At 36.3% G+C, this 71,937-nt stretch overlaps 3 protein-coding genes across 5 annotated transcripts; 2 read left to right on the top strand and 1 right to left on the bottom strand.

Moving 5' to 3' along the window:
• Positions 1-15,522: 15,522 nt before the first annotated feature.
• LOC132063672 (DNA gyrase subunit A, chloroplastic/mitochondrial) lies at positions 15,523-41,570 on the top strand. The gene is made up of 27 exons (XM_059456333.1): positions 15,523-16,035; positions 16,462-16,531; positions 16,649-16,714; positions 18,382-18,483; positions 19,216-19,260; positions 19,347-19,445; positions 19,586-19,672; positions 20,228-20,298; positions 21,248-21,356; positions 21,447-21,509; positions 28,034-28,099; positions 28,244-28,332; positions 29,698-29,746; positions 30,016-30,102; positions 31,384-31,477; positions 31,656-31,726; positions 31,820-31,909; positions 33,432-33,557; positions 33,649-33,806; positions 34,105-34,186; positions 34,263-34,427; positions 34,507-34,608; positions 35,313-35,449; positions 39,530-39,650; positions 39,786-39,840; positions 39,945-40,044; positions 41,040-41,570. The coding sequence occupies exons 1-27, from the start codon at positions 15,632-15,634 to the stop codon at positions 41,149-41,151; spliced, it is 2,820 nt and encodes a 939-aa protein (XP_059312316.1). The 5' UTR covers positions 15,523-15,631; the 3' UTR covers positions 41,152-41,570.
• A 957-nt stretch (positions 41,571-42,527) lies between these two features.
• Positions 42,528-47,668, bottom strand: LOC132063674 (vacuolar protein sorting-associated protein 36). 3 transcript variants are annotated; one of them, XM_059456335.1, is made up of 9 exons: positions 46,962-47,667; positions 45,795-45,998; positions 44,625-44,718; positions 44,385-44,442; positions 44,150-44,219; positions 43,697-43,832; positions 43,547-43,631; positions 43,247-43,300; positions 42,528-43,143 (listed from the first exon to the last, which is right to left on the bottom strand). In XM_059456335.1, the coding sequence occupies exons 1-9, from the start codon at positions 47,553-47,555 to the stop codon at positions 43,116-43,118; spliced, it is 1,323 nt and encodes a 440-aa protein (XP_059312318.1). In that variant the 5' UTR covers positions 47,556-47,667; the 3' UTR covers positions 42,528-43,115. The 3 variants fall into 3 exon arrangements, with proteins under 3 accessions (XP_059312318.1, XP_059312319.1, XP_059312320.1); XM_059456336.1 differs by having other exon boundaries at positions 42,528-43,135; XM_059456337.1 differs by lacking the exons at positions 42,528-43,143; positions 43,247-43,300; positions 43,547-43,631 and having other exon boundaries at positions 44,150-44,295; positions 46,962-47,668.
• Positions 47,669-50,882: 3,214 nt separating this feature from the next.
• LOC132063673 (uncharacterized) lies at positions 50,883-63,677 on the top strand. The gene is made up of 10 exons (XM_059456334.1): positions 50,883-51,146; positions 51,383-51,913; positions 52,435-52,659; positions 53,137-53,337; positions 60,673-60,758; positions 60,869-60,924; positions 61,643-61,712; positions 61,911-62,001; positions 62,085-62,147; positions 62,854-63,677. Exons 1-10 carry the CDS (start codon positions 51,066-51,068, stop codon positions 63,493-63,495), a joined length of 2,046 nt encoding a protein of 681 aa, XP_059312317.1. The 5' UTR covers positions 50,883-51,065; the 3' UTR covers positions 63,496-63,677.
• The last annotated feature ends 8,260 nt before the right edge of the window (positions 63,678-71,937 follow it).

Raw genomic sequence — 71,937 nt, 5'->3', positions numbered from 1 at the left:
TGCCAAACACACAAATGACTATAGCCAAGTGACCAGACTTCTTTTTAGCTCATTTATTAATCCATTGAACCTAAAATGCCCAGTCTTGGATGGTTCTAGAATGCCCCATTCATCGTACCATTCTGGACCACAATTTCTTTACATAGGGATATTCAAAAAACAAGGGCACAACTCATCAGCAAGACCACAAAAAACACAAGTTTGAGGCACTTGAATTCCAAACTTCAGTAGCTGATCTACTGTTGCTAGCCTACTCTGTACATCAAGCCAGAGAATGAACTTGTATCTTGGATGCAGATGGGGTTGAAGTACTGTATTCATCCAGGGCACTCTTGGATACTGGCTTGAAGTTTATGATATTACTTCTTGATAATGAATACTCCATTTTGTTGGAACTGCTTTAGTCTGATTATCAAGTCCCCTTGTATGCTTTGCACTCCTACTATGAGGCTCTTGGTATCCATAATTTTCCTGACAACCCAAGTAGCAATTTTGAGGATTGGCATATCCTCCATATCCTCCACTGTTGTATATTTGATGTAGAAGCTATGGACCGCTTGATCCATAGATAGTCTTTCTTCTTAGCTACAACCGACAGTTGCTTTGCCACATCAACCTTATTCCACATATACAGATTCATAACATTAAAGCCACCTGCAGCCTAAGGCATGCATATCCTTTACCAAGCAACAAGTACGTTATTTGATATGGTTGAAGAATTTAAGAAAACAATTTTGTAAGAGTTATTATGGATTGCATATCAGCCCTGCAAAAAATGAGAAGGTCATTAGCAAAACAAATATGTATGACTCCCAATTCTTTACACCTAGGGTGAAAGTGAAAATTCTTGTTCTGTGCCAACTAATTGAATCTTTGCAAGTAGTGCCAGCTTATTGAACTCCCTTTGCAAGTATTCCATTGCAATGACAAAAAGGTACGGATGCATAGGATCCCCTGTCTAATGCTCATCTTCCCTTGGAATGGTTCGATCAACCTTCATTCAGTGTCAGTGAGAATGAGATAGTGGATATACACTCCGTGATCCATATGATAAATTTGTGAGGAAACCCCAACTTTATCAACATTCTATGAAGAAATCCCCAATCCAGTGTGTCATGTGCTTGCAAATAAATGTTATCCATTAATGAATAAAATATATGGCTCATTAAGCTTCTTTCTATTTACTTGTGTTCATATTCTTACAAGTATTCAAGTTAATATTACTTATATTAAGTTAGGAATATACCTACAATATACTTATAATATACATCTACTTAAATTATAAAATAGAAAGTTATAACTATATATATTTATAAATATGCAATCTTGAATTTTATAATACTCATGAGTTATTAATAAATATAAAATTTAAGTTATAATACATATAACTTAAACATATACACCTACAATATATTCAGAATATACTTATAATATACATATACTTAAGTTATAAAATAGAAAGTTATATACTTAGAAAAAAAACAATCTTGAATTTTATAATACTCATAAGTTGTTAGTATTAAGTTCTATGAGACACACACACACACATATATATATATATATATATATAATTAAGTTAAAAATATACTTGAAAATAAAAAGTATACAATCTATATGAATATACTACACTTATAAGCATAGGAATATATGAAACTTATATATATTATAATTTAATAATAAATATATATACATACACACACATACATAACATATATAAATATAATTAGGTTAAAAATATACTTGAAATAAAAAGTATACAATCTCTATGACATATAATACACTTATAAGCATAGGTATATATGACCGGCCCCGATTAACTTTCAAGATAACTGGCAATCGGTAGCCATGGCCGATTTTTTGACCGACAACTGGCCGGTTGAGCCAATCGGTGCTGGAATCGGGTGGGGTTACCCGATTGACATGTTTACGCCTACTTAACCAATAAGTGCGACCACGAGAAAAAATCTTGATTATAGCCAGTCCAACAAAGGCCTAGAACAAGTCAACAGTAGCACTAGCATAATGATACAGTCATAAAAGCCTAAAAGGGGTCCGCAATCACAGGCCTGACATGTTAAAAACACAAATTTCATAATTTGATTAATTCACACACACTTTTGCTTTATTACACCATTAGTTGTGAAAAGGTGTAAAAGTAAATTGGTGGATTATAAAATGACTTTAGTGCGTAATGGGAGTCAATAAGTCTTAATCTACCAATTTAAATCAACTGGGTCAGTCAAATAATGATTGATTAATCTACAAGTTGAGAATTTGAGATCATTGAACGAAAAAATCTTTTTGCAAAAACAAACGAACTTGCTGCTCTAATTGTTAGCTGGATGGTTTGTTGTTGTATTAAACAATGTTTCATTCCTTCGCTTTTATTTGTTTAATAAATATACTCAAAATAATTTTCTTTATCTATCCACTTTAACAAATTAAGAGAAAATTAATTAATTTTTTAAAATTTAACCTTTGTTGTTGAATATTGAGTAACTATTTCAAACTTATTAGAATACTAGTAGCAAATTTAGATTTTGTATATAATGAATACTTTAATAAAATAGAAATACTTAATGGTTTTTGTAATAAAAAAGTGATAAAATTACTGGACAAGTCAAAAGAAATGCAATGAATACTACTAGACTAATAGTAAACAGCCTGCGGGTTGGATGGATACTCAAATATTTTAACTATTTCGACAACATTATTTTTTTACTCTCTTCCTAGCATTTATTGGATTATGACATACTATAGCTTCGTGATGCCAACGAGGGCATTATTTGATGATCAATCTGGTCGTTAATTGTGTCCACCCTCACATTTTCACAGGTGCATTTTTTTTTTTTTAGGGCCGCCAGCACAATATATAGTTTAGTAAGAACAAAATATAGTACTTTTGTGGTCCCGATTTATGCGACATGCTTTAAGTTTTAACTTATCAAATAAAATATGATTTTGAAATATTTAAAAATAATTAACTCTAATATTTCTATTTTACTTCCAGTGAGGTCATATGTATACTAAAAATATCTCTCTCTTTCCATTTTAATAAATCAATAGATACTTAGCCTTTTTTTTTTTGTTAATTTTATGCTAATCATAAATAACTAGATTATTTTTTTTGTAATTTCGTAATTTGATTAATTTACACACACTTTTGCTTATTATACCATTAGTTGTGAAAAGATGTAATGTAAATTGGTGGATTCTAAAATAACTTTAGCGCGCAATGGAAGTCAATAAGTCTTAATCTACCAATTTAAATCAACTGGGTCAGTCAAATAATGATTAATTAATCTACCACTTGAGAACTAATCATTATTTCCTCTTCAAAACACCAATGTGAATAGACAGAATGATTATCAATTGTAATTTATTTACGTTATACGGTAGGGCACCATCTCATCTACTTATTGCGTTTGCTTTCCTAATGCTTCTGCAAAAAGAACAAGACACTTATTTCTAACAACACCACTATTGCATAATTAATCTTTCTCTTTAGAAAAAATTAACTCTGCTTTCGGACATAAAGTGAAACTAGGCACGAACAACGCCTTTACAATGTAAGGTGGTGTTTATTTGACCAAATTTGAGAAGCCGCAGAAATGAAGAAATAAAAAAGAAGAATTGTTGGGATGATTCTCTTCCCCGACTTTTTTTTTTATTCAATCCATTATCCAGGCTCCACTAATCCGTGATAATGAGGGGTTTGGCAAGACCCTTACCTGTCGAGATATTCTTCCCCGATAATATATGTTAGTCAAGGAAGAAAAGAAAAGGTAGATTAGAAACAACTAAACCCTAGAGTTTGATATCAGTATAAGATTAAATCGTAAAAATGGTGTGGATTAGCTATTTTTCGGTTCTGTAGTTGAGAAATAGTTGAAATTTGTAAAGTAACTGAAATATAGCTACTAAGCGGAACAAGATCTGGACAAAATTACACCCTAATAATCATCATATTATCCCCAAACTTCACTTGTGGGATTACACTGGGTATGTTTGTTGTTGTAATCATCATGTTTGTGTGAACACGTTCTACTTTTATATCTTAATTGGACTATCTCAAGTTAACAATCGACTACGTACTAAAACCAACCATATTTTATTTTTAAAAAACGTTTAGCACTAAGAAGTATAGGTACTTTTCTGAAATCTTTATATATATTCTTACAACTCCAACCACCAGTAACGATTTTGTACCTCTAAATGACAGCTAAATAACCCACAAAAATATTTGCTAGTGGATACCAGGTCAGTTTAGTTTCTTTGTTCTTTACCACTTGCAAACTTTTAGTTTAGATGCAGAGCAAATCCTCTTAATTTTATTATGTTCTCTTCAAAACACCAATGTGAAAAGACTGAATGATTATTAATTGTACTCTATTCACGTTATACCGTAGGGAACCATCCCATCTATTTTATTGCGTTTGCTTTCCTAATCCCTCTGCCGAAAGAACGAGACATTTATTTCTAACAACACCACTACTGCATAATTAATCCTTCCTTTTTAAGAAAAAATTAACTCTGCTTTGGGACATGAAGTCAAACAAGGTACGAACAACACCTTTACAATTTAAGGTGGTATTTAGTATAACCTTTGAAGAGCTCATGAGTGAATAGAATATTGTTAGTGATGCATCTCCCCTCAATGAAAGAAGACTGGATCCACCAATTATGTCACCAATCACCCCTTTTATCCTACCGGTCATAATTTTAGCAATAATCTTGTACAGAGTTGAGCAACATGCAGTGGGTCTGAAATTTTTCACCCGGGTTGGAGTGGTCACTTTTGGAACCAAGGTAATGGCAGTCTTGTTAAGGGCTTTGAGCAGCTTCCCACTGTTAAAGAATTTCATTACAGTTGCTATCACATTATCTTAGACTGCATGCCACTAGTTGGTAAATAATTCTATAGGAAAACCATGTATTCCTGGTGCTTTTTCTTTGGGCATGTATTTGATAACATTCATGATCACTGCCTTTGTCACATCTCTGATCAAGTCATCTTGATGTTGTCTAGTCAAACATACTCCCTTTTTAATAACTTCTGCATTGGGACATGGGAGAATAGATCCAGCCTCACCCATAAGTTGGGTTAAGAATTTAACAAATTCTGCCTCCACAAGTACTGGATTAGTCAGTTTTATTCCACTATCATTGTAAACAGAAGTAATCGAATTCTTGTTAGTTATTTAAAAGAAGATAAAGGGTGTGAGTTCACATGTGGCATAAACATCTTCAGCTCCATATTTCTTAACCTCCATACAATATCAATCACGTGCATTTTAAGGTTTATGCCCTGACCTATGGAACAGACCAACTCATCATCGGGTGATGAGGTTTCGATAAATATAACACATAAGTGTAATTTAAGTTATTGTTTGTCGTATATTAAATTCTCTTAGTTAATAATTAATTTTAAATATTATATCGTGTTTAATTCACAAAGATTTTTAATGGACTTTAAGGTATGATACACAAATTAGGAACGCGTATAAGGCCCCAGTTAGATACAATCTTCTTGAATCTTTTGGAAGTATCCTATCAAGAGATTCTTTGTTGCTAGTATGGACTATGTTTTTATTTTTATTTTTATTTTTGAATATACATCAAATCATCTTTTATTTGAAAACCTTGTTAGATATTAGATGCTCTTTAAATCTTTCTAATGTGACAAGTTTTATACTTTGAACTTGAGGCTTTCATCAGCTTAGTGGACTGACTATCATTGAACTGATTTTGCGTGTATATTATAGTCTCGTGGAACACTAGAAAGAATCTGCCTAGCAAGTTGGATGACATCAGAAGAGATAGATGAAGACAATCACCATTTGTGGAAAATTTTCTGAAGTGTGAGTTACGCATGGTTCATTCTTTAAGTCTATTTCTCATATAAAATGAGAAAGTTTCTGAAGTGCGTGACTAACTGTTCTCATAATTGGTTCAATTACTTCAAAATTAATTTATTAACTCAACCAGTTCTACATATCTTAATCATATTTTATGATTGTATAGATTTCATTGAAAATTTATACTAAATTTTTTATTGCATTCGTCCAACTTGAAACATTGTCAATTTATCGTTCATTGCTATTTTCTCACTTGACTTAATTAAGCAATAGTTGGACACGTACAAGGCCCAAGTTAGATATAGTCTTCTTGAATTACTTCTAGATTTTAAGAACAAGAACAAAGAGACCTATGTGGATTGGGGATGAGACATGGGATAAACTTGTTTGCTATCGCTTCACTAATGCTCTTTAGAGAAAAAAATATCGTCTAACAAGGCCACTTGAACATCTAACAAGAGTGGTTCTTTGCATATAGGAGATTCTAGTACAATGATTATATATCATCAACGACTTTTCTGTTGGTAATTTAAGTAATTTTTTATAACTTATCGAAAACTTTTTCTCAATAAATTGTAATTAACATCATCGTCATTCCAGTTGATTCCACTCAGTGGCATACGCAGGATTTTTTGTAAGCAGTGTCGATATTTAAATAAGTAAAAACATAAATAAATTACTATAATGACATCATAGTTTAAAAAAATAAATTTTAGCTGAATTACAAATTAAAATATCAATTTAGATAGACTTTAGATAAATTCATAAAATTCAACTCCAAAAGAAAACGACGAATGTTTTCTAGAAATTTCAACTAGAAACAAAAATGATTTTTTTTACATTTGAAAGAACAACACACAACAATTTTATTCTCCAAAAAATACAAAGTATAAAAGAAAAATGAGTAATTTTTTCAAAGTTAGAGTTTTAAGTTGCTTGAGTAATCCAATTTAATATAAATTATTTATTGACTGCTACGATCGTATGCTCCTTGTTAGGTAAAGAGTCACAGGTTCCGGCTTGGTTTAGATATTGTTAGGTAAACAGCCGATTAAAAAATATAATATTGGTAATTTTGTAAATAGAATGAAGGTGGCTCAGTTGGATGAGTTTCACTCTTTTAAGCAAGTTTCGGTTCAAGTCTCTTTGGCTTTTTATTTTTAAAACAAGCCAAAAAAAAAAAAAAAAATGCTGAAAATAGTGATCGAACACAAGACCTCAAGGGTGCTACGGAGGCGCCACATCAATGAGCTACAGAAGCTGTAATGCTATGCTTTGTCATATCTCTAATATTTAGATTGATACTTCCTTCTGCATAGTATTATTCATATATAAATAAAAAAAATCCCATGGGTGTCGGATGACACCCTTAGATACATGTGGGTCCGCCCCTGATTCCACTGTTAAATTTCTAAAAGAGTTCCTCAAAATCTTTATTAACAGTCGTCGATAATCTTTTCCAACAATCTATTATCGATAGATAGACCACCCAAAAGTCGTTGAGAACATGAATTCTTTGAAGACTTTCCAAGGGCTTTTTTGGTCAAAATTTCCATTAATCTGGTTTTGTAAAAAAATATCAAACGTTTTTAAACATACAATTAACAAAGCCAAATTCAATATAACTACTGGAAAACACCCTTTTCGCTCCTCAGAATTTATGCTTCATCGAATTGTTTGAAATATAATGTATATAATTGAACTTCACGTTTTGATTCTTATAAACACTTGGAAGGCAGGAAATTATTTGTCCATTTAAGTGGCATCACCTTTGTACTAACTTGTTTTAATGTTAAACTAGCCACTTCTATTTCTTGATATTCTGCTTCCAAAGATCACACAAAAGTAGAGCAATATAGGAAAGCAAAAAGCACATCTACAGGTGATGTGACTTGCAGCATTTAGCTCCTATAGGAGCAAAAGAATTAAGGTGCCAACAACCAACTTATACACAGCTAGAGAAAAAACCTAGTTAGACTGCTAAGAATCAAATACATCTTCTTGGATTGTTTGCGATGTTTACGTTATGTATCATTGTTTCCATTAGGTGAAGAGATTGAGTCACTTGTATGTACACGTAATTAGTGCACTTTTACTTAGTATAATTATCAATATATATACGCTTGTCAGTCACTAATATTACTTAAGAAAATCACTAATACACTTTTACTTAATGAGATTATCAATTTATAAGTTGATCAATCATTAACATTTACGGAATTAGAAATTGCATCCGTAGACAAGGTGGGTGTTAAGTAACGGATACAATTTTCAAAAGTGGTTGTAAAAGAAGAACCCCTGCTATCTCCCTTCCCCCATATCCAACATTCGTTTGAATTCTCAGCATTTCTTATTCTTCCAAAGTCTTAATATATACTCAGCTTCATCTTCCACTGATGCAATTTCTCCTTCCGTATCATTCCACAACTCAAGTTCTGGGGACCTACCACCGGGATTATGCTCCATCAACTCTTTTAACGTAGTTACCATCGCTTGATACACTTTATCACCACAGTCAATCTTTGGACCTTTCAATTTTGCATCATCTTCATTAACTACTTCCTGAGAAATCAAAAGTAAATAAAAATTGGAGTTGAAAATAAAGATGAAAATGTAACCATGCATGTATGATTAGAAAAGAATTACAGTATACACATAGCATATATAGTTAAAAGTGCAAGCACAACACACATGTGTATACCTCCCAAGTTTCACCCTTTTGGATAAACACGTATAAATTTCAGTTTAAATCCCTCAGATTAGTCTCCTGCAAGGAATATAGTTCATTTGATTTAGCTACTACTTCTTTGTTGTTAGAGTTGTAAAATGTTTCCGCAAAAGCATGAAATGATTTTTTATCGAGTTTCCCCATTAACTTGACGCGGATAAAACCAATTGGCCTCTCCTTTAGACCTCTGATTAGTTCTTTTCAAGCGTCTTGTATCTGGTCATTTACAAGTTTAATCTTTGTAAGGTAAACTTGTTGCAGCTCTTCCATATGTTCAATTGATTCTTGAGTATCCTCTTCTCCTTATAGGAATTAAGATATTCTTCTAATTCCATGCTTCTCGTGATCACTTCGAGGGCACCTTTCAAGTGATCAATTTGCAACTTTAATGATTGGTGATCAGCACATTTTGCTTCCAACTCCTTATCAAGTTGTTCACTCTTTCTCTTTTCATCTTCAATACTTTTCTCCATATACCTTCGCTCTTGATCCACTATTAACAGCTCCGCAACCACTTTAAACAGCTCCTCAACCTTCCTCTGCTCCAATCTTTCTCTTGCTTTCATCTCTTTTTTCTCAAGCTCAACCTTTGTTTGCTCACTGTCATTAACTGCTTTACGTTTTCTTAGTTCTTCTTCCATATGCTCAATTTTTCGCTGCTCACTCTCATTATCTGCTTGTAGTTTCCTAATTTTTTCTACTTGTAGAGTCATTAATTCTTCCTCTTGCATCACAACTTTTATTTGAGCTTCGAATTGCCTTTGACTTTGCTCCCTTTCCAGCAGTGCATGCTTTAGGGTGAAGCTGATAAAGCAAAGGCCTTAGGCCCCAAAATTTTTAGGGCCCCATTTTTCACTATTATAGGTTTATAAATTAGTTTTTGAAAAAAATGAGTATTTTAAAGTAAACAAATATTTTTTTAGTTCAAAAATAAAAAGAAAATTTTAAAATAGATTTGAACAGTTCGAAACATATGAAAAGTTATTATTAGTGTTATCCAGAAACCGGTTGATAAAAACAACAATGTGTACATTTCACGCACGATAATCGTATTGGCCATATTCCAACTAAATTTATCTCACGAGATGCACGTGCCACGCACAAGATACACACGTGAGAGCTAGTTTTATTGAATATACTTGAAACCTCTCGTTAAGATTTGGCTTTAGACCACAAATTTTATTGAGTCGCCCATACTTTCCAGTATGAAATGTTGAAACTAATCCATTGCTTCACGCCGCATCTCTTCACTATTGTTTTGGACCGTCATTGAAGATAAAGGTATGTCGTCCATGGGACAAAAATTATGAAAAAATAAAAAAATAAAAAATAAGAGACAGATTAGAAGGAGTAATTTTTCCCCCTAAATTGCACTTCTACTTTTAGAAACAGAAAAATGGAGACATGTTCTATGTGGAAGAATGGAGTGAGACAGTTGTATATGAACTATGTGTGACATATTGCAAATTTTATATTCTCAAATTTTTTTTTGGATCAGTCTTATTATAGACTAACATTTTCTATGGTATATGTAGCTGCTACTGCTTTATTACTGACTACTTTTTGCTTATGTTATTAAGAGGATTCAAGTTTAGATAAATATGCATTGTTGATGCTGCTGTCGGCTCAAAAGGGACATTTTTAAAAGGGGCATGATACTTACACTTAAAAATGAGCTTATGGTGTACTCACAATACTATTGATGGCAGAGGTGCAAAAATTGAGATTTCTAATGGTCCATGCATCACATTGGACTATGTCACAAATGTTATTATTCATGGCCACGGGATTAGTACACATGACTTTAAGCCTGGTAAAAAAGGCATGATCCTGAACATGTTGGTGAAAGATTAGGCTCTGATGGTGGTGCCCATAAGTGTGTTTGGATCATCGAATATTTGGATTGATCATTGCAATCTTGCTCATGCAGCGGATGACCTACTCGATGTCATTCATGCTTCAACTATGAGAACCATCTCCAACAATTACTTCACTCAGCATGACAAAGTAAGTCACCTTGTTGTTAATAGATGTGACTCATCTACCACTTTCAAGTTAAACTATTGAAAACTTTTTAAAATATGCTTCTTTATACTAAGTTCGCACCCCAACTGAATTAAAATATTGGACCCGCCTTTGATTGATAGAATCATATAGCGATCCTTTAGTTCTGGCCTTAAATGAAATTTCCAGGTTATGTTATTGGGGCTCAACGATGAATATATTGGAGACAGAAGCATGAAAGTCAATATAGTTTTCAACCATTTTGGCTGTGAGCTTGTTCAAAGAACGCCAAGGTACATAATCAAGATTATCCAAGATTAATCACAACAGTAGACCAAGCATTTTAAGTAATTAGATTATCAACTATTTGACAATCATTTTCTTACTTACAGGGTTAGGCATGGCTATGGTTATGTGGCCAACAATTATTATAATCAATGGTTAATGTATGTCATTGGTGGGAGTGCAAATCCAACAATACCCAGTGAAGGAAATTACTTCATTGCTCCTGACAAAGCTTCCAACAAAGAGATATACAAACATCAAACAACTTGTTCTTCAGTGTCAAGAAGATCGAATATTTTCACCTTTGAAGTTTTACCCAATTTGGAAACCACAAAATTTGTCAATCATAAACGAAAAACCAACTGATACTAATGTCATCCCCATCACTTTGTATAAATGATTTACGTTAGCCATGATAAAATTTACTGGTCACCGAGAGGGAAACTCAAGAAAAAGGATGGAAGAATTGGAAATGGAGGTCCTCAAAGTATTGCTCCAAGATACGTGAGAGAACAATCATTCATTGTTGCTCAAGGATCGTTAACTCCCTCTTTAACTTCCGATGCTGGTCCCCTTCAATGTGTTGACAATGAACCTTGCTGATAAAAAAAAAAATCTTCTTTCATTTTCCTATATCACCATGCCCTGTTATCTCTGGCAAAACTTTTTAATGCCTAATCTTAGAATTACATGTTAATTTATACTTCGGGTATACCATACCGCACATTTAGCCATCCACAATTTTCGATCCCTGACAGATGGCAAGAGAGCTTGCTGCTGAATATCTGTTGCGTCCTCATCATACTCCACGTGAGCTAACCTCACATATCTTTGCTGAATGCTTCTCGTAAGCTCCTCAATGTCTTCTTCTTGGTTCTCACGTGGCAACAACCGGTTATGATATTCATGTCTTGCACCATCCTCATCAGGTATCTCTACTCCACCATTTACTATGAAATCTGCAAACAAAAATCTAACAATCAACACCAACAGATAAAAGACCCGGGAGGGATACACAAGAACAGAAAAAACTCAAACTTGTTAACATTTATATACTAAGTTTCCGTTAAGTTTACTCTAGACGAACAAATTCAGCAAGCACAAAGTGGACTGCGAACAAACTACAAAGAGTATATTTTTTTAATAGGTACAAACTATATAGAGTATATTGAACTAGATATTTCCACAAAGCTAATGCCACTATCTACAACACTTAAGCCAGAGAGGATCTGTGCCAAATAATTTACTTCAGCTAATTAATGGTGTTTTTTTTTTGTAAAGCATCCTTTCAGCCAATGGTGTTAAATATAACCAAACTTTTTTATCCCAATCTTAGTCAATCCCAAGTAAATTAAGGTTCATGAGGGACTGTTTCTGCAATAATTTCTTATAAGTAACATTTTTAAAAAGATTTAATAGTCTTAAACATATCCAAGTCCTTCAGTGTCCATCTTTATTCTATTGTCAGTACCTACAAAATCCTTGTACCATCTTCAGAAATGCGAATATTCTTTCTCTGGTTATTTCAATCACATAATAGTTCCGGCTTAGTGCCTTCTCTTGATTATCCTCCTGCCCCTCCCCAAACACACACACGGAGAATAGTTCCGATGAACTTGAGAGTTCTGTATTTTAAATTGAAGCTATGGCAAACTCAACTTTCACGATTATTTTTTTAAAGAAAAATTATAACTATCAAACTTTCACTTCAAGAAACGTTTTCTCCAAATTAAAATAAAATTCAAAATAAGTTTCAAATTCCGATTTAACCAAACATTTTTTTCAATACATTTTGCTGATGCATACTTCATTATTAGATGAAATGATAAATCAAATTAACGAACAAAACAAAACTGAAGATAGATAGTAGAAACTAAAGTCTAAGCATCTTCATGAAATTCTTCTCCCTCGTCCTTATCACTATCTACATCAGCTTCGACATTGAAGAATTCTGAGCCAGTCCTCCTTCTAGGGCACCGTCTACCACATCATAAGCTTTCACTCTGTAAATACGGACTAAGAGGAGATTTCTCCAAGTTCAATTGAAATGTCACTTGGAAGTCTGGCTTACAATGCCTGAAAGAGGCACTCGTGCATACATTTTATAAATTTAAGGAAAACAATTGTAACCTGATAATTATATTAAAGAATGACAAAAAACTGAAAACAAAAAAACCTCTGTCTTAAAGGTCTATTACATAAGTAAACTATATGCAGAAATTGGAGAACATAACTTTCTGAATTAGTAGAAAATATGTATACGGAATCAATCAAACACCTTGTAGGCAAACACTATTTTAAGCTTCTCAAACGCATATAATAATAGAATTTAGAATAACAAAAACAATCAGCACGAGTTAATAAATCAAAATACACAGAAACATTTAAAGAAAATATCTTGTAGGTAATTGTAATTCTCAGCTTCTTTACGAACAACATCAAGAACAGAATCAATCAACTCAGCACCCTCGGTGTAATGACCCTTAGCCCAGTTCTTACCAGCACCCAACTGACCAAAAACAAAGTTATCAGGCCTGAAAATTTGACCATAAGACCCAGATCTAACATTGTTCAGTGTACCAGACTCTAAATCCATTAGAGCAACAACTATATCTATTGATCTCGAATCTTACATTTTGAATGCTTGTTCTGCCATGGCACTACTCCTTTCACGTGAAGAAATAAATGGAGCAGACTGTAGAGAAGGGACTCAGACGGTTATAAGAAAAAACAATTTCAAAAACAGAAAACCCAAGGAAGATAAGCTTAACTACGAAGTTTAGGAATCAAAAAGTTATTCCAAAACAAACAAAACCCATCTCTGAAATATCTGGACGTGCAGTAAAAACTGAACCTTTTTTGCGTATCAGATAGGAAAACTATCAACTATCATCTCCACCAAAATGGTGTTGCTTGGCATTCCTTTCCTCCACAAAATCTTTGAGGTTAAAGAAAAAAAAAATCAAACGTATTACTTCGTACATTAATGAAATGAATGAGGATTTACCGTTTAAGCATTACATTTACTACCTACCATGGTCCAGAGGGTGGTTTTCATGTTTCCTTATTTTGTCTCTCTCTGCAATGAATTTCAGATTAAAGAAGCTGTTTGGATTGTCTTATTTAAGTGCTTATTGGCTTTTAAGCTCTTTTATATTTTGCGTAGTGTTTGAGAAAGATAAAAAGTGCTTTTAAGCACTTACTTTTAGGCTAAAAAGGTACAAAAATAAGCCAAAAGCCAAAAGTTGGGTAGAACCAACTTATGGCTTTTAGCTTATAAGCTATTTTTAAAAAGTCAATCCAAACACCCTCTAAGTCTTGACTTTTGATCATTTTGTTGTGTTGTGTCATTTATTTTTAAGATAGAAAAGAACGTCCTTTATATGCAACTACTCCGATCGTCCTTTATTTGAGGGTGTGTGATCTTGAGAAGGAAATGGGGAAAGTGGGATGATTAGTTGGTTTTTTTTTTTTGTTTTCCACATTAGTTGGTGGTTTTTACTTATGCTGCAATATTGCAATTATGCGACTGCTCCAAATGTGTTAAGAACTTAAGATATTGAAACTTGGTTTTCTTAAATTTTAATTATTGTTAAATTCAAATTCAAAAACAATGTAACTAATAACTAATTAACTAATCTTTGTCCTAAAACTATCCTCTTTTTAATAATAATAGTATACGTACTCGCGCGATGCACGGAAAGTATTTGAGGGAAAAAAATCATAGGAAATTATTATAGTTATTTTCTTGACCATATTAAAAATTATATTATTTTATCAGTTGTGAAATTTAACCACTTGCTCTAGATTTCTATCGTGGGAGTTTATGCTCAGAGAAGACGATTTCACTCGAGAAGATAGTTTTCTTTTTTTATTTGTTCAAAAAAGCAAAATAAGAACGTGGGTGATTGGAAGTTTTAGGTTTTGAGAAGACGTGGGCTACTGGGGTTAGTTTCCATATTCATATGCTAACGGGAGTTTAGGGATTTTGTTAGTTACCATATTTACAAAAAAAAAAAAAACAACTCACGTACAAAAAAAGCCTCACGTGAATTAAATATTTATATTTATTTATTTTTAAATTCAAAACAATAACTAATAACTAATCTAACCATTTTTTGTCCTAAAACTATCCTGTTTTCAATAATCTATAGATATATAGATATAGATGACCTCTTGTTCATTCTATAAAATCGTTTAATAATTTAAGAAAATTATGAAATCCCACTAAAATTGCTCGACTATAATTAACTAGCCGTTTGAAGTCGCACTCAATTGGAGCTCCTCCATTAAAAACACTTAAAAAAAAAAATTAAATTCCACATACTCCCTCAATCTCAAATTATTGTCTTGTTATTAAATATAGTTATCTCAAATTATTTATCATTTTAAAAATTAAAGACATAATTAATTATTTTTTCTTATTAAACCTTAGAATAGTTAATATGAGTATTTTTTAAGGAACAGAACCAAAAAAAAAAAAAAAAAAAAAGAAACATAAATAGAATAAATATTTAATGAAAAAGGATCATCACTTAGACATAAATAAATAGATATAAATTTAGTTAATATGAGTATTTTTTAAGGAACATGTAACCAAAAAAAAAAAAAAAAAGGGGGAAAATCTTGGCTCCCAATAAACCCCTCTCCAAAATATTCACTAGGGTTTTAGCACTTTCAACAATCCGACAAATAAAAAACCTTCCCATAGCTCTGCTTAGCTTTCCCCCAAACAGAGCTTACCTTCTCTAATGGCATGAAACCACACACTTTTACCCCTCAAACAACCCCATTTTCACCCATGGCCTTTTCCACTGGTATTCGTCTATTACGCTTCACTTTCACTGCAACAACAACACCGTTATCCCGTTTCTCGGGGCTCCGAAAACCCTCGTCGGAGCTCCGGTTCCTTTCCTCGGCAACTCCACCGTCGAGGAAGCAAGTAAAACCGGTTAGTGCCCGGCGAAAGGAAGAGGATGAAGGCAATGGAAGTGTTGTTTTAAAAGATAGTAAAGACGGAAATGAAGGCGAGAGAATTTTACTTACTGAGCTTCATAAAGAAGCTACTGAGGCGTATATGTCGTATGCAATGTCAGTGTTGCTTGGTCGCGCTTTGCCTGATGTTAGGGATGGGTTGAAGCCGGTGCACCGACGAATACTGTGAGTTTTCGTTAGTTGTGAAATGTGTGGATAATTGTGGGACCTGGCACGTATACCGTGGAATTGGTCAAAGTGTGCGCAAGTTAGCCACCGGACACCACAACTATTAAATGTTACCAATTTCATAAAAACACCACAACTATTCAAAAGAAAAAAAATACTACTTACTTAATTCTGAAAACTTGTGAGTAATACATTTTCTGGTATACACCTTATCCCACTTTTGCTATGAATAAACTTTCACTTCAAGAAAATATTAATTGCAATAAGCAAGCCTAGTATTCCATCCGATTCATGTTTATCATGGCCAAGTATGTAGAACTAAATTCTAATTTGAAAATGTGCTATTAGATGCTTTTGCAATATCTGCCTACTTATCCTTTGAATCTGTATTGGATTTATAAGTTATCGTTATTTTGGCTACAGATATGCTATGCATGAGTTGGGGCTTTCTTCCAAGAAACCGTATAAGAAATGTGCAAGAGTTGTTGGAGAGGTTGTATCCCATCTCTGCTTTCTCCTACACATACATGATAAACTAATGGTTATCTGCTGGAAGGACTCTCGTGCCATCCCTATTGCAAGTATCTTATTGTGTTTTCTCCTATTTCAGGTGCTTGGTAAGTTTCACCCCCATGGAGACAATGCAGTCTATGATTCCTTGGTTCGAATGGCCCAGGTAATGTTCAATGGATTACTACTCTTACAGAACGATTATTGATGTCCAATAGTTGTATAATAGATTCATGATGGCATTTTGTCGGACTGCTGGGAAGTATTAATGTTGATGGAAAACCTTTAGTTTTTATTGAAGACAAATTATTTAGTGTTGGTACAAAATAAACCTCTTTTTGAGAAAGGAAAAAAGACCTAAATAGAGCGCAATGGATACAGATAATTCATAATGGCTTTCCCAACTAACTTGGTATTGCAGCTCAGTTGATTGATTGATTAGCTGTTTGGCTCTTTTGTTTTTTGATAAATGCTTTTTGCGGAAACACACTACCTTGCTTTTTCCATAAAATGAGCACCTCATTCTACCTTATTAATGTCCCAAGTTTAATGTTACCTAAATTCTAGAACCATAGAATCTGGAGTAAGGATGCTAGCACCAAGAAAAGATGAAAGAAGAAAAAGGTAGGCTTAGTTTTTTGTCGTAAAATTAACTGAAACAGACTGTTCTGCTGATCTACATCTCTAATGAACTTATATTTTGTGATATTAAAAGCTCAACCTCTGCCTGCTGTAAATTCAAAAAGATTTTCTCAATAAAAATTCACGAGTTCCTGTGAGGTGGTGTTTTCATTTTTATGTTCTTTGGGGAAGGGGTGTGACGGGGCGGGATAAGCATGCTATCTGAAGTCAGTACGTAGTGATTCACAGGTAGAGAAGATTTCAGGAGATTCCCAAGAGTCAATCTATCTCTTGTGAGTGGATATGTGTTTGTAAATCTGGAAAAATGGGTGACAAGCTGCTTTAGGCCCTCCTGTAAAATGTTAAAAGTAGTTATCTCTTATGGAAACTTTATGTAGAGCTTGCTGGATAGGGTCTCTTAGTAAGTTCATTTTGGTGGTGCTCATAAAAAATGAAGTTGCAGGACTGAAAAGTTTCAATGACCTAAATAAGCTCTGAGTATCTAGATCATGATTTTATTGTAGAACTTGTCATCAAATGCTTGGGCTAGATCATTGAAGTGTATTCCTGCATTTTCATGTTTGGATTCTGAGGGCCCCCAAGAAAATATAATTTTTTGTGTGGTTGGCTGCTAGGGGAGCAATATTGACGGTTGGTAATTTGAGGAAGAGGAGAATCATACATGTTTGCTGGTGTTGTATGTGTAAATGTTTGTGAGAAGATTTGGTCCACTAACTATTACATTGTCAAGTTGCTATGCACCTGTGGTGGAGGTCCTGAGCTGGTTCGGAATAAAGTGGGTTATGACGAGAACAGTCAAGGAGGCAATGTATAGCTGCGCTTTCAGAAGAAGACCCAAGGCATGGGATGTAGTTCCACTAGTAATTATGTGGGTAGTTTGGAGGGAAAGGAAAAGAAGAGCATTTGAAGGGGCCGTGAATGATTTTGTACATGTGAGGAGTAGCCTGTGTACCCATGAGGCCCTTGTTTGTATGGATCATTGAATGACCTCTGTAGAGAACCATATTTTGGTTTAAGTTTCTCTACTTTTTGGTATACTACTTGTATATAGGGATTTCCCTTTCATTAATAAAATTATTTACATTATAAAAAAATTGGCCTGAATTCTTTCTGCTCTATGTTTTGCAGTGTGCTGGGCTACTGGGTATTATTTAGTTCTATTGTAAACTTTTATGATATTATGTTTTCCAGGATTTTTCCTTGCGGTCTCCACTCATTCGAGGGCATGGAAACTTTGGTTCAATTGATGCAGATCCTCCTGCTGCCATGCGGTACACTGAATGCCGACTGGAAGTAGGTTAAACTCAGCTTTTCTGTGTTTTCTGAATCTTTGGCTGCGTTTTTCCATTTGAAAATTGTTGCTTCTTAGTAACTGCCAAGATTCAATTCCTAAAAGGCTACTAGTATTTACAAATGAGTCTAATGCATCGACTGTGTTTGATAGTGGTGGATAATAAAAACTAGGATCTCCTGTCCTTTATTCAATCTAGTCAGATATATGGGTTCTATTGCCGTTCAGAATAGTCATAGATTTTGATAAATTCAGCTATATGAACACATAGTTCAGATGCAAGTGTTATCATGACATTGACATCTGATTTGTTCTCTTTATTTCTGTTTTTCTGTAAGGAAGTTGCAGGTTTTTTTATGTCATAGTGAAACTGATGTTCAAAACCTGCATATATTTTACGTCCAAAGAATCTTAATAAATGCATATCACAGCAGTAATTATTTTTGTCTTATGCTTTTTTTATCGGGTTATGCTTTTAAATTATTGATATTACTTTCTTATGGAAAATAATAGTGCATTAATTAACCCTCATTGCTTTTAAATTATTGATATTACTTTCTTATGGAAAAATAATACTTGCGGGAAACTCCTTGCCGAGGGCTTAATTGTTCCTCAAAGAGACGGACACCCGGTAAGTGCATTAATTGTTCCAAACGTCTAAGTTTCCTATTGTCATTACAATCTCCTTAACATTCTTTTAGAAATATATTAAGCTCCTCATTGTTCCTTCTCAGGCACTCACTGAGGCCATGCTATTAGCAGACCTGGAGCAGAACACAGTCAGTTTCCCTCCTTTAAAATGTCTTATTACGGTGAATGGAAGCTATGTCTTAGCTTTCTTTACACTATGGTTGATGTGTTGCAGGTAGATTATGTCCCAAATTTCGACAACTCTCAAAAAGAACCATCGCTACTTCCTGCTCGTATTCCGAACTTGTTGTTAAATGGTGCTTCCGGGATTGCGGTGAACCTTTGACTCTCTTGTTAGCTATTTAGAGTATCTTTTTTATGGCCCATTTTCTAGTGTCCTATTAGCAGCGGGCAGCTAAATCTCAGAAGTGCTTCTCAATGTGAAAAGTTTTATTTGTACTCTGCTGTTTCCAGGTCGGCATGGCTACCAATATTCCCCCCCATAATCTTGGGGAGCTCGTGGATGCACTATCTGCATTGATTCATAATCCAGAAGCCACGGTAGACATATACATCTTGAGACATGCTCATGGAATATGGATATATCCTCTTGCCAATTTTATGTTAATTTCCATGTTTGATTTTTGTGTTATAACTGCGATCATTAACTTCACAACCATTACCTTATGAAACAAAAAGCAGCCTTTGTTTGGCAATGTTTGGGTGCCAAATGGTAAAATGCTACTTTGTACGGCTTCCGGTAAAGATTCTGATGTTAGACATCTGGATTTGTTGTTTTCCCATGTAGCTCATGAGTGAATTTTATTTCCTTGCAGAATAGGAGGATTCTGTACATATGCATTGTCTATTTTTCGAGTAATTACTTGTAGTTGTATTCACGTACTAATATTTAAAACGGAATCTTGTGAAATGCAAACCTTCTTTATTCAAATTGTTTCGGAGTTCTCTGTTTTATGTGCCATTCCTTTTAGGATGTTTGGTTGACTGTTGAAATTGTAATCATCTCCCAGTTTTAGACCATTGTTCATATACAAGAGCTTTCATATACTTAATTGTAAAAAGATTGTGATGACTTTCTTCATGTATCCTATCTAGCTGCAAGAACTGTTGGAGTACATGCCTGGTCCTGACTTCCCAACTGGCGGAATAATTATGGGCAACATTGGGTAGGTTTTCTCAGCTCCTACTTCTTTCTCTTTCCCACTTGCCACTGACTCATAAAGATGGAAGAGAAGAGTCTTAGATGCAGCTCACAATCACTGTACATAAGCAGGAGAAGTGTTGGTTTTTGTACTTGCAGACGAGCTTACTACTTGAAATCCCCTATGGTGGCAGTTTCTCAGAAGATCCTCTAAGCTTCTTGACACGTGACTGCAGTTTTGGTGGATAACACAAATGTGAACGTTGATGCATGTATGTGTATGCATAAATGGGTCTTAGATGTATCCCGTCCCTGGTCTTTAGTTTGCCATATTTGGGAATAGGTTCCTGTGGTAGTTGCTGGCATGCTCTGACAAATATAGTCAGTTTTACCATCTAGCTTTTAGTTTTTCTATGGCAATTTACGATTGGCTAAGGCGTGATTAGTATTTAAAGCATCTATTCAGCTAGAAAATTGCTTTGATTGTTCCCTATGCCCTTTATCTGAAAATGTTAAAAATAAAATTTATTCTCAGATGTTTGGGAAGTCATTTGGTTTGGTATTTGCTTGGCTACAAAGTGGAAAAGAATGAGCCTAGATGTACTTGTAGAAAAAGGTCATTTGGTTTGGTAATCCTTTTGTTAGAAACTCTTAGTTTATATCAGTTTCTTTGTCCATGGCGATTCTGCTGCTTTTTCAATGTTTTGATAGCGATCTACTTCTTGAGATATCATCCTTTTTTGAGCTAGTGATTGAATTTGATGACCTGATTGCACTCTCCTCTTGGGTTGTAAGAGTTTGAGGTGCCTTTCCACGCCATTGTGGTTTTTCTTGTTTTGCGGGAGTCTGTCTTCCTAGAGATTTTCTTTTCTCCTTCCAATATGAAGATTTAGACCCCTGGAAAAATTAAGTGTATGGTCTTTGATTTATGCAATAGTGAACAGTGTGACCAATTGTATTCTTTGTCTGTAAAGAATTTTGGAGGCATATAGGACTGGAAGAGGACGAGTAGTAATTAGAGGGAAGACTGATATTGAATTACTTGACTCCAAGACAAAACGCGCTGCAATAATTATCCAAGAGGTTTCTTTCTCTGCTTTTTCAGTATATTTATGTTAGAAATTGATTGAATTTTAATCTGGGTTTAATATTTACTTCTTATAAATGAAACAGATTCCTTATCAGACAAACAAAGCGTCCCTTGTTGAGAAAATTGCTGATCTTGTGGAAAATAAGGTACCTTTCTAATGAGTAACGTGTATTGTTGTTATTAAACTAGAGAATTCTTGTTACTCACATGTTTGGCCAAAGCTTCCAAAATGTGTTTATTTTGAAAAGTGCTTTTTGCCAGAAGTGCTTTTCGAACACGTGAAAAAGTACTTTTGGAGAATTTCAGTTTGTGTTTGGCTAATCAATCTGTAAAACATTTCTGCCAATATTAAAGCAACAGCTTGGCAGGTTACAGATGTGCATTTTGGGAAAAACTACTTTTTTCAGCTTCTGAAAAACATTTTTTTTTTTTTGATGTTGTAATTGATATAGGGCAACTGGAAGGTGCCACAATACAGAAGCAAAAGCCAGAAGGCTTTTGAAGCAAAAGCATTTTAGTCTCCATTACATTAAAGCTATACTAGTACCATGGAAATAACAAAGTCCAAAAAACTGTAAATGCTATTAACAGTAGTAAGAAAATTCCAGCTAAACGGAAAAACTAAGCCTTTAGCCTTCAGTGAATGTGTTGGAGTTGATAACCCATCAAAACACCTGCGGTTTCTTTCATTCCACACGACCCAAAAGATGACTGCTGGAATCATTTCCCAGACCTTCTCGATGGTTTTGTCAACTCTCAAAAAATCCAGCTAGTGTAAGCCTCCTTAATGGTCTGAGGAAGGTTCCAAGATAATCCAAAAATTGATAAGAAGAAATTCCAGATATCAGAGGTGACAGGGCAGTGAAGAAGTAGGTGATTGACACTTTCTAAGCTTTGGTGGCATAGATAGCATCTGTTAACTAGTGAGATTTTCCTTTTGCAGAGGTTGTCCTGAGTTAAGGCTACTTCCTTAAGAGTTGTCCAGGTGAAGCAGGAGACTTTGAGTGGCATTTTTGTTCTCCAAACATGCTTCCAGGGCCAATCAAGCACACCATTATGAGAGCACAAAACATTGTACCCTCCCTTGACTGTGAAATTCTTTTCCTTTGAACTTCCCCATAAGATTCTGTCTGGCTCCTGATCAGTAAAGATGAAACCCTCCAATGTGGCTAGGAGAGCAATCAAATCATTGATCCCCCAGTCATTTAGGTTCCTTCTTAGTAAGGGCCTCCAAATGTTGTCCTCTCTGTTTTGAGCAATAGAGGAATCCTTGTCGCTGACAATAAGAGTCCTTCAGTAATTCATTTCCGATCCACCTATCTTCCAGAATTTCACATTCAAAACCATTGCCCACTTTATAAGATATGTTCTGAAAGAGGGCTTTATGGAAGCTGTTGATATGTTTCCAGGGGCCAACCCCATGTGGAAATGTGCTATCCTTAGGACTCCAATGATTCTGAGCTCCATATTTGGCAATAATTATCTTTTTCCAGTAACCTGCTTCTGGTTGATCATACTTCCACAACCATTTCATTAACAAACTCTGATTATGTAGTTTTAGATTCCTGATGCCTAGTCCACCATTAGCTGTTGGCTGAGTGACTATAGGCCATTTCACCAGAGAGAATTTGTGAGTCTCACTGCTTCCTTCCCGTAAGAAACTCCTCCTTAATCTGTTCAATTGTTTTAGGACAAAGACTGGCATAGGATATAATGACATGATGTAGGTTGGGATGCTGTCAAGCACACTACTAATCAGAGTCAGCCTACCTCCCATAGAGAGGTACTGCATTTTCCATGTTGCAAGCCTTTTCTCCACTCTTCCTATCACACCATTCCAGATTCCACTAGATTTGAATTTGGCACCCACAGGCAATGTGAGGTAGGTGGTGGGGAAGGAACCAGTTCTGCAACTGAGAATTTCTTCTAATTCATCCAAGTTCTGAACCTCATTGACTGGAAATATAGTGCTCTTGAGCATGTTTATGTGCGAGCCCGTTAAAGCTTCATAAAGGAGCAAAATGAGGTTGAGATTGATAACTTGGGATCTTTCAGCACCACAGAATATCAATGTGTCATCTGCATATAGCAGATGTGAGATATTGATTGAGTCATTTGGATTACATCCCACCTGAAAACCTTTTATCCACTGAAGTTCCTTGGCTTTTCCAAGCATCTGAGTGAGACCTTCCCTTGCCAAAATGAAAAGAAAAGGGGAAAGAGGACTTCTATTAACCAGCACAGAGTATTTCACGGTTGATACACAGAATTTTACCCACCTTGCTCCAAATCCCATCTGTTTTAGGATATCAATGAGGAAGGACCAACTCAATTGGTCAAAAGCTTTTTCAATGTCTAATTTGCATAAAAGACCTGATTCACCACTATTGATTCTCCAGTCAAGAACCTCATTAGCAATCAAGGAAGCGTCTGTAATTTGCCTATTCTTGAGGAAAGCACTTTGTTGTTCTGAAATCAGCTTGCGAATGACCCCCTTCAGTCTCTCTGCTATTGCTTTGGCCACAATCTTGTGCACACTTCGTAACTTCCTATTAGGCTAATAGGTCTATAGTCCCTAAGCTCTATTGCCCCTTTCTTTTTGGGGATGAGGGCTAGGAAAGAAGCATTACAGGACCTCTCCATGTGGCAATTGAGGTGGAAGTGGTTGATAGCACCCATTAAATCTGATTTGATAAAGTTCCACGCCTTCTGAAAAAAAGCAATGGTAAACCCATCAGGCCCTGGTGCCTTATCAGGAGCACAAGAATTTAGTGTTGCCAAAATTTCTGCCTCTTCAACAGGCAACTCCAGACCCCCGCTCTCTTCTGCTGTTAGAGAGGTCAGATTCTCAAAAGATGCTATTGGTCTCCATGGCTCCTTTTCTGTATATAGAGACTGATAGTAATTCAAGATTTCCTCCTTTATTTGATCCTTGTCCTCTATAAGTTCTTACCCCACCAAGAGTCTGTCAATGCAGTTGTACCTTCTTTGAGAGTTCGCAATTCTCTGAAAGTACTTAGTGTTCCTATCCCCTTCTTTAAGCCAAGAACACCTGGATTTTGCCTCCAAGATATGCCTTCTGCTAGAGCAAGCTGCGGGAGCTCTAGTTTCAGATTAAAAGCTTTGAACTTCTCATCAGCTGTTTGTACTCTCTGGTCAGCTATCTGATCCAATATCTTGAGATCATCCAGACCCTTGATTCTTCTATTAGTCAGCACGCCATACACTTCCCTATTCCATGTTGAGATGTCCTTCTTCAGGGACGTAAGCTTCTGAATAAAAATGAAGTCCATAGAACCAGAAATAGTATAGGGTTGCCACCATTCCTTTACCATTTCCATAAACCCTTCATACTTGAGCCACATGTTTTCAAATTTAAAATAAGAAGGATTTGGTGCCCAATCACCACTTTCCAGGACAATTGGTTTGTGGTCTGAGACTGCCTTAGGCATTGCTACCTGCTTCACATCTTTGAATGCATCACTCCATTCATTTGAGCACTTCCTCACTCAAAAACACTTAATTTTTTCCTGAAAGCTTTGCCAAACACCTCAATTCTCTAAAATAAGCACTTCCTTAAAAGAACAAACACTTTTGGCTTCCAAAACAGGCTTATCAGTTGGTGCAAACCTAGTTGGCTCACATGTTCGAAACTTGGGACAGTATGAGCCTTGCCTCTCTACCCTTCTCACACTTAAATACCAAGTTCCTTCTGAAAGAAGGGAGCAAACACTCAAAGTGTTACTTAGGTTATTTTTTTCACTGAAAGAATTTTATTGAAGTAAAGAGGGGGCCAACTTTAAGAAAAAGCTGGATAGAAGTACATCTAAAAGATAAACTTAGTGGTGTATATTATTGTGCCCTCTCCACTTATTACCTGGCTCACGAAAGGAATACTTACTGATATACTTTACTCTGATGAGTAACATATATTATTAAGTGTTTGATCCCTTCTTTCAGAAGAAAAAAGATTGTTGTGGTTTATTCATGCGCCCTTATTGTCTTGATATCCTTTTCCTTTTTGACATATCTTGATATTTGATTTGAACAAGTGATCTTGCTTGTTTTATCTGTGCACATAATAATTCAATGCTAAGTAGAGGTTTTTTTTTTTTTGTTTAAATGGATATGGAAGACTAGCACCCAAGGGTGTGGCCTAATGGTCAATCAAGTGGTTTGAGAACCATGAGGTCTCAGGTTCAAATCAGTGTTATCAAAGGCGCGCTTTAAGCGCGCTTAAGCCCTGAAGCGAGGCTCAAAACATGTTGAGCGCTTCGCCTCGCTTTATGTGCACTTCAGTGTCGTCATCAAGGCTCTAAGACATATTTCACTTTATCTTAATATTTTTACAATTTCTTTGTCCATATATTTGTTATTCATGCTTATTATTATTAATCTTGGACTAAACATATATATATATATATTTGTATTTTTGCACCATTGCGCTTTTTTTCATTAAAGCCCACGCTTTATATGCGCTTCGCGCTTAAAGCCCCAGCTGAGCTTAGAGCTTTTTTCACGCTTTTCGCTTTTGATAACATTGGTTCAAATCCTAGCAGAGACAAAAACACTAGTGATTTCTTCCCATCTGTCCTAGCCTTGGTGGACAGAGTTACCTGGTATTGGTATCTATTGCTGGTGGGAGGTGGCAAGTATCCCGTGAAATTAGTCGGGGTGCGCACAACTCAGATTTACGGATTCGCAGGGGGCCTCAGGCCCTACTTAGTTGACTGACAATGACAAAGGCTTGCGAAACAAAACTGGCTCGGGCACCACGTTTATAAAAAATATGGAAGACTTCTCTTACAGACAAAGGCACAAGGCCTCAAACAACACTCTCTAACCCCAACACCAGTGTTTTGGACGGCGCACGGCGACAAAAGGCGAGGCGCTCGCCTTTTTGAAGCGGCGCCCATAAATACCAAAACATTAAAATATTTAATTGCATATATGAATAATCAAAATCTCACTAGCAATAACATATTAGCAAATATTTCAATTCAAAAATTAAAAGTAGATAGTGATACTAAAAGTCTAGAACTTGAATGTCTCAATAATTCATAAAAAAAAAAAAAAAAAAAAAAAAACAGGAGCAAAACAGTCACTGGTGCAGAAGAGGAAAAAAAACAGAGGAGAAAATAGAAAATTAAAAAACAGAGGAGAAAGTCGCAAGTTGCGTACAGAAAAAGAAGAAAAAAAATATGCAAAAGAAGAAAAAAGTCGCCGGAAATAGAGGAGAAAAAAAGAAGAAGAAGAACTGAAGAAGAAGAAGTCGAAAACAGAGGAGGAAGAGAGAAGAAGAAGGAGAAAGAGAGAAGCGTACCTGAAGCCTGAAGGAGAAGAGAGGTGGAGAAGCAAGTACAAACAAAAAACCTAGCCGCTGTTATATCATTTAAGTTTCTTCAATTTCTTTTAATTTCATTTACAAAAAAAAAAAGGCAACGCCTTCACTGCTCGCCTCGCCTCAGCTCCTTTAGCGCCTTTTCGAAGTGCAGTCGCCGTAACCCTAAATGGTGACACTGCCTCGCCTCGCCATGCCTCGCGCCTTTGGCGACGAGGCGCTCGCCTTTCACAACACTGCCCAACACATAGGCTGCTGAGATGCTCTCTGCCATGGCCATAGCGATACCATGTAGTGGGGCTACATGGCCACCTAGATGTCACTTATTGTGCATTTCAGGTCACAAATTTATGTATGAAATTTTTCTGTTGATGAGGTGGTCTGGGAAATGCAGACAGTATGTTTTGAACTCTAGGATTAAGGGGCTGAATAGGACTGGGAAATTGGAATTTTTACTGTGTTTCTGTTCTGCATACAACAACTTTTGACTCGGCGAAGGGATACTTGAAAATGGAAGGGACAAAACAGCCAACAGAAAGTTCAAGTTAGATGTTTTAGCAGTCTCATGTAGAAACTTGATGGAAGATAAATTCGATCGAAGGCTCTTTGAAATTCCAAAGCACCTAATGGTTATCAACATGGGAGTCCACTCTTACTGTGGACAAACCTACAGAAAATAAATAAGCTATATTGTAGATGATGTTGCTTAAATGAGGAAACATGTTCAATGGGGATTCAGATAGCCAACCCCAACTTGTTCGGGATGAGGCGTAGTAGTAGTAGTTGTTGTATATAGTAGCTGGTGTTGCTTTTCATGTTTTTGTTGTTTGCTAGTTATTTCCATCCAGTGTTAAGGAGCTCCTTCAGCGATGGTTTCTATATATAGAGAATTGCTCTCATTCTCTGACATAGTTTTTTATGGCGAACAGAATATCTTAACGCTTTTGAAGAGTGCAGATTTCTTTAGGGAAGCATCTTTCTTTTTCTTCCTTTTCTTGTGGGGAATACACATGCCATCTACACTTGATGTATATCAAAATTCACAACTGATTCTGCAATGTTGTTGCCTTGGTTCTAAAACTTCGACACAAAAAGTTTTGGATCTTCTTATTGTAATCGTAACGTTCTATAAACACGAGGCCCCTCCTTTTCCTCATTTAGTGCCTAAATGTGTAGTGCAGCAGCTTCCTTCAAGTTCATTTGATTCTTCATTAGTAATACATGCAGCTTTGCTGGTACATGTTCTTGTTTTCTGAAGTATATCTGATGTCTTGATTTGGTCAAGAGCTGAACCACAGCACCTGATGTTTTGGTTCCCTTTCTTGCCAGACTTTGGAAGGAGTAAGTGATATCCGTGATGAGAGTGATCGATCAGGAATGCGTGTAGTCATTGAGGTAGTGAAAAAATTAATATTTCATCTTTCCCCAATTTGTCCATGTCATCATATTCCATGGCTCATTGTATGATTGATTATTTCCGTCTAAATGTATTAAAGTGTAGCACTGATTGATCTTTTAGCTTTTTTAATTGTTTTCCAGCTTAAAAGAGGTTCCGATCCAGCCATCGTGTTGAACAATCTTTACCGTCTTACTCCTCTGCAGTCCAGTTTTAGTTGCAACATGGTCGGGTAAGTGATTATCACCCCCCTTAAGAAGCTATATACTTTGTTTGCAAAAGAAGGAAACTCCAGCATCTGGATCACTCTGCTACGATAAGATTGCCCCATGCAGTGCCCCCTGCAGTAATCAAATGCATGCTAGAGGCGGTTTTCCCATAGACTGCCCCAAAGTCCTATAATATCTATATCAGAGGTGTTGAAAGTTGTTCTTAAAGAAGTATGATAATAGCTTTCCGCCTCTTGATTTCTGTTTTTACTGCCTTTCTTTTATTTATTTTTTTATTTTTGGAAATGATAAGGGTCAATTTTACTGATGCCTTCAGCACTAAGATGGTGCTGAGAAAGTTACATCCAAAAAGCAAGAAAGCAAAAGTGTTCCTGTCTATCTGTGCACAAAACCCACAAAATCTATCAAGGTTTCCACAGCATTTACAAGGTCCATATTCAACCAAAAGGCAAACTAAACAGTCAACTTTCTTTTATTTGAGTTAATTTCCTCTAACATCCCAAGCTAAAGTATTAAGCTTCATATGACAGCTCTAGAGTTTTATGCTTTTTCTGTTTGAAATTTCTTCTCCATGCCCGACTTCTGTCATAGTTAATGGAACACGAGCTTTTGAGTTCTCTCGTCCCCCAAGGTTTTGGAGTACTGTCTGACTGCGATGTACTGCCAGATGCATTTTCAGTTTCCAGCTTTTATCACTTTTATCAACAAGAGTAATGACGGTTGGACATATTCTTCTTTGAGCAGAAGTCAATTTATCTTCTTTTTTCTTGACATATTTGCATTAATGAAAACTTCTCTCGATGAAAAAAGAGAGGACTTGATTAGAAGTTCTATTTTTCCAATTTTTAACTATATGATGGTCCTTTCAAGTGGAAACAATTATAATTCAGTAAATCTATTGGTGTTCTGAACCATAATGTAATCATCTAATGTTGCAGCTCGAGTTCATGTTGATTGGTCATGGTATTTGACTAATCAAGTATCGATGTACTTATATTTATTTATCCTCTCTAGGCAGTAGTAGGCTGAAGATTCCCCTTTAAAGAATTAAGCTGATACTTATAGCATATTAATGGCAATTTGGCACATGAAATGAAGTTGGTTGCAGACTGAGTTCTCAAAATTTTGACATTATTAAATAGTATATGTCTACTGCTGAGGCCTCAGTTATATAGTTTTCCAATACAATGGGCCTTAACTGCATTTTCATGTGCTGTTTTTTCAGCTTATGAGATTTAGAAGTTCCTTTATGTCTATTTTAGTTCTCTCCATATGTTGCTTGACCGTAATGAATTCTATGTTGCTCACTGCCATCCTTACTTGTTTCATACCTCTACCTAACTAGTTATCACTCAACATTTCTTCAGTATTCTCAATGGTCAACCAAAGCTGATGGGGCTAAAGGAATTGCTCCAGGTGACAATAATTTTCTATATGACAAATGCTCTGTATGTATATAATTTCAGTTTTCATTAAAGATCACGCTTAAGCATGAAAATATGTAACTTTTGCTTTTTATGTAATCATTTCTATTTTTCTCCTTTGTTTAGTGATATATTTCACCTAAATGATGTCTTCTGATATCTTAATGTAATTTATTTGATGTCCCTTGATAATTTCAATTAAGGTTTACCTTTGACTTGCATCATCGTGCATTAATTGTTATACCATTATGTATCCTGCAGGCATTTTTGGATTTTAGATGCTCTGTGGTTGAAAGGCGGGCTAAGTTTAAACTCTCACAAGCACAAGAAAGAAACCATATTGTTGAGGTATGTTATTGTTATTTTTTTTTTTCCTTTGATCAGAAGTCCTACAATGTTAGAGATAATACTAGAAGAGTGAAGTTCTTAAATTAGATATTGTCTCACATTAGACAAATATCATATGAGTATTGTGTTTGACGCCTTTGACTTTGAGTGTGTCTTGTGTTCTCCATTTTATCTTTATGTTAATTTGCTTTCTTATTTCTCTACATGGTATTTGAGCCTCTACTATCTTAAGGAGACCTCAACAGGTTGACTAGTAGCAGGCAGGCTTACGCCGCTTACCAGGCAAAAGTTTTTTTCCATCCCATAATTTCCTTCTCTGTGACCGTTTCTTTGTCCTGTAATTGTTTAATGGCAAGCGCCTATATCTGATCACTGTTCCGGCAGTGCCATACCTTGTTTTCTGCTACAGTTTTGGCGATATTGCCTTCTGTCATTAACTGGTCTAGCAGCAAAGTTTCCTGTGAAATTTTAGCAATTGAATCTTTTTGTTGAGATTCTCTGTCGTAAGCCATTTAGGCGATTTTATGACAGGTTTTCAAACAACCATTCCTATGACTATTTACTTTTCTTTTTCATGTTTTTAAATAAATTAACTCAAGTTGGTTTACACGCTGACTTTGGGAGGGCGTATTTGTAAGTCTTTAGAATGCTAGGATCACAATATTAGAAGGCTTAAGGATTTTAGGTTAGATCTTGTCATTAATTGGATGAAAAGAAGCACTCCAAGCTAAATGCCTACTAAACCTATTCTGCCGGATTAAGTTAACTCCTGTAATTAGTATTGACCAATTTTTGGATTTGTTAGCTCCCTAGTGATAGATCGACACTTTGTAAAGGGGCTATCAAATATTTTCGTTATTCTGTTTTGTAATTACATAATTTCTTGATGCTTTTTGTTAATGAAACACTATTACTTCATCAAAGAGGAATATTGTCATTAATTGGACAAATTTCATACGAGTAGTTTCGATTAACTTTCGCAAAAAAACAGTATGAGTTTGGCACGTGTAAATAGGTGTATCTTGTTTCCACCAAGTCATAAAGTCATCTATACATCTGATGATTTATTTGTACCTCCATATGGCATATTAGTAATTTGGATTACGCACCACCCTCCCCAGGCCCCACTTGGGGGATTAGACTGGGTATGTTGTTGTTGTTGGGTCTCTTTTTAAAATTTTCGGTTATAGCTCAACTCTCTAGTAAAATATGCTGAATTTATGAATAAAGCTGCTGATATTCTCCCTCTCTCCTTCCCCCATTCCGCTGTTGCAATTTAAGGGTATTATAATTGGACTTGATAACTTGGATGAGGTCATAAATACAATCAGAAAAGCATCAAGCCATGCACTCGCAACCGCCAATTTGAGAAAAGGTAACACTATTACTGACGTGTACCTTCATGTTGCTTGATTTTTCACTATCGCCTGCTCATAGTTGAGTTGGAAATTGTATTAGCCTCCGTTCTTAATTTTCAAACAGCATGTATTATCTACTGATAAAATAAATACAGGAAATCGTTGCCAAAATTTCTTATCAACTTGCTCTTGCAGAATTTGAATTGACTGAAAAACAAGCTGAAGCTATATTAGATATAAGCCTGAGAAGGCTTACAGCACTCGAGGTATGCCATGAGAGCTCATCTTAAAATTTGGTGGGTGCCTTCGTTGTTATTGAACTCTATCTGACATTTTATGTTTCTCTATGGGTAATGCAGAGAAATAAATTTGTTGACGAGGGAAAATCTTTGAGAGCACAAATTTCGAAGTTAGAGGAGCTTTTGTCTAGTAAGAAGCAAATACTTCAGGTAGCCTCATGAGAACTGTTTTCTCTGATTTTTCTTCTTCTGATCAAACATAGATATGAGATAATGTTCTTCTACCATTTTGGTATATATTATCAGATATCTATCTTTTCTTTGAATAATCCAGATGCCTTATGTTTGTCTATTTGTTGGTTGTTATTGTACCGTTAGTTGTCAAGAAAAGGTTGTTATTGTACGAGGAGAAAATACGTACATTGCCCCTTAAACTTGTCCAGAAAAGTCGGTCACGGTCTTTAACTTTACGAGCGATCTCTGACCCCCTCCTTATATAGTTCAAAGTGAAATTAATAACCCCCTAGTGCTGACATGGCAGAGAAACTGATATTAGACCACCTTAAGCGTGTTTGAAACAAAAAAAAAAAATAGATAAAATAAAAGTGTGGACCACCATTCATTTTTGCTTCAATATTTTTGGCATCTTCAACAAGCGGCTGTACTTTTCAGCCTTATCTTCCCTGTGCGTCTCTCCTTCTTCCCAGTTATCTCAGCTATTCTTTCAGCCATGTTCTTTTCTTTCTTTCTAATTTTTCTTTCTTATTCTTTTTCCAATCAAGTCCTGTTAAGGAGATTAAACATTGGGGACGGAGACTTAAAAAGTCACGGTAGACTTCTTTTATCAAGATTAGAAAAGGTTCCTCTATAAAGTATGCTAATGAAACCCGCTAAAATACATAAGTAACTCCTTTAATACCAAAAAAGATTTCTCAAAAACCTATAATTATAATCAATTCATTCACATTTAATTACAAATTAATAATTTATGGGTGGAATTAGGGAAGAGTAGCGATGGAAGGAAATGTGGGAGGATTAGTTTCAAGGTCAGATGTTGGTGGCTGGTGTAGTTGATGAAGGAAATGCTGAATAAGATAGCATAAGGTAGCTATGGATGGGAAAAATAAAAAAAGAATCTTAAGAGGTTGAAAATGGCCATGTAAAAGGTGGAATAAGGAAGGAGGAGGAAGAATTAGGGGAAAAAGACCTGATGTTAGAAAAAGTAAAACCGTAAAATTTTGTTAATATCTGACCCATCATCCCCCTTGCTATGATGCGGAGGGCATGTATATCACTCCCAACCAACAACAACATACCCAGTGTAATCCCACAAGTGTGTAACTGATATTATATGTCTCAGGGTGGTATTAGTTCCATTTCAGACAAGATTGGGGGGTAAAAGGTCGCCCGTAAAGTTTGTGTGACTGACTTTTCCGTACAAGTTTAGGGGGTAATTTATGTATTTTCTCTTCCTTTTTTTTAATAATCTAACAGAAATACCCGTCTTATATAATACACTGTAGAAGCGACCTGTTACTGCTGTCGAGTGAATTAATTCACCTTGGATATTGCTTCTTTTCTCCATTCTCCTTTGTCAGCAATGTGGGGGTTGGATGGGGAATTGTTCACCTCCTTTGACAATACCATTCTGATATAACGTCGTGATGCTATATTACCTTGTCAGTTGACATATGTCTCCTTGCTTTCCTTTTTTTGCAATATGAATAACCAGTTGATTGAAGAAGAAGCACTTGAAATAAAGAACAAGTTTTTCACTCCAAGGCGTTCAATGTTAGAGGATACAGACAGCGGTGAGCTTGAAGATATAGACGTAATCCCGAATGAAGAAATGCTACTGGTAATCAACCTTTGCGTTGTCTAGGTTTCAAGGTTTTGCGTTTGTTCTTTTCTTTCCTCTTTGTTTTTATTTTGTTGCTCCTTGATTCCAGGCAATTAGTGAGAAGGGCTATGTTAAGCGGATGAAACCTGACACATTTAATCTACAAAATCGCGGGACGATTGGTAAATCAGTTGGTAAATTAAGAGTAAATGATGCAATGTCTGATTTTCTTGTTTGTCGGGCCCACGACAAAGTTCTCTATTTTAGGTAAATGTGCTTTCACTTTTTTTTTTTCCCCCTACGTTTGCTCAGATTTTTTCAATATGCTGCTGTATGCTGGGATATTGAGAAAATATATAATGTTTTCCCGACAAATTTTGCTATCCCAACTTATATTTATGAAAGAGGGAACTTGGTTTTAGCGGATTGTATTACATCATCTCATTATTTACATCATTGTAAGCCTGCAATATATTTTATTCAGTTATGTCTAAGGGGGTGACTTTGTCAATTATTTGCATGCGGACGTTCGTATTTCAGTGTTTGTTTTGATTGTAATTGGCAGCGATAAAGGTACGGTGTACTCTGCTCCAGCTTACAAGATCCCTGAATGTAGCCGAACTGCTGCAGGCACTCCTCTAGTCCAGGTACTATATTTACCGTCTACAGAAAGCTTGACTTGTTGCATTTATTCCTAATTACTTTTTCTTTCCCTTGATCCAGATATTGTCCTTGTCTGATGGCGAGAGAATAACTTCAATTATACCTGTGAGCGAATTTGCGGGAGATCAGTATCTTGTGATGCTTACTGAGAAAGGATATATCAAAAAAGTATCATTGAACTACTTTGCCACAATCAGGTGTACAGGAATAATTGCGATTCAATTGGTTAGTCAGCTCTTTCTTTCCCTTGAATTTGGATTCTTGGTTTCAAAGCAAGCTCAGACATGATTCTTCGGTTTGACAGGTCACAGGTGATGAATTAAAATGGGTCAAATGTTGCTCAAATAATGATTTTGTTGCAATGGCTTCACAAAATGGAATGGTGATTTTGACGCCTTGTGCAAATGTAAGCTCTCTTATACCTTGTTTTCAGTTTTCATTCATGTTTCTTGTGTTGCTGTGCCAAACTACAAAAGGATTTGGAGCTTGGTTGCAGAAACAAGTTTGTTCTTGGCATAAGATTCTATTAGAGGATCTGAATCAATTAATTTTTGTAGTTATGCTAATCAGAAAACTGGGTATTACTTAATCTGAGAAACTGCAGAGAGAGAGAGAGAGAGAAGTGAGGGTCGCCTACCTGTCTTACATATCTGCACTTTCTGTAATTAATCAGTTGAGATACATACATAATTTGAAGTGAGAGGTTATTCAACTCTATCTGCTAAAGCATCGACCACTGAGAAGCTTGCTTTGTCTGTGCCCTTTTACGGGTTTCAACGAATGTAGAAAGTTTGCTTCTCAAATCTCAGGGAAGATTGAACATAAATGTCTGATAAATGAGGCATTGTATAGTTTGGAAGTTGTTTTGCAGTTGTCTTCAGAGATCTGGTTCCCCTTTTCCTTTTTCTTTTTTCTTGCTTTTGGAAAGACAAAAATATGTATTGCTATTTTGGTAAGTACTTACGTGTGTACACTTTCTAACTCCAATTTTCCTGACGGAGTAGGTAGAATGTTGGTAATACTTTTTCATACATCTCCATATGTTACTGGAGTTATTCTTGATTCTTCAGATAATTTACTTTCCTTCATTTACTGTTAATTTATGTTCAGATAAGAGCAGTTGGAAGAAATACTAGAGGTTCTGTTGCCATGAGACTAAAAGAGGGGGATAAAGTGGCTTGCATGGACATTATACCAGATGCTTTGCAGAAGGAACTGGACATGACCTCGGAACTTCATCAAAGAAAGTAATCTTTCATCTCACTCTGTGTATCTTAGTTGTCTTGATCATTGTTTAAGGCTTGCTTGAGGCCTGGTTAAGCCTGAAGTTAGATGTAAACCAGGTCGGGTGCTTCGCCTTGCTTAGGTGGCACTTTAGTGTAGGTACAAATGCATTTGCCTCATAATTCACGGACTTGTCTTTAAGGAGAAATTTTATTTGGTGTGAGACAACCAACAATACCCGAGTGCGGCTTACCTTTGTTAGACATGTGGAATAGCAGGTCCCACTAAGAAATTTCTTTTCACACCTCTCTCTCCATCAACAACAACAACATTCCCAGTGTAATCCCACAAGTGGGGTTCGGGAAGGGTGGGGTGTACTATCTTTCCCCTACCTTATGATATAGAGAGGCTGTTTCCGATAGATTCTCAGCTCAAGAAAAGCCTTTTCAAAAACAGGTTTGACAAATACACGAGTAAATGCTATGGCGAAAAAAAAGCGTAGAAGAGAAAAGTACTAACAACAAAAATAGTAAAGATAACCGAAGTAATAGAAACAATAGTAGCAATACAATTGAAGAATAAGACAGTTACCAATTTAAAAAAAAAAATACAATTGTAGAATAATATAATAATATAAAAATAATAATGATACTAATAAGTATAAGAGGGTGCAGATAAGGTGCTCTAAGCTAGAACCATGCTCTCTCACGAGAAGGAGAGAAATCGCTCAACTACCTACTAATCGTCTACCCTAATCCTCGACCTCCATGCTTTCCTATCTAGGGTCATGTTTACGGTGAGCTAAAGATGTGCCATGTCATGTCTAATCACCCCTCCCCAGTTCTTCTTCAGTTTACCTCGCCTTGGACCTACTACTGCCAACCTCTCACATCACCTCACTGGGGCATCTGTGCTCCTGCTCGTCACATGCCCGAACCATCTCAGCCTCGCTTCCCGCATTTTGTCCACCACTAAGGCCACTCTCACCTTCCCCATATATCTTCGTTGGGTGCTTCAACCAAAGATTTAGCAGTGTGGAATCCGGTGATTGAAAGAGTTGAGAAGCGGCTAGCGGGGTGGCAAAAGAGATACTCATCAAAAGGAGGGAAGGAAGTATTGATTAAGAGCACTTTGTCTAGCATCCCCACTTATTTCATGTCGCTTTTGCAGGCTCCTTGTAAAGTGAAAGAAATGCTAGAAAGACTTCAGCGGAATTTTCTATGGGATTCAGCGGATGGTTCTAAAAAGTTTCATTTAGTGAATTGGAGAGCTGTCACATCTCCAAAGGTATGGGGAGGACTCGGTGTGAAAGATCTTGGGGTCTTCAACAAAGCCTTGCTAGGGAAGTGGTTATGGAGGTTTGGGGTGGAGGAGAACGCACTTTGGAGGGGGGTGGTAGCAGAGAAGTATGGTGTTATGGAAGGTGGGTGGAGGACTAGAGACATCATAACACCGTTTGGATGTGGCTTATGGAGGAGTATTATGAATGGGTGGGAAGACTTTAGTAGACACATTTCTTTCAAAGTTGGAGATGGTAGTAGAGTTAGTTTTTGGACACAAGTGGTGTGGGGAGAATGAGTTGAGGGTAGTTTTCCCTAACTTATATAGTGTGTCCTGTCAAAGAGAGATGACGGTCCAACAAATTGTGAGGCCTCACGAGGGAAAAGTTCATTGGGATCTGAGGTTCAGGAGGAATTTTCAGGATTGGGATTTTTATAGTTTGGTTGATTTACTGTATGGACAGAATATTCTTACCGATAGATCGGATATTTGGAGTTGGCGAGAGAGTAGAGTTGGCTTATTCACCGTTAAATCGTTTTATGAAAGGTTACTAAGGAGAGATGAATGTATTTTCCCTCATCGTGCTATTTGGGTTCCCAGGGTTCCGAGGAAGGTGTGTTTCTTTGCGTGGTTGGCAGCTAGGGGTGTGATATTGATTGCAGAAAACCTGGGAAAGAAGAAGATCAACCATGTAAGTTGGTGTTTCATGTGCAAGAGTACGGGTGGAGATGTGGATCATCTCTAGTTGCATTGTCAGGTGGCTAACCGACCGTGGAGGGTGGTTCTTGATTGGTTTGGGGTGCGATGGGTGATGCTGAGAACGGTGAAGGAGGCATTGTATAGTTGGGGTTACAGAAAGGGGAAGCGGAGTCTTAGGGCTTGGAAGGTTGCCCCACTAGCACTGATGTGGGTTATTTGGAAAGAGCGAAATAGCAGAGCGTTCGAAGGGGGTGGAACTAGATATTGTAAAGTTGCAAAATAGTCTCTTGTTTCTAGTTTGCTTTTGGTGTACCCATGAGACCCCTGTTTGCATAGAAAATTGGTTCTCCTTTTTTGAGAATCATGTTTTGATGTAGGTTCTCTCTTTTTGGTATACGGACTTTTCCCCCAAATGTTAATAAAATTATTACCTTATCAAAAAAAAAAAAAAATCATCTCTCTCTCTTTCCGAATAACTCCAGTATACTTGAGATATCAGTATCCTAGCGAGAAAAGGAAACATACAAAATCAAAGGTTTTAGTTTGAAATTTTCCAGATCTGCCTCATGTACAGGAAGGCGTTGTGCTCCCACCTTTGAACTCCAGTAGCAGAACGTAATTTTTGTTTCCACTAATGAAAAATCTTTGTCCCGATGGATGTTAATTCTTTGCTTGACCACATCATCGATATTCTTTGAAATATTTTCAAATTTATCATCTTTGCTCTCTCTTTGATCTTTGTGGATCTTCTGTTTATTTTCTTGTACTTTCTTTCTCTTGGAAGACAGAGAAGATAGTGATAAATTTATAAAGGAGTGCCATAAGGACGAGAGTGTATCCTTTTAACTTCATTGTTTCATTCGAAACGCAGCATTCGAGCTTTGGAACCAAAAGCGTTCTCCGCTACTTTCTTATTTTCTGTATTCTTTACCTTTTCAAAGCCAAGAAAACTCAACCTAAGCACCCAAAAATCTCCAATGTCAGTTATTTTTCTCTCTCCATGCCCCCCAAAAAGAAAACCCTTAAAAATCATCTCTTTCAGTCAAAGCGACAGTGCTCAACGTCTTGCTTCTTGTCCTTTATCCTCAGTTCTGATTTTTAATTTTAGTTAAAAAGAAGAATTTGTTAGATATACAGTTTTTATTCTAAGGAAACAGGAGAATCTGGTCACACAAAAGAAAGGAATTCAAGGAATAGTGAACATGGTTCTAAATAAAAATTAAAGAAAATAAATTGGAAGGAGGAGAGAATTTGTATTTGAAGAGTTTGCTCAGATAAAATACGAGAAAGAGGAGGAAGGAAAGAAATGGTTAAGTGGTACTATTGCATCTTCTTGATGCCTTCTAATGAATTTCTCTTACTTTATCAAAAAAAGGAAAGAATGGCTAAGTGTGCACGAGAGTGAACTTATAGGTAAGTAAAGTGACTATTGGGAAACCACCATGCCACACGTCTAACTAAGAAGAGATCCTCACTCAAGTATTGTTGGTTGTATCTCACATCGAGTAAAACTTCTCATCTTTAAGAGGGCGGCACCAGATAATAAATCTAGTTGGCAAATAGTGATGATCTTTTCTGATTACGTAGAAAAAACTTAGAAATTTAGTTTAAAAAACTAATCACTATAGAAATTAAACTACATTTTTACATTTTAATCAGAAACTGAAGTTGGTTTTAACTTGATTGACTTGGTTGTTACTAAACATGGTTCACTTTAACTATTTTTTTTCTAATTTTTTTCTCTTAGTTTGTTTGTAGTTCTATTTTTCTTTGGCATTGTAAGTTTTTCTTTTTCATCATTAGTGCCTTTGTTTGCTTTAGTTTACATTTTACTTGCGCTTTGCGCTATTAGCACCGACGGGTGCTTTTCTATGCTTTTTGCATGGCTGGTTGTCTCAACTTAGATTACAACACTTTGTAACCTTTTATGCTAGCTTGAGAGACCCTCATTGTTAATGATTTTGTCCCCTAGGAATGTTTCTTCTAACACCATCGGGTCCCCAAAAATGATTATTCTTATACCAATATATCTTGCATAAATGATTTTGAAACCCTGGCTTATTTTCTATTACTCTTTGATTTGCTTGTAACACTGTCTTTATCTCCGATATACTGTGTACCAGAAGTAGGAGCATGAATGGCCCATGGCTGCTGTTTGTGTCGGAAAGTGGTTATGGGAAGCGAGTTCCAGTTAGCAGATTCCGCACGTCACCTTTGAATAGAGTCGGTTTAATTGGTTACAAGGTATACTATAAGCCAAAGTATAAACAAAGATAAAAATCCTTATCACTGACCGTCCTCTCTTCATAGAAAAGGAGGTTTAACTCTTATTATCTTTGTCCAGCTTAGTTTAATAATACTTCTGATGCATTTATTCAGTTTTCATCTGAAGATCGTCTGGCAGCAGTATTCGTAGTTGGATTTTCCTTTGGAGGTACCATAATCCTTTGTATTCTTCTGCATAGTTTGAATGTTTTAAATTCTAACATGGACTTCAAATATTGTGGTAATGATAAATAATTGACATGCTTTAAGCAGAAGATGGTGAGAGTGACGAGCAAGTTGTTCTTGTGAGTCAGAGTGGAACTGTGAATCGCATAAAAGTTCGGGACATCTCTATACAGTCCCGGTATGCGAGGTATGTCATTGCCATATATCATTTTGTCTTCTTTGGTCTTGTAGCGCTAAAGTTTGGTTTCCAATTTTACAATTTCTGCATTAGTACATTCTTGGAATGCTGATTATCTTTTTATTAAAATGCCTTTAGGCTAAAAGATCTATTTTTTTGCTGTCGCCAGGAGACTTACTGTTCCTAGTTCCTTCATAGAGATGTAGTTTGACTATATTTTGATACCATCTCGAGCTCTTTCAAAGCTTGGGTCAGTTGGCTTGCTCGAAATCTATAACATGAATGATTTAACCTCAGCCAACAATTGACTCAAGAAAAGTACATGAGAAAAAGGAAAAGAGGTCTGTGCATAGGAGATTAATAATGGTGGAAACTAATAAGTTACTCAATTGACTAGGAAGATTATGGCCATCTTTTCCCCCTTTTTCTTTCCAATGAGAATACGTGGCCCATAAGAAATGTGATAAAAGGAGATTATAGTGCAAATTTGGAGAGGAATAGACCGAGAGATCAAGATCATGGGAAAACGTGGGGGGTAGAGAACTGAAGTAAATTGCGCGACTAGAAAATGGTAAAGGAGAAATTCTCGGCTACTTCAGGGAAAAGGGAGAGTAACTACTACTAATATCTTAAAGAACTTCAAGAGGGAAAAGGCCCATGGCATCTCACCCTTTCACCAATTTGGGCTCAAAAGATGTAATGATATTGATATGCTATATATAACTACCCATCAGTCTAAGATATTCAAGTCTAGGGTAGGAGTTGAAGACATATTCTGTACCTCCTGGGTACTTTTTAACATAATTACTCACCACGAGGGACATAAGGTCCAATAATTGGCATAGTTCCTGTCCAAATAATTGGAGATACTGAAAATTTCATCACGTAAACAGAAAACCAGTACCACGAGAAACAACACAGTACAGTGAAGTACTTTTGGCTTCTGATCAATAGCTCAGGTGTTACTTGTTCTCTAATATATTCTTACTCTTCCCATTCTCCAGAGGAGTAATTCTGATGCGCCTTGACCATGCTGGGAAGATTCAGTCAGCCTCATTGATCTCAGCAGCAGAAGCAGATCCTGAAGATGAAGATGCTGCAGCAATAGAAGCATAGTGTCCCTGCATGTTGACCCAAACTAATGCGCAGGTTATTTGCAGCCTGAGTAGCTGTGGGATGATGGATACCATTTTGTACAGCTGATGATTTAATCTTGTAAATACACTTCTAATAACCCTCTTTGACGGTTGCTGGGGAGATCAGGGAGGATCTAATCTTATGTGTCCCTATTGTTCTAGTCTCTAGTTTTTTCTGCCCGCCTACTCGCTTCAAAGATATAGGGTTACAGATAGGGAGAGCCAAACATTTAGATAGTTTAGATCATCGCGAAATGGTTATCTGAAATGATTGTAAGAGTGAAATTTTGTTGATATACAGAAGACTATTTTACGTATAGTGTTGCATGTTCTTACTTCTTGGTTATCAACAGATGTACTTTCAGATTTTCCCTTTAAATTTAGTAAGGCCCTTTGATAAATTTTGGGATACGTCACACTATGAATTTCTATTTTTTGTTAGGGGTAGATTTTTCCTGTAATATGAACGTTAAAAGTTCTATATATTTCTTGTTGTAGCAATTATGTCATTTTAGATACTGAATATTTTTTATAGGATATTTGAGATGCAATTTGCTCAACACTTCGAAATTCACTTTTGCTTGATTCTAATTTTTTTTTTTTTTGGAATCTGTTTCACCCAATATGACAATCAATTCTGAAATAGTTGGAACTCATTTAGCCAATGTCTTGTCAAACTGGTTCAATTGTTGACCTGAAATTTTCAAAGTGATATCCTTTCCCAATTATGGATAAATATTCCCCATTTTTCTTCCCAAAGATCACCTTGCTCCAACTTGGCTTCTAGGTGGAAATTTTTTGTTTCATTTTGGAAAAAGAACGAGCCGTGACTCTAATTTTCGATCACGAAGAAACAATATGCAAACTTAAATAGCACCCTTCACTAATATCGATAACTATCAGAATCATATGCTTTCCTGTGAGGTTGTTTGAGACTCGAAGCGGTCGAAACACCATCATTCTAACTTATATGTTCATCAAATGACAGAATGCTTCTCTGTCTAGGGCCTGCAAAGTGCACTTTTGTTATGAATCTGACCTCTCAAATTAAACATAGCAAGCAAATGATTTATAGGATTCTCTCTTCTGCTTGCAATGAGTGTTCTATACAAATAGTATTTCAGATGCCCATAGACCAACAACTTTCAGGGCTCCACATAACAATTTAAGAACACCTACTTGAGGTAAGCATGAGACGCGCTTCACTTGCTGCAAGTTTCATATCCGTATAACTAGGTATGCCACTATCTTATGCCTCGCGGGAGGTACACGATGCAGTTAACCTGCAAAAAACTAACCCATTGCCACCCTCAAATTAACAGATACCTCCATGTATCATTGGGCCTTTTGCCATCCTTGACTACCTCAAATACGTTATTAGAAGATTAATTACACTTCAAATCCAAGAGCAGATGTTTTATTAAACGGGAAACCCGGTGGGAAGCAATTAAACAGATCTAGTAGGTTTCAGTGAACTATTTGCACATTCAATTATCAAATGTACAAGTAAAGAATCTTCGTGCCTTGCATGCGGAACTGTAACAATTCAAAGGAATGATGCTGTTCTTATAAAACCATAATCCTAAGTAGATCAACACTCTTTATTTCTTTGCAATGGAACTAGAATCAGGTGCCACCATATATTGCCTTACCTTGTAATGCCTGCACCTAATGTGGACTTCTATGTCCTTATCATGATGAATTATAAAATTTCAACTCAATTCCTGTGCCACGAGCACTCAAACACACAAAACCTAGGCAAACCTCCAACCTTCTCATATCCCCTTCTGGCTCTTCAAGTGGGGGCGGGAGGAGCACTTATCTTTATCCCTATTCATCCTATCTCTAATCTCCCGTTCAAGCTTTGACTAAAATAAATTTCCATGAGGCACCTAAAGCAACAAACTGGCCCTGAAAGAGCATCCTGATGCATGAAGTTCTTTATCATGCTTCTTCTATTTCACCTGGGAAATTATCAGATTTTAAAAAGGAAAATGTGAGAAGTTGAAGCATCACTATGTTGTTGCTCTCGTTACAAATTAGAAAAGCAAATGCAGAAGTTAGAAGAAGAAAACCTGGCAGCAGATATCGCTTTGACCCATGTATGATAGATTCCATAATCTTTCACTCTGCAGCAGATCAATCTAGAATTATCACAAGTTTCTCAACTATTCCCAGATTAATAAAGCACAGTGAAGAAAGAACTTGGCAGTATCAAAACAATAAACAACAGGTATCCATGTCAAGGAACTTCTAATAACGTAGCGAGAATAAAAGCAGAAATTGGAAACCTTACGAAATTCGATTGACACTGAAGAAATAAGGCCAACATTATATGTGTCGACTAGAAGAATTTGCATCTGCAAGTCACTTACAAGAATATATCATCAGCATCAACATCTTGCAACAAATTGACGAAGAACCTGAATCCATCTGGACTAACATCTCTGCATAGAAGTCCTGCAAAATATGACACAACTTGAGCATTATTTTCTATGAGTTAGAATCAAAATCTGCGAATATACCTATGCCCTCGGCTGCAAGAAGGTGCTCTTTGGCCATCGCTGGAGCAATTCCCAGAGTCATTGCAGCGTCACTAGCAGTGATCCCTGCTCGTAAAGCGTCCTGTGTAGTAACCATAGATCTAATTCTACTAAATACCTGCAGATGGCAGAATTGTGAGCATTAAGGATATATAAATAATATTATACACCGGATCTATTCAACAGGAATGGAAAAGGACAGATTTCAAACTTCAATGGACCACCAAAAAGCCTTTTTTTTCCTTCAAACTTTGCTGCACTCTTGGCTATGTTAAGGATAGGCACTCTTGCGATTCATTTAGGACTTAGGTGTCTTTTAAGGTATGAAACGCAACTTAGGAAGTAATAAGAGATATTAGAGAAGACCCAAAAAAGCAAGAGTTGTATTGGCAAAAAAGAGATGCTCAAACAGTGACGCCAATATAAATGTTTTACCTCATTATCACTGTGGCTTTTGCTCTGGATGACCATGACACCGCTATCAAACTTCCGAAGCATAACTGGTCTGTAAAAGTGAAGTGTTATTTCCTTTTCCTTTAAGGCAAGGAAGTTGTCGAAACGAAGCCCAGGTTACATATACCCTATAGTTGAGAACTAGTTCAAGGATGAATGTAGATGCAGATATGTGTATATATGTGTGTGTGTGTGTAGGGAAAAAAGGGAGGCATACACGTCAAACTTCTCCCAGAGAGAACACGCACGCAGCAAATCATCAGGTGAGATCAATTCTGTAAAATCACAATAAAAAAGTTGTAACAGCCTGTAATGACATTGCCAAAAGAATGAAGAAGAGATTATTAAGAAACTAAAGTGACAGGACTTTTGGTTGATTTTTAATTTTTTTGGATAAGTTTGAGTTGAAATTCAATAGTCAATAAGAAAAGGGAAAGGAAAAAAATAGCAGGATGACCTGTTCCACGAGCCCTGTTGAAAAGGCAATAGATGTCAATGAGATTAATCATTCCTCCAGCTCTCTCCAGTGGAAGTTTCGCAAAATCTGCCAACTAAGTACCGACAAATTGTTATTTTTGCATATTTACTGAAAAGAGAACATCTGCAAGATAACAAGGCAATAAAAATATTCTATTTTCTGACAAGAATAACAAAGGACTTAAAGAAACTGATAAGTCAGCTTTCTTCTACCCATGCTTCACCACTGGCGCCGCAAAAAGTTGGACTACAATGTCAAAATGGTTGAAAGAACGAACAAGTAGCAAGAAACCTGACTGTAAAGTTGTCCACCAATCAGTCACGTGGGCAGTTTGGAGGGAGAGAAATTTACGGGGTTCTGAGGCGAGCAAAAAATCTTTATGCCAGATACCCTTTTTTTTTTTTTTTTTTTTGTTCTCTTTATGCCACATGCTTAGGATTCATATTTTCTGTATACTTTTTGGGTGCTCAAACACTACCCTATATGTACAGATGACTGGCTTGGTTTTGAATGTAAGAGCTTGGAAAGGAACCTTTTGTTACTTATCCGAAAGGAACAACAACAGACTATTTTTAAGGCGAGGAATAGTAGGAGTTGTAATGTCTTGCTTGTGTCAGATTACATTCGATATCAACACATTAGACACTTCTTATACATTCTTGATGTGCTCTTTATATTACTAAGAGTCAAAATAAGTTCTCTTTGGTGGCTACTTGCTTAACATTCTCATGAACATGATCCACTTTAAAATTTGCAGCAAATCCGTTGAGTAAGTTATGGTCCTACACGGCCTGAATTAGGATCAAAATTGATATCTATAATCTGTGAGGTTGACAGGGAAGACTGTCGCACTTATAGGCTCTCTTCTTTTTCTTTTTTCTAACTATTGCTTGGCTCTCCTCAGATAAAATCACTGGTCTACAGGTCCAGCAAAAAGAAAGATATTAAAGGTTTAACAGCAAAAGGGAAATTATCAGCTATGGAGAGTGGGGACTCTTCGATTAAATTTCCATCAGGTAGCAACATGCTGTTATCGAAGTCAAAAGGCAAAGACAACATTTCATATGCGCTTGCGAATAGCTGCGGTTATAATCAAGACTAGCTCGTAAAAATGGATACACTTACTAAATAACTACCAGGAAGAAATACCTGCCGAGATAATTGTTGATGATACAAAGCACCAGCAGATTCTTTAGTAACAGGAGATACAATACCAACACTTAATAGCAATTCTTGCATCTCTTCTTTGGTGTCACTTTCCTCATCATTTGTGCCAGTGGCCTGATTAGTTGAGCCAGAGAGAAGCTTTGCTCTCATTTTCTCTGCTAGCATCACCATTTCTTTAGCTTTACCCTGTATATAAGAACTATATCAACCGATAGCAGAGACAGGTGCAGGCGTAACAAACTTAAGTATCTACCAAACAGATTGATTTGCACACATAGAGTTACTAGAACTCCTAAAATTTCCATACGCCTAAGTATCTACCAAACAGATTGATTTGCACACATAGAGTTACTAGAACTCATAAAATTTCCATACGCCGACAGTTAAGAAATGTAGTATTGTCAATTATAAATGTAAGCCTAATATCTGGGTGTTACAATAAGAACTTAGTCCATTCAATCATTATACTGGCAAGTTCTCTCAAACTTTCTTCCTCCTCTATTTTGACATCAATGACAATTACTTAACATTACACTCTGACATGAATTCATGAATATCCACTGTATCCAAATCTTACTTTCTTTCTTTTTTTATTTTATGGATAAATTCCACTGTATATGTTCCAACTTCCAAAGCAATCTTAGTCTCCACATTGTTATAATTGAAGACCAAATTTTACACTGACGAACTCTTGCACGCTTCATTTCAGAAACTAAATTGCATATGTTCCAACATGTAAACCCTAGAAGTTCTTTCAATCTATACCTTTCAACCATAAAAAAGAGTTCTTTCCGTGTCAAGACAAGCACATTTTAAAGCTTATGCACCCACTTATTACATAACCACCAAATACCCAAGTCTACAAATAAAATAACCTTACTACTACCTGTTGCTTCCTTTGCTTTGTTCATCCTACTATTTTGTTGTCGCTATTTTCTTTTAAATACTCGTTTTAATTTCACGCCTTTTGAGCCGAGGGTCTATGGGAAACAACCTCTCTACCTCACAAAGGTAGGGGTAAGGTCTACATACATCCCTACCCTCCCCAGACCCCCACTTGTGGGATTACACTAGGTAATGTTGTTGTTGTAGTTGTTTACACATAAAATAACCAAACAGATACATAAAAGATTTAAACTTTAGCATTACCATGAGAGCATTCAAATCCTGAAAAGCATCCTGCAAGCTCTTATCAGTACTCTCCCACATTTCCTGTTCTTTCCTCAATATCCCAGCTACCCCAACAACCGGCATCCTCACGGCCAATCCTCCATCACCACCACCCGACCCATAACCCGAACCTGAAGCCTCCGACCCGGAATTTACTTCCCAAGCCCTATTTCTCCATGTTTCCCAAAACTTCTCTACAAACGAATCAATATCCCCTTTTCCCCTAATAATCAAAGTAATCACAACCATCCCCTTTTCACCAAATGAAGCCTGGAATCGAAATCTTGGACTAGCAAACATTGACTTAATGAATTTTTTAACAGACAAGATTTGTGTGATGGATGAAAGAGGGATGAAAATGGCACTGGGGTTTCGAGATGTGGGTGATTCTTGAACCCATAAAAGACGGTGAGTTGTGAGAATAATGAGACCAGATTTAAGGTGAGGGAAAGTGGGGTTATCTTCAGAAAGAAGGTCTACGGAAGAGAGAAGGCTGCATTCTACTTCACCTGGTTGAAGCACAGGGCGACCACTTCCGGTGAGCTGTGCCGGTGGTAGCCAATTTCCGGCCATAGTGGAAAAAATTTCGAAGTAAATTTGTGAAGACAAACTGAATAAACTATAAATTGACTTCACAGATCAAATTCACTTTGGGTCGTTTGCTTCAAGGCATTGATTCGGTAATAAAAAAATAAAAAATAAAAGAAGCTTTTTAGGGGCGTTTGGACATAAAAATAAGGGGAAAGGGTCAAATTCGCCCATGTACTGTACGAAAAAGATCAAATTTATCCTCGGTTATGCTATCGGTCCAAAAAATACCCGTAAAGTTATATTGTCGGTTTAAGTACACTCCTTTAAAGTGGACATCAAAAATTTTAACGTGACACTGACAATTCGGTGACGTGTACACCATGTGGAATGCAACCTCATCGTTCCAACAGACCATAGCTCGCTGGATTGCCAATTTTGATCTATTGGCAAAGGACATGTATTAATAGTTTGTGGTTGTGACGTTGCTACTGGTGGCAGTGGTTGTGGAGGGGAGGAGATGCTAGTGGTGAAAGAAGAGGTAGAGGAGAGGGATAAATGGGTTGGGGCGATGAGGTGGCATTCCACATGGTGTTCACGTCACCGAGTTGTCAGTGTCACGTCGGATTTTTGGTGTCACTTTGGACAACTTTAACGGAGAAAGGATATATTTGAACTAATAGTATAACGTTAGGGTGTTTTAGGACCGATAGTATAACGGAGGGTAAATTTGATCATTTTCGCATAGTACATTGACAAATTTGACCTTTTTTATGAAATTAGAAAGAAAAAAGAAATAAGTATTTGGAGAAAATTTTTAAAAAGCTATTTGAAAATTAGAGTTGTGTTTGACATAAATACTAACTTGAAAAATGTTGAATTTTTGTGAGCGATTTGGAGAGAAAAATATGAAAACAGGTTTGACCTTTTTTTGAATTCTGAATATTCCGGAATTCAATTTCAAGTTGAATTTCAAAAAATTATAACAATTTTATGTCCAAACATGATTTCGAAATAAAATTCAGGAAAAAATGAAAATTATCCATGGCCAAAAGGGCCCATAGATATATATAAAAAAAAAAAAAAAATCTATTTCAAAAATGTTGTGAAGTACAGTTACACTGTTCTAATATATTTTTCTTATATAAAAAAAAAAATATTAAAGGTAATTCTGCCACCAAGGCTGAAAAGGATGAGAGGATATCACTTAGTATTTTTGTCTCTGTTTGAAATTGAACTTGAGACCTCATGGTGCTCAATCCAATTCATTGATCACTTTACCACGCCCTTGGGTGCGCAAGGAGTTTATAAAGTTATCACATTAGAATTTTCACTATTATTAATATAATTAAAAAAGAATTGCTCATTTATTTTATTATAGAAAGTCATCAGTTTATCTACTCAATCATTATTTCTCACTTTTTTTTCGTCTTGCAAATAATAATATCTCTTCTATAGAAAATTTGTAACATAAATGAACAATAATAACAAACCTAGTATATTTTCGTAAGTGTGGTCTATGCAGACCTGAACCTTACTTTTGTAGGGTAGAGAAGTTATTTTCGATAGACCCTCGGCTCAAGAAGATCATTTTGAGAAAACGGTTTGAAAGAAACACAAGGATAAAAAGTTATGATGAAAATATAGAAGAAAGAATAATATTTGTAATATAAATATTGAAGATAACTAAAGCACAAGAAACAACAATAGTAATAAAATCGAAGCATACGATAATGCTAGCATAATAGTATTAATACTGGTAAGGTAACACTATACTATCTACTAACCATCTGCCGTAATCCTATACATCATGCTCTCAACCTAAGGCCACGTCCTCAGTGAGGAGAATATGTTTCAGTTGCTCTAATTACCCCTCCGTAATCTTTCATTGGTCTGCCTTTACCTCTCCTCAAACATATCACTGTCAACCTCTCTCACTTACTTACCAGGGCATATGTGCTCCTCTCTTTGCATGCCCGAACCATCTCAGCACATCCATCTGAGCATCCTCATTTCTGCTACCTTGATCTTTTGAACATGCGAATTGTTAACTGACCAGTACTCCACTCTGTACAAGTTAGTCGGTCTAACAATCACTCTATAAAACTTACCTTTTGAGTCTCGGCGACACGTTCTTATCACATGGGACTTCAGAACATAAATTAACAAAAAATTGTATGATTTTAAAATAATAAAAGAAAAGACAAAGGTCAATAATGCAAGAGTAAAATAGATATTTAAAAATTCAAATAAAGAAAAAAGGAAAAAATGCTTTACTTAAATCGGAAAAGGGCCAAATATACCTTTGTACTATCGGAAAAGAGTCAAATATACCCCTCGTTATGCTTTGGGTCTAATTATACCCCTACCGTTATACTATTGATTCGAATATATCCCTCATCCATTAAAGTTGTCCAATGTGGCCATTCAATCCTACGTGGCATTGACATTTGATTAGGTGGATGCCACGTGGCATGCCACCTCGGCGCCCCCTAACCCATTTTAGCCCTTCCCTCTATTTGTTCTTGCACCACTAAAATTTTCTTCTCCTCCACCACCATTGCCACCATGACCACCTCTATATAGCCTGAGTTCTGTGAGTGAAGATTCAAAATTTCTGGGAGGATGATGAGTTCTATGCTGAGTAGACTGCCCAATATGGTATAGTAATCACAAGTTCATGTGAGATTACTGGTTCGTGATATTTTAGCGATTAGGGAGTTTGTAGGCCATGAAAAAATTACTGTGATGGAGTTTTTCCTATTGGAATTGGAATGCTTTCTACAAAATTAATTTTCTTCACCTTGCAACAAATTATACATTATTTTTTCTATGAAGAATAAAAACACCAGAAAAGCAGGCTCCATTTATTAATCGATTTTTCAGTAGAATGGGAGTAAATCTGACACAAATTTCACCGTTTGTGTTACAATTGGACGAGTTGAATCATCCTCCCAGAAATTTTGATGATCTTCACTCACAGAATTCAGGCCATATAGAGGTGGTCATAGTGGCAATAATGGTGAAAATGGTGGTGGAGGAAAAGAAAATTTTAGTGGTGAAAGAATAAAACAAGAGAGGGGAAAAAATAGGTCTAGGGCGCTCGAGGCGGCGTCTGGTATGGCATCCACCTCATCAAACGTCAATTACACGTAGGATCGAATGGCCCACATTTGAACAATTTTAACCTGATAGGGTATATTCTAAACTCATAATATAACAAAGAGGATATTCTGACCAAAAGTATAACGGCAGCTATATATTTTCCGATAGCAAGACAGGCGTATTTGGCCCTTTTCCGTACTTAAATTGAGGGGAGTTCAATTTTTAAAGTTAGAATGACTAACCTAGCACCCATTATTGGACCGGTCTGGTTTACGGTCCGCTTTTTGCATGGTCCGGTTCACCGTCACGACAACCAAGTCAAGAAGTTAACTTCCTTTCGTTTGCTCTAAAACCCTAGAAAACTGAAACCTTGAACTATCCTTAAACCCTGTCTCCCTCACTGTGTGAGTTATACATGCAAAGACAATAACTTTTACTCTTCCAAGAACCATGTTACCTGGTCAAAATTCACGTCCTCAGCATCCTTCCCAGTTCCACACCAATGGAACTCCTCCTTCAGCTCCCCTACAGGTTAGTATCTTTGTTTTTTTCGTCTCATGTCACTCTTTTATGTTTAATTTGATTATATTTTTGTCCTCGAGCTGAGGGTCTGTTGGAAACAGCCTCTCTATCTCGACGACAAGAGGGAAAATGCATGGTTCAAGATACCGGCCCCTTCCCGGACCCCACGTGTGAGATTATACTGGTTATGTTGTTGATTATATTTTTGATGTTTGATTTTGGTTGTCTTGATTAAATTTTGCTAGATTATGGGTAACCCAGGAAGCTTTATGCCAAACCCTATGCAAATTCAGCCTCAGATGGCAAATACCCAATTTCCAAATGGGCAGCTTTTGGCATTCCAAATGAACCAGATGAATAATGCCAACTCTCAACAAAAAGGTCAATTCTTGGCACAAAATGTTGTTAACCCACCTCAATTCTTGAATCAGAATGTTGGTTTTGGTGGTTTCCCCAATCCAATGCAAAATATTAATCAGCTTCTGCAATTACAAATGGCTATGCAAATGGCAAGTTATGCTCAGGTTGTTCCTGGGAGTGTTCCCATGTATCCAAACCAGGTGTCGCAGGGTATGGGAATTCAAAATTCTAACATTGCTATGAATGGGCATTTGGGTCGTGCGAATGGCGGTGGAACTGTCCAGCAGCCAATGAATGGGAATTTTTCTAAACAAATGGGTAATGTGAATCAGCAGTCGCCATTGCTGAACTCTTTTGGCGTTGTTCAACAGCCACAAACTCAGAACTTCAATGCTCATGCTTCTGCTAATTCACAGGTGAATACAATTGGTTCCTGCAGTCTCTTTTGCTGTACTCCAAAGGCATATTTTGTCTAAGGTGGTTTAGTTTCTTGCTAAATTGTGTTCTGGTTGTCTTCTCTTAGACCGTCTTAATTGTTAATATATTGAGTGCAGTATGTTTTACTGGTGAATCCCATATATGATATGCTTCCTTTCGCCTAGGATGATGAAGCATTGATAGGTTGTGTTGAGCGTCCTTAACTAGTAGCATGCTGGGGATAGATGTAACGTGGAACTAAGCAAACTGTCATCTTACTCTGTGCTGTTAAAGGATGTTGTCTTAAGTTACAGCCTTGCTGTATGACTACATTATTTCTCGTAGTTCCGTCTCTTGTCTGACACGTTCCACAGTACATAATTTTTAATTATTGTTTATGTGAATTGGAGTAAGCTGCATTATAGAGGAAAACTTTTCTTGTTTTTGGATGTGCTCATGAGATGCTTGTTTTAGCCAGTAAAGTTTGCTAAGGTATGTTTCTGCTTATTGTTCAAAGCAGGTTTCTCAAGGTATGGGCCCTCCAAGTTCCAACTTTGGAATGAATGCACACTTGGGTCTTGTGAATGGAAATGTAGCCGTCCAACAGTCTAACAATGGCTTGTCTAAGCAAATGCCTAATGTGACTCAGCAAATGCAGGGCCAGTTGCCTCTGATGAATCCTTTTGGCTTTGTTCAGCAGCCACAAACTCAGAACTTCAATGCTTCTGCTTCTGCTAATACACAGGTGAATTCACTTGGTTTCTGCATTCTGTTTTGCTGCATTTTAACTCGTAATGTGTTCGTCACCTTGTCTTAGACCGTCTTATTCTATTGACTGCAGTATGTACTACCGGGTAATCCCATATAATATACCCTGCCTTTTGCTTAAGAATCAAGATGATGAAACTTAGGTAGTGATGAGCCTCCTGAGTTAGTTTCATGCTGGGAAGCTAGGAAAGATGCAAAATGGAGAATTAAGAAAAATGTCATCTTGCTCTAAACTAGTAAAGGATGCTGTCTTAAGTCGTAGCCTTGCTGTATTCTTATAGCTAGGTCATTGGTAACTCTCATCTATCTACAGAACATAATTATTGTTTGTTAATGTGAATTGGAGCTAAGCTGCATTATAGAGGAAAACTATTCCTCTTTGTGCTTGTATAATGATGCTTGCTTTGGCCAGCAAAGTTTGCTAAAGCCCGTCTCTGCGTATTGTTTAAACTAGGTGTGTCAGGGTGTGGGGCCTCAAATTTCCAACTTTGGTATGAATGCACATTTGGGTCTTTTGAATGCCAATGGAGCTGTCCAGCAAATGCCTAATGTGAATCAGCAATTGCTAGGCCAGTTACCTCTGATGAATCCTTTTGGCTTTGTTCAGCAGCCACAAACTCAGAACTTCAATGCTGTTGCTTCTACTAATACACAGGTGAATTCACTTGGTTCCTGTATGTCCGTTTTGCTGTACTTCAGCTGCATCGTGTCTTCGAAATGGTTTGAGCATTTTCACTAGATAGTTTGTTTCGTAATCTTCTGTTAGACCTTCTTAATATATATATATATATATATATATATATTTTTGATGAAGTAAGATGTTGTCATTGATATAGGGCAACTGGAAGGTGCCATAATACAGAAGCAAAAGCCAGAGGGCTTTTGAAGCAAAAAACATGTTAGTCTCCATTACATTAAAGCTATACTAGTACCATGGAGCTAACAAAGTCCAAAAAACTGTCAATGCTATTAACAGGATTAAGAAAATTCCAACTAAACAAAAAACTAAGCATTTAGCCTTCAGTGAATGTGTTGGAGTTGATAACCCATCAAAACACCTGCGGTTTCTTTCATTCCACACGACCCAAAAGATGACTGCTGGGATCATTTCCCAGACCTTCTTGATGGTTTTGTCAACTCTCCAAAAAATCCAGCTAGTGTGTAAGCCTCCTTTATGGTCGAGGAAGGTTCCAAGATAATCCAAAAATTGATAAAGAAGAAATTCCAGATATCAGAGGTGACAGGGCAGTGAAGAAGTAGGTGATTGACACTTTCTAAGCTTTGGTGGCATAGATAGCATCTGTTAACTAGTGGGATTTTCCTTTTGCAGAGGTTGTCCTGAGTTAAGCTGCTTCCTTAAGAGCTGTCCAGGTGAAGCAAGAGACTTTGAGTGGCATTTTTGTTCTCCAAACATGCTTCCAGGGCCAATCCTCAAGCACACCATTATGAGAGCACAAAACATTGTATCCTTCCTTGACTGTGAAATTCTTTTCCTTTGAACTTCCCCATAAGATTCTGTCTGGCTCCTGACCAGTAAAGATGAAAACCTCCAGTGTGGCTAGGAGAGCAATCAAATCATTGATCTCCCAGTCATTTAGGTTCCTTCTTAGTAAGGGCCTCCAAGTGTTGTCCTCTCTGTTTTGAGCAATAGAGGAGTCCTTGTCGCTGGCAATAAGGAATATGCTAGGATAAGAGTCCTTCAGTAATTCATTTCCAATCCACCTATCTTTCCAGAATTTCACATTCAAACCATTGCCCACTTTATAAGATATGTTCTGAAAGAGGGCTTGATGGAAGCTGCTGATATGTTTCCAGGGGCCAACCCCATGTGGAAATGTGCTATCCTTAGGACTCCAATGATTCTGAGCTCCATATTTGGCAATAATTATCTTTTTCCAGTAACCTGCTTCCGGTTGACCATACCTCCACAACCATTTCATTAACAAACTCTGATTATGTAGTTTTAGATTCCTGATGCCTAGTCCACCATTAGCTTTTGGCTGAGTGACTATAGGCCATTTCACCAGAGAGAATTTGTGAGTCTCACTGCTTCCTTCCCATAAGAATCTCCTCCTTAATCTGTTTAGGATAGAGACCGGCATAGGATATAATGACATGATGTAGGTTGGGATGCTGTCAAGCACACTACTAATCAGAGTCAGCCTACCTCCCATAGAGAGGTATTGCATTTGCCATGTTGCAAGCCTTTTCTCCACTCTTTCTATCACACCATTCCATATTCCACTAGATTTGAATTTGGCACCCAGAGGCAGTCCGAGGTAGGTGGTGGGGAAGGAACCAGTTTTGCAACAAAGAATTTCTGCTAATTCATCCAAGTTATGAACCTCGTTGACTGGAAATATAGTACTCTTGAGCATGTTTATGTGCAAGCCTGTTAAAGCTTCATAAAGGAGCAAAATGAGGTTGAGATTGACAACTTGGGATCTTTCAGCACCACAGAATATCAATGTGTCATCTGCATATAGCAGATGTGAGATATTGATTGAGTCATTTGGATTAGATCCCACCTGAAAACCTTTTATCCACTGAAGTTCCTTGGTTTTCCAAGCATCTGAGTGAGACCTTCCATTGCCAGAATGAAAAGAAAAGGGGAAAGAGGATCCCCTTGTCTTAAGCCCTTTCCGGGGGAAAAGAAACCAACCGGACTTCTATTAACCAGTACAGAGTATTTCACGGTTGAAATACAGAATTTTATCCACCTTATCCACCTTTCTCCAAATCCCATCTGTTTTAGGATATCAATGAGGAAGGACCAACTCAATTGGTCAAAAGCTTTTTCAATGTCTAATTTGCATAAAAGACCTGATTCACCACTATTGACTCTCCAGTCAAGAACCTCATTAGCAATCAAGGAAGCATCTGTAATTTGCCTATTCTTGAGGAAAGCACTTTGTTGTTCTGAAATCAGCTTGCTAATGACCCCCTTCAGTCTCTCTGCTAGAGCTTTGGCCACAATCTTGTACACACTTCCTATTAGGCTAATAGGTCTATAGTCCCTGAGCTCTATTGCCCCTTTCTTTTTGGGGATGAGGGCTATGAAAGAAGCATTACAGGACCTCTCCATGTGGCAATTGAGGTGGAAGTGGTTGATAGCCCCCATTAAATCTGATTTGATAAAGTTCCACGCCTTCTGGAAAAAAGCAATGGTAAACCCATCAGGCCCTGGCGCCTTATCAGGAGCACAAGAATTTAGTGTTGCCAAAATTTCTGCCTCTTCAAAAGGTAACTCCAGACCCTCGCTCTCCTCTGCTGTTAGTGAGGTCAGATTCTCAAAAGTTGCTGTTGGTCTCCATGGCTCCTTTTCTGTATATAGAGACTGATAGTAATTCAAGATTTCCTCCTTTATTTGATCCTTGTCCTCTATGAGTTCTTGCTCCACCAAGAGTCTGTCAATGCAGTTGTACCTTCTTTGAGAGTTTGCAATTCTCTGAAAGTACTTAGTGTTCCTATCCCCTTCTTTAAGCCAAGAACACCTGGATTTTTGCCTCCAAGATATCTCTTCTGCTAGAGCAATCTGCTGGAGCTCTAATTTCAGATTAAAAGCTTTGAACTTCTCATCAGCTGTTTGTACTCTCTGGTCAGCTATCTGATCCAATATCTTGAGATCATCCAGAGCCTTGAGTCTTCTATTAGCCAGCACGCCATACACATCCCTATTCCATGTTGAGATGTCCTTCTTCAGGGACCTAAGCTTCTGAATAAAAATGAAGTCCGGAGAACCAGAAATAGTATAGGATTGCCACCATTCCTTTACCATTTTCGTAAACCCTTCATACTTCAGCCACAGGTTTTCAAATTTAAAATAAGAGGGATTTGGTACCCGATCACCACTTTCCAGGACAATTGGTTTGTGGTCTGAGACTGCCCTAGGCATTGCTACCTGCTTCACATCTTTGAACGCATCACTCCATTCATTTGAGAATAAGAATCTATCAATTCTTGAGGCTTGATTGTGGTTCTCGCCCCTGGACCAAGTAAATTGAGCTCCATTTAAGGGGGGATCAATTAGCTCCAGCTCCTGAATCATGTTAGAGAAATCACGCATTGCCTTGGACCTCCTAGAGCAGTTAAGTCTTTCACTTTCATATCTGCAAACGTTGTAATCTCCAGTAATTACCCATTGATCCGACCATAAACCTCTGACAGCTGCAAGTTCATGCCAAAATTCAAGTCTTTCAGGGTTTGTATGTGGTCCATACACCCCTGTAAGTGCCCATTTGAAGTCTTCAGTTAAGCTTTCGAATCTGCAAGTGATTGAGAAAATCCCTTGTTGAGTATCTACACAATTCCACAACCTCCTATCCCACAGGACAATAATTCCCCCTTTGCTCCGGTTAGCCTTGAGTTTAGCCCATGAAGCCCACTGCTTCCCCAAATTTGACTAGACAAATAATTATTCCAACCCCCAATTTTGGTCTCCTGTAGGCAAACAAAATCAACTCTCCAATTTCGAATTAGAGACTCCACTGTTCTCCTTTTGTTCCTGTCATTAAGGCCCTGCACATTCCAACTAAGGATTTTAACCTTCATCTGGAATAAGAGTTTTGAAACCTGCCCCTACCCTTTTTTTCATTGTTGTCCTGAAGCCCCCATGCCAATTTTTTAAGTTCTGATTCCCCCTTACTCCTCCCCTTTTTTTGACTTGCACTGCTCCTAGCCTCTTGCTGTTGTTGTGCCAATAATTGAGCCTTTCGTCTTTCCTCCATCCTTGAAATAATATCAAAGATGTCGCGTTCAAATCCTACCGCATTGACCCCAAATGCTTTGAAAGCTTTGACCATCGTAATTTTTGTCCATCTCGATGTTTTTATCACTGTAGGCTTGTCCACCACTGGCATGCCATGGTCTACTCTATCGTGCCATGGAAGGGGAAGAAAATCATTGAAAGAATTCAAAGAGAGGTCTGATTCCAAATCAGATTCGATCTGGTGTGGCATGCATGATGTCTGCTCTGATTCATTATCCGCATCGGAGGGCTCTCCTCTTTCTTCAGTACTCATGAGGTCTGATTCCAAATCAGATTCGATCTGGTGTGGCATGCATGATGTCTGCTCTGATTCATTATCCGCATCGGAGGGCTCTCCTTCTTTCTTCAGTACTCATGATGCTGTTCGCCTAACACTACTTCTGCTGCCAAGTTTTGGTGAAGGACTTTCTTGTGCTCAAAGGGGCAGCCTCCATTTCATCTCTGTATACGATGTGTGACATCATCGTCATTCCCCTTTGCTTTCCAAGAGGAAGTAAAATTAGGTCTATTCCTTTGCCTTTTCTGATGTGGGCCTTTTGAGTAGTAACCATTAAATGAGCCCAATACCCCTTTTCCTTTAAAATTTTGGGCTTGAGCTTTTACTTTGGTTATATGTTTTGCTGGCTCATTAAACCTCAAGCTCATGCCCCTCACGTGACTCTTGTCTGCAAACGTAGGGCCCCTCCCTTTTCTGCCAGCTGTAGCAGCACGTGAAGTCTCTGGAAAATCTGATATCACCGATTGCCCACAATAACCACTGGATATTGGCTTGGACCGGTACTCCGAGATAATTGCAATTTCAAATTTCAAACCCCCAAGAACAACTCCAATCCTTGCCGGAATCTCTGTGCCGGTGTTTCTGATGCATATTCGAGCCCATAAAAGGTGATTCCTGTTTTTTGTATCTTCATCTTCTCCAATGTAACCACCGCACAGATCCCCGATGGATTTGAAGGTTGTCGATGTCCATGCATTGAGAGGGACTCCAAAAGCTTTTACCCATATATTTTCCGGCCTATTGGACTCTGAGATTGTGCCAAAATCCGTAGTCCACCATTGAAGGGCAAGGTGTCTCCCTTTCCAGAACCAGTCCCCTGCTATTGTTCTCATCGCCTCATGCCTAGATGGAAATTCAAAGAGAAAACAATTATGATCCACGGGGGTTACTCTGAGTCCAGCGCTGATCTTCCACCTACTCAAAAACCATTTCTGAATGATTTCAGAGTTGGGGCTGATGTTGAAAGGATCGTTGAAGACGCCAATCAGGCACCTAGAGAGGGGGTGCTCTGCTTCACCCACCTTTGGAGATGTGAATGTCGACTTTTCCGGCATTTTCCAATTTTTGCAGCATCGTAAAAGGTTTTCTTCAAAGAAGAAGGTGGGCGGAATGGTCCATTAATGCTGGGGCTTCCCAAGAATCGAAGGATTTTGTCTGCAATATCTACCCGGCCGATGTTGTACTTCGCCTCCGGAATAATCACCGCTGATTTCCTTTTGCCTTGCCACACTTCCAGTCTTACAAATCTACCATAGATGTTGTAATTTTGATAAACCCTGTGAAGAAATTGTTGTTCAGTTCTTCCCCGTCTTCTGTAAAGATCCCCTGTTCCCTTTGATGCTTGCTTCATAGCATTGCAAATCCATCTTAAGTTCTTTTCATCGACATTAATTCTGCTAGTGAAGCGACTGCTCCTTTCGATGAGAGAATACCAACTGATCTGACAGTCCCCTGTGCTTATTAATTCAAAAGATTTATCCCCTGAGATTAAAAAAATCTGTTTCCCCATAGATTGAAAAAATCAGTAGTTCGAACAGGTGAGGAAGAAAGAAAAAGAGGGGAGAGAGAAGGAAGGGAGGTTTTGAGAGAGATAGAGAGAGGAGGAGAGAGAAGGGATGTTTTCCGGTGATCAGAAGGATCACCGGAGTGGAAAGCACCGACCAAAGAGACCTTCTAGGTCATTGCCTTGAGAAAAGTGTCTGGGAGCTTTTTTGCCTTTTGTTGTCAATTTCTCGACCTTCTTAATATATCAACCACAGCATGTATTACCTAGTTAGATTAAGGAAATTGAACTGCTTGTTCAAGAGCTTACTGGAAAATCCCACAGTTTGAGCACTGCCTTTCAATTTATATGATGAAGCATAATTGCATTGTGAAGATCCTTCAGTTAGTAGCTTACTGCGGAAAGATGTAAAGTGAAGGACTAAGAAAAGCGTCTTGTAACTCTGTACTCGGTAAAGGATGCTCTTTTTAGCTTATAGCATTGCTCTATGGCAAATTATTTCTTGTAGCTTGGTCATTGGTAAGTCTCAGTTGACACATTCCACAGAAATATAATTGTTGTATCCTAATGTGGATTGGAGTAGACAAGTTGCTTAATAGAGGAACACTTGCAATTTTTAATTGGTGCCCGTAGCATGATCCTTGTGTTAGTCACAAAAGTTGCTAACAAATGGTTCTGCTTATTGTTGCCTTATCAGTTTTGGGGTATGATTTATTGTTGCCATATCCTGAAAATATTAAATCAAACCAGATGGCTTTGAATGTTAATTACTCAGAAGTTACAACATCCGATTAGATTTCTGTAACTTAAGTTACAATTTATAGGCAAGTCTCAATGCATCTAGGATCGCGCTGATACTAGTTTGCGTAAAATAAAAATAAACAAATTAATGGATGAATGAATAAATATATAGAAGATAGGGTCTCCTTTTTTGAGAATCATGTTTTGATGTAGGTTCTCTCTCTTTTAGTATACGGCTTGTACGCAGGGTCTTTTTCCCCCAATTGTTAATAAAATTATTTACCTTATCAAAAAAGAAGTCTTCGTTATCTACGCATAAAAGTTTTACAACATGAATGCACCCGAGGGTTTAACCTAGCTGTCAACGAAGTGGGTGAAATCCTTGGAGATCAGGGTTTGAATCCCCAGAAAAGACAAAATGCTAGGTGATTTCTTCCGATCCGCCTAAACCTTCGTGGGCAGAGTTACCCGGTAGCTATGCTGGTGGGAGGTAGCGGGTACCCAGTGGAATAGTCGAGGTGGTTTGGACATCATCATTATCACCCAAAATAGAAAAAAAGTAACAACATGAGGTTGGTTTGGACAGAGTTGTTTTGCTTTGGGAGAATCGAAGGCCATTTCACTATTCGCATTTGATGTTTCTTCTGATGACGTGTTCTGGATCATCTGAGTTCAACTGAGTTCTATAACTATCTTGCAGGCAAATCCTGGACGTGTTGTTGGGCTTAACCAATCAAAAAGCAACCAGCAAAATTCTTACAATAGTAACTTCTCTGGGAATCAAAAGTATGGGTCTAAGTATGTACTACCCTTGTGGTTCATTTATGCTTCTTAGTTCTATACATAGCCTTTATCCATCTTATTCCTTTCCTGATCTCCATTTTCTGCATATCTAGGAATTCAAAGGTTGGCAAAGGGAAGTTCTCAAATCATGATAAAAGCCATGAAAAAGGTCGAGTTGTCTTGGTTTTTTGCTCATTTACTTCTTACCTATCTATATGATTTGTCAACTCCAACATGTTCTGTTATTTGATTGCTTCACACACTTGAAGTTGATGTTTAGTTTTAAATGGTGAATACAAGCTCCACATGCATTATCGTGTCCCCAGTATAACAATGAAAAATTGCAGTAAGAAGTTCTGATGAAATAGTTGAAAGTAATATCATATGGTCACTCACTATCTGTGGTTTATTCAACTTTAGCCGCATGCACTTACAGTAACAAGGAATACTGCACATTTGTCAATATCATTGGCAAAATAAAATTAGAGAAATTTCAGCCTTGAATTGTTTTACCTCCTCTCTCTCTCTCTCTCTCTCTCTCTCTCTCTCTCTTGTTATGTTGGGTGGGAGGCATTTTCTAGAAGTGAACAAAAAGATAAAAGAGTTGAAAGATATTTTCTTAATAAGCTTCATGATATGTTCTGCCCATTGTAGTAGTTGGCACATGCAATAGCCAGCACTGAATTTGTAGGTTTGAATTTTGGTCAGAAAAGCAGAACTTTGTAAAGAAAACGCCACTCATCGTGTATACTGTATCTTTTTCATCATATGTATATAAGTTTCTGTATATAAGCTGCTTGTAAGGTCAGCAGTTCTATCTGTATATTTGTGTGTCATTGCTCTTGAATTATTTGTACTAACCACTTCCATTCACACCGTTTCCTCAGGTCACCAGAGAAACGGGGAGAAAAAAATTGGTCTTGATAATTCAGTGAAACCTGAGAAGGAGAAAAAGAGGTACTTCTCGGCTTTTGTGAAATCTTATGTTGCAGTATGTGCAGCAGAAAGACAAGTTTTATTAACATTATTTGGCCGGTTTTGAGAATTTAGTTGATTACAATTAAGTTACTTCTCTTTTCTTGTACTTTATTTTTATTTTCACCTTTAGTTCTATTTTTCATTTATTTTCTTTGGATATTACTCTTTGATGCAAAGATCTCTGGTGGTGACTTATTCGGCGCAAGAAATCCGACGGTGGCGGGAAGAACGCCGTAAGAATTACCCTTCAAAAGCAAACATTGAGAAGGTTGGTTACCTCTACTTGACATGAGTTTGTACTCGATTATATCGGAACGGGCATAGCTCAAGAATAAATATGCTTTGCTGCAGCAGCTGACGGAGCAAATGGTAGAGTCCGAGGATAGTTCGTGTGCTGCCAAGTTGCGCCGTCAGGTATGTTGATAATGGTCGTTTCTCTCAAATAATAGTATCCCATGTCAGCAGAAGTTGCTGAAGACGCGAATCGTGTAATTTGTTTTACGAGAAATACCTGTTATATCAGTGTGCATGTGTCTCTCGTATAGATCAATTTTGTCCCAAGTGCAATTCTGTACTGTGACTTGGAAGTCCTAAGCATTATGTTGTGCATGGAAATATTATCTTGTAGAAGTGCACATAGGCTCTGAAGTCAATGGAGCTAAACTACGTTGTCCAACCCACTTCTCCTTTTTCTTGTTGTGTCCACCCTTGCTGAATTTGCTATTATGCTACATCTTAAATAATTTCCATGCTTGGAGGAAGTAAATGAACCAATGGTTCCACTTGTCCCTTCAATGTACAAACATTTTTGCACAAATCTCTGTTCAGGTGTGCTAGAATAGCTGCCAAATCCTTGCCACTGAATAACCCTGGAATGCTACTCATCTTTACACAACTCTGATTGCACTAAATCTATTTGACTTCCTGTATATTTATGTTCGTCCTGCATGGCTTATGTAAATTGTCCATGGAACTATTATTTGGTATTTGTTCATATACTTGTATTTACTTCTTAGCAAGTTCAGAAAGCCTCTCTCTCTCTCTCTTAATCAGCAAATACTGTATTTGCTGGTAATCTTTTACTATTCATGTTGGTTTTAAGTAGTTGAACTTTCTGCAGCAACTTAAGGAAATTCTAGCCAAGCAGGTTGAGTTAGGCTGTGAAGTTGCAGAAATACCACCATCCTATCTGTCGGATACTGAGAAACAAGCAGATGGAAGGGATCGAACAAGGCCACTGAGTAGAAAAGAGAGGTTCCAAAAAAGGTTCAATAAAAGAGAAAAGTTCAATCGAAATGATCGCTTCTCCAAGAAACGAAGATTTGGAAATTCCGATTCATCAAGTACTTGTGATCAAAAGGGTTTTCCTGCAGGAAAAGGGGATGTGAACCGTAATTCTGTAACTCAGGTTACAAAAAATGCAAGGGAACCAACTCTACTACAGAAATTATTGAGTTCAGATATTCGAAGGGATAGACGCCGCCTATTGCAAGTCTTTAGGTTCATGACCATGAATTCTTTCTTTAAAGATTGTCCAGAGAAACCCCTGAGGTTTCCTCAAGTGTTACTTAAAGAAACAGGGGAGGAAATTGAAGCTGCTGAAGAAATATATGATGCTATCGATGCAACCATCGAAAAATCATCAGATGGCAGCGACAGTGACAATGAAGATAATATTGCTGAAATTAAAGAAGCAGTTAGTGAGTTACAAGAAAATGGTAACAATGAAAGTGAAGAACCTCAAGGAGAGACAGATCACTGATTAGTCAAAAACAGCCTGTATCTGTCACTGTTTATTGTATATGCTTGCTAGCTTCATCTTAATTATGTGTATATTCTGATGTCTAAATGTCATGTTGAGGATTGGAATTTTAATTTTCAAGGGTTACAAACATTTAGTATTTGAAATTTTTTTGGTATGTAGAATAACATTGATGTCTGTTATATTAGTTCATTCGGTAAAGGGCCTAAAATACCCTTGAACTATTAGAATTAGTACAAAAATGCCATCCATTCTGCCCTTATTTTTAACGGAGCATTTCATTTATTACGTGGTAGCTTCTCACTGGATAACCATATGATTAACTAAAACTAATTAATTCTCGACCCATTTAACCCGATTTACCAACTAAACCCTGACTCGCCCCAAATAAATCCCTAACAAACTAAATTGAAAAACCTCTAACCCATTTCATTACAAATCAAAATAAGGAAAACTAAACTCGCATTAAGTGTTTAAATGGTAAAAAATCCGATCTTGAGTTTTTATTAGCATATTTGTGTTGCAATTTAGTTGAATATTGCAAAAAAATACTTTTTTAATCTCATGAACCCCCATAAAATTTGGACATTCATTGATGAACATTGACCTCAATTTGAAAATTTAATTTCGAGATTTGTTGGCAATTTGAACTTGGTATGTTGGAATTTGGTTCTTAAGCTCAAGCGTGATTGGTTATACTTGGAAAATAAAATCCATTAAGGAAGTGGACTAAAGCCGCCACTGAAGGAGCTTTTCGAAGCTTGCTTTAAATTTCTAAATCTGTAAATTTGGGTGTTTAAATCAAAGGGGTGATACTATTTTTAAAGTTGGTAGCATGAATAACCATCGAATTAGGGCTTAGAACCTGAGAAAGAAGCAGAAACTCCATGGAAGTCATTAATGAAGCTTGAAGCTTCAATTAGAAGATGATATGGTGGTGGTAGAGATTTTCTCACACTGGCCGGGTCAAAATACGGGTTATGGATGGATTTTTTTTTTAAAATTAGGGGCAATTAAATCTGGCCACGTAATAAATAAATATTTAATTATTTTATTTTAACATGACCATTAAAAATAAGGGCAAAGTAGAACCAATAGGTTAACGGCAGGGGTATTTGGAGGCTCAAAGGTGAATGAAAGACATTTTTTATACCAATTCTAATAGTTCAAGGGCTTTTTAGGCCCTTTTCCTTAGTTTATATATGCCTTGTAATTTCAGTGTACAAAATGGAAGTCTAGGGGATAAGTGAAGCGTAAAAACTTTGTACACCAAATCAGTGAAATGCAACACATAAGCTTCTAGTCAACTTAGTAGGCATTTAGCCATGCGATATGAAATGATGATTTCATATTTTAATTTTAAATTATTTTTATTCATGTAATTTGCATAAAATTTCATTTCAAATCCCAAATATCCTAAAAGGTATGATTTGGGATTCCAAATCATGATTTCAATTTTTTTTAAAAGTAAAACTTGACTTATAAGTTTATATTTTGTAAAAATAGATCCATAAGTTAGTAGATATATGGGAAAAGAGTTCAAAACACACTCAAACTATGGCCAAAGTTGCCATAACACACCTGAACTTTGCGGGGGTCCTATGACCCCCTGTACTTATTTTTTGTGTATTTTGTACGCTTTTATATGGTGACCTGTACAAGCGATTGTATCTACTCTCTTTGAGCGCGTAAGATTCCATATAAAAGTGTAAATAATACATAAAAAATAAGTCCAGGGGGGTCATAGGACCCCCGCAAAGTTCAGGTGTGTTATGGCAACTTTGGCAAAAATACGAGTCGACAAATTCTTGTTCATCTTCTTCATAGAGAACGGACTGAAATTTGATCCTAATGCACTTCAAATCTCAACCAAACATCACCAAATTTCAGATTCAAATTCCTCTCGACGTTCCGGTTCTTTTGATATATCACCCACTCGAAATGGAGCTCATTTGCGGCAACCCGAAAATTCGAGAGCTTTGTTCATGGCAGTCATGGAGTCGTTCAATTCTTCTTCAAGTTCCTGACGTCTTCTAAGCTCGAGTTCAGCTTCAAACAATCAGCAACCAAGAATTTTATTCATCAAATTCGAATTTGAAGACCAGATCCGAAAGCTTCAAGTCGAAACTCGACGTCCCTAATGGAGTTTTTATTTACTGGTTCTACTATCTTAATCCACTATGATTAATCATGTTTTCAATGTCTACAATGTCACAAATCCTATATAATATCGAAAAAGACCCGTTTGATTTGGTCGTTACAATGGAGTTTTTTTGGGTTTGAAATTTTGGAAAGTGGAGAAATGAAAAATATCCAATTGAAGAATAATTAAATCTTTTAAACTCAACACAAAGGAAAGTAAAAAGGCACAAATTCTTGAACAGTCATAAACTCAACACAAAAGGCACAAAGCAAAAGCCACGATAATTGAAAGAAAAATTAGCTCTAACGACTGAAAAAAAATTTGGTCACTATAAGTGCATTATAACGATCGGATTCATCTCCCTTCGTTAAGAAGTCGTCGCTAAATATCAAATTTCCTGTAGTGGAGCGCGTGCATACACTCAAACGAGTTTGGGTGACTTTGTCCATTTGAAAGCGTAGATAATACACAAAAAATAAGTCCGGGAGGGTCATAGGACCCCCGCAAAGTTTAGGTGTGTTATGACAACTTTGGGCATAGTTTAAGTGTGTTTTGAACACTTTTCCCTAGATATATTTATTTACTAACCATATTTACCTGCCATTTATATCAAATTTTAATAGATTTGCAAGTTGGTAGTATATTCTTAACAAATTTACTCTAATCAACCATTTACCAAATATCCATACCATGTGGGGAGATTATATTAAAGAGTATTACAATTCATGTTCAATTTTCCTTTTTATTGAACTAAAGTTCGATCAATTGATGTTGTATGTTTCAAAAAGGTCTCCTATTAGCGTATTAATTTTATTATGAACTATGATTTGCTCATTTGATAAGATTGTATAAGAATTGTGAAAGTTTTGATGGTTTCAACAACTTGTAGGGGTTTTAAGGCTATAAAGAAAGATATAACTTAAGAAATTCAAATTGTATGTCCAAATAAAATTTTACCTTCAAATTCAAATCATCATTATTTCAGATCACTAAATAACATAATTTCAAATCATGTTCAAACGACTTCTTAGTCAAAAGAGTTGTCCGTAAATTTCACGTGTCACGGGAGACATTCTTGTATCACATTCATAATTTGAGGCAGTCAATGTGTCTTCGATCCCCTTTTAGTGGGGCCAATTTACGATTAATTAAATATGGCATGTCAATATGAAGGGAAAATAAAAATGTTCATTGATGAAGAATATTTATTTTATTTAAATTTATTAGCAATCAAATGCACATACCAAAAGGAGTTCCAATGGAGAGAATGGTTGCATTAGGCTGGTGAATACCATTCCAGCTTTACAAAATTGAATTATTATATTCTTCCTACTATTCGAATTCAACACGTCAATTTCCCTAAGAATGATCAACGAAGAGGCCAAATTAGATGAGGATTAGGGTACGTAGTTTACAATAAAATGTGTTTATAGTAGTCTCTACCAGAAGATTCTTCTTGTCTAGTCAATAAAGAGGACTTGAGATTAGTACTCATTTTTCTCGCGTTGATTAGAGAATATTATATGTCTTTGAATAATAAATTATATTTGAGAATAACTTTCTTTAGGACTATCCCCAATTATTCATGGTATATGTGACGGTTCTAAATTGGAATGTCATCACCGTCATATTTGGTTAGTCAAAATTGTTAAAAATATTTTTTTAGGAAAATAAATTCGAGAAAAATGATAAGTGACATTCCATATTAATTATCTCTTTTTCACCCTTCAACACACCCCATCTCACCTCCCCCAACCCCCATACCCACCACCCCTAAACCCTTACCCCTCCAACCCAGGGGTAGAGTGAGGCAGTGTTAAGAGGACCTCCTCGATGAAAACTTATACTGTATATCTATGTTTAAAATTATTTTTTGTGTATATATAGTAGATGTGGAACCGCATTTGACTTCTTTGTGTGTTTACTTCTTCATATTTTGAATCCCCTTAGTGAAAATTTCTGGCTTCCCCATTGCTCCAGCGCCATCCCCATACTTTATTAAATACAAGTTTTGAGACAATTTCTTTACTTACGTATCAAATAATAAAAAATAAGTAAAGAAATCACTTATTTTTTAGGATAACATTTTTCAATAAAAATGTTCCGTGAAGAATATTTCTCTTCGTGCCAAACACACCCTAAGGGCTTATTTGGTATGATGGATAGAGAAAAATAGTCCTGAAATAAAAATTAGTACCACCTTATCCAACGTTTGGTTGGAAAAAAAACTCGGGATAACTAATCCCGGGATTAGTTATCTCGGGATTAGAGTGTTTTTTTATCCCACCTTGAGGGTGAAATAACTAATCCCGGGATAACTTATCCCGAGATTAGTTATCCCGGGATAAGTTGTTTCCAACCAAACGAGCCCTAAGAGTATTTAAGTTAAATTGGTCTGGCCACTCAATGTCGTAGAATATAAGTTTGTATGTTCATAATTAGGATGAAAGTTCATCAATTCCTAGGCTAAATATGACAAGATCAACTTTCATTACATTAAGAAATCAAGTCAGTTATTCACACGGCCGAGGTGGAACATTCTATTATTTTCGTTATGCTTGCGTACGTGGTAAACTTCAATTTCCTTAGGCCATATAAGTGTGTAAGAATTCTTTGACCTTTAGATTAGAAATTCTTGCAACAACGGTCAAAATGGGGTTTTTCCGTAATAGTGCGATAATGTTCTGAAAATGATGTGATTTGAAAGAATAATAATATAGAAACACTTCGAATTCTTTGGCGGTTGATTGCCGAAAAGAAGATTCAAAATTCAAAATGATTGGTTTTCATTATAATCTTTAGATTATAATCACTAGTAAATAAGAATAAAATGATTTTTGTACTATATAGAAGAGCCGGTTGGCTCAACTTTTTCGTCGTCCGTTCCAATTTTTAAAAAAATAAAAATTGTGGGCCCCATATATATTAAACAACAACTAATATTAAAAAAATGTGGGCCCCATATTAAATACCAACCAGTATTAAAAAAAAAAAAAAGAGAAGAAAAAAAAGTGGAACCCACCACCTCCAGACTCACGGGAAAAAAAAAAGTGGACTCCATATTAACAAAATCAAGCAATATTAAAAAAAAAAAAAAAGTGAATCCCATATTAAAAAAACAAACAATGTTAAAAAAAGTGCATCCTATATTAAAAAATCAAACAATTAAATCAATAATGATGGATTCATTGCCACATGCGTATCAACCCATTAGTGGGAGCAAATGAAATTATTATACAGCAACATACTTAAAATACTTATATATTAAAATAAGATAGAATTTAATTACTTTTTCATTTTTTCCTTACTCTAATAAATGTGAAAAGAGATTAATGTCATAAAAGAAAAAAATAATATTAAATGGAGATCAAATAATTAATAAGGTAAATTAGTGAAATTATAATTCTAATTGACGTTTCCTTAAAAAACCGTGTAAAAAATAACATGACAAGTAAAATGAGTTAAACAAAAAATATTTACTAAAAATTAAAAAATAGAAGTTCTTCATTTAAATAGAAAATCAAATTTCTACTTTATTTCATTTTAAACATGTAAAATTAATATAATAGTTTAAATTAGAATTATCCAAATCAAAATTTGATAAAAAAAATTATATGCATTACTTTACTATTACTACTATATAGAAGAGCCAGTTTATAAGGCAAGATCGTCGTCCGTGTTCGGTCCCACTTTTTTATTTAAGGGCAAAAAAATTCTTTGTGGTCCCACCCACTTTTTTATTTAAGGGCAAAAAAATGACGTTTTATACTTTATATTACTAACTCTTCTAAAAAGTAGATAGAAATACTTTATTATATTTCTATTTTTCTACTATATAGAAGCATCGGTTTACCCATGCTTCGTCGTCAGTCACTCTTAAAAAAAAAAAAAAAAAAAAGTGGACCCCACACTAAAAACGCCAAGCAATATTAAAAAAAGAAAAAGAAAAAAAAGTGGACCCCACCCTCTCCAAATTCATGAAAAAAAAAGTGGACCCCACCCTCTCCAAACTCATGAAAAAAAAATGGACTCCATATTAAAAAAAAAAAAAAGGCAACGTCAAAAAAAAAAAACGTGCACCCCATATATTGAAAAATCAAACAATATTCATGTAATTCCCAAAGTATCCCCATCAAGTCAATAATAGTGGATTCATTGCCACATGCATACTAACTCATTAGTGGGAGCAAATGAAATTATTGCACACCAAAAAACATGGATCCCATATTATTACTTTTCTTCAAAATATTTAATTGCTGTATTTCGTATTCCGCCATGTCATTTATTTGTTATGTTTACTAAAATAAATATACTTAAAATATATATATTTAAAAAATAAGATACAATTTAATTACTTTTTTATTTTTATTCTTATTCTAATAAATGTGAAAAGAGATTAATATCAAATGAAGATCAAATAATAAATAAGGTAAATTAGTCAAATTATGATTCTAATTCACGTTTCCTTAAAAAACCATGCAAAAGATAACATGACAAGTAAAATGAGCTAAACCGAGAATATTTACCAAAAATTAAAAAATAGCATTTCTTCGTTTAAATAGAAAATCAATTTCTATTTTGTTTCGTTTTAAACATGTAAAATTAATTTAATAATTTGAATTAGAATTATCCAAATCAAAACTTGATAAAAAATAATAAGTATTTTACACCTTTAAATTAATCGAATTAAAATTGAAAGTATCAACTGATGCTTACATATTGCTATTATTTTATCTCAAAGAGAGAAAAATAGTTTTCTTTTAAACAAGTCTTCTCTTTTAAAAAGTATTAATAAATTTTCGTAGCAAACACGAATATAATAAAGTTTTAGATACGGAGCACAAACTACAATGTTATATTAATCGTATTTTGAACATAGTATATATATATATATCTAAACACAACTACATATACATAGATACACTATAATCCGAAGTGTTGGGCCCGTGCGCAGCACTGGCATAGGCCATCTAGTTAAGGTATAAGTGGCAAACATGTCACTTTGTTTAGTCCCTTCCGTTAAGTCTCCTCTTAGCGTTTAGCACACATCTTAAGAAAATACTAGCGCCTAGGAAAAAAATTAGATGTTTTTACTAAACTATGCTCAATTAAAATTTGCCTATTGCTACTAATTTGACACATTGAGATCTGATCACTTAGCACTTAATAAGGACAAATCTGAAAAATAAGGTTAATTCCTACTTAATCATGTAATTGAACATTTATTTTGGACCAAATAAAAAGGTTAAGAGGACACTTATTGTCAACCACAGGGAGTATAACATGATATACATATGTACAGTAAAGAGTGAAATTTTGTACAATATTTGAAAGCACAATGAAGGTATATGTTGTTATCAAAAGGGCAAATGTGCAAATATACCCCTCAACTTTGCGATTTAGAGTAGATATACCCCTTGTTACAAAAGTGATGTATATATACCCTTGCCGTTACAAAATGGTGCAAATATACCCCTGCCGTTATAAATTGGTGCAAACATACTCTTTTCACTAACGAGATTTTTTTAAAAATCATTCAGGTTGTTATTTTAATTAAAAACGTGACTTTGAAAGAAAAAAAGTCTACTTATTTCTTTTTTTGAGTAGAAATATTTTTCTAAAGCCATATGGTAATTTTTTTTTGGTGTGTCTGGTATGGTTCGTTTAAAAAAATATCTCAGTGACTTTAGCAAAAATAAGTCTACCCACTTTTTAAACGAACCATACCCCACCCTGGCCACCCACCAGAAAAAAAAAATCTATGTGACTTTAGAAAAGTATGTCTACTGAAAAAAAAAATGGGTAGACTTTTTTTTAAAGTCACATACATTTTTTTATTAAAGAAACAACTTAAATGATTTTTTTTAAAAATTTCGTAAGCGAAAAGGATATATTTGCACCATTTTGTAATGGCAGGGGTATATTTGTATTATTTGGTGATGGCAGGAATATATATACACCACTTTTATAATAAGAGATATATCTATTCTAAATCGCAAAATTAAAAAATATATTTGCACTTTTGCCCTTATCAAAAAGAAAGGTGGTCTTGCATTCTTTATTTTGTTTTCATTCAAAAGATGGTTTTGTATTAATCAGTGTTCTGAATTCTGATTTCGGAACCTTCCTGATTGAGCTTTATTCATATAATAAAGATTGTTCTGAATTCTGATTTCAGAACCTTCCTGATTGAGCTTTATTCAGATAATAAAGGCTTCTTTAGTTTACTTTCAACTTTCCTTCTTTCTGTTGAGTATTTTGTTACTTTTCTTTTTTCTACCTTTCTCCGAAAAATGTTT

This window comes from Lycium ferocissimum, chromosome 7 (genome assembly GCF_029784015.1).
Source record: "Lycium ferocissimum isolate CSIRO_LF1 chromosome 7, AGI_CSIRO_Lferr_CH_V1, whole genome shotgun sequence".
Classification (NCBI taxonomy): Eukaryota; Viridiplantae; Streptophyta; class Magnoliopsida; order Solanales; family Solanaceae; genus Lycium; species Lycium ferocissimum.
This window is presented reverse-complemented; position numbering and strand designations above follow the sequence as displayed.

What these genes read in the sequence shown, in the direction of transcription:
- LOC132063674 (XM_059456335.1), bottom strand. Translation starts at nt 47,555, where the DNA reads ATGGCCGGAAATTGGCTACCACCGGCACAGCTCACCGGAAGTGGTCGC. An exon ending in AAAGCCACAGTGATAATGAG is followed by an intron (nt 43,833 to 44,149) that starts GTAAAACATTTA and finishes TGCCATCTGCAG; the next exon opens with GTATTTAGTAGAATTAGATC. An exon ending in AAAGCGATATCTGCTGCCAG is followed by an intron (nt 43,144 to 43,246) that starts GTTTTCTTCTTC and finishes AAAATCTGATAA; the next exon opens with TTTCCCAGGTGAAATAGAAG.
- LOC132063673 (XM_059456334.1), top strand. Translation starts at nt 51,066, where the DNA reads ATGTTACCTGGTCAAAATTCACGTCCTCAGCATCCTTCCCAGTTCCAC. An exon ending in TGATAAAAGCCATGAAAAAG is followed by an intron (nt 60,925 to 61,642) that starts GTCGAGTTGTCT and finishes CCGTTTCCTCAG; the next exon opens with GTCACCAGAGAAACGGGGAG. An exon ending in CAAAAGCAAACATTGAGAAG is followed by an intron (nt 62,002 to 62,084) that starts GTTGGTTACCTC and finishes GCTTTGCTGCAG; the next exon opens with CAGCTGACGGAGCAAATGGT.
- LOC132063672 (XM_059456333.1), top strand. Translation starts at nt 15,632, where the DNA reads ATGAAACCACACACTTTTACCCCTCAAACAACCCCATTTTCACCCATG. An exon ending in CAGACCTGGAGCAGAACACA is followed by an intron (nt 19,261 to 19,346) that starts GTCAGTTTCCCT and finishes GATGTGTTGCAG; the next exon opens with GTAGATTATGTCCCAAATTT. An exon ending in AACCGCCAATTTGAGAAAAG is followed by an intron (nt 31,478 to 31,655) that starts GTAACACTATTA and finishes TTGCTCTTGCAG; the next exon opens with AATTTGAATTGACTGAAAAA.